The sequence below is a fragment of the Raphanus sativus genome, chromosome 2 (genome assembly GCF_000801105.2).
Source record: "Raphanus sativus cultivar WK10039 chromosome 2, ASM80110v3, whole genome shotgun sequence".
Taxonomy (NCBI): Eukaryota; Viridiplantae; Streptophyta; class Magnoliopsida; order Brassicales; family Brassicaceae; genus Raphanus; species Raphanus sativus.
In genome coordinates, this window is record NC_079512.1 from 21,349,341 (window position 1) to 21,406,698 (window position 57,358).

The 57,358-nt window shown below is 32.8% G+C and overlaps 8 protein-coding genes, 1 long non-coding RNA gene, 1 other non-coding gene and 1 pseudogene across 12 annotated transcripts; 8 read left to right on the top strand and 3 right to left on the bottom strand.

Moving 5' to 3' along the window:
• The first annotated feature begins 2,721 nt into the window (after positions 1-2,721).
• On the top strand, positions 2,722-4,155 carry LOC108839610 (ubiquitin-conjugating enzyme E2 7). The gene is made up of 6 exons (XM_018612364.2): positions 2,722-2,917; positions 3,002-3,104; positions 3,274-3,371; positions 3,467-3,567; positions 3,636-3,713; positions 3,814-4,155. Exons 1-6 carry the CDS (start codon positions 2,875-2,877, stop codon positions 3,889-3,891), a joined length of 501 nt encoding a protein of 166 aa, XP_018467866.1. The 5' UTR covers positions 2,722-2,874; the 3' UTR covers positions 3,892-4,155.
• A 1,416-nt stretch (positions 4,156-5,571) lies between these two features.
• On the top strand, positions 5,572-7,841 carry LOC108843723 (UDP-glucuronic acid decarboxylase 3). Its single transcript, XM_018616984.2, has 9 exons — positions 5,572-5,751; positions 6,038-6,212; positions 6,334-6,425; positions 6,503-6,567; positions 6,638-6,726; positions 6,815-6,892; positions 6,982-7,206; positions 7,287-7,327; positions 7,402-7,841. Exons 1-9 carry the CDS (start codon positions 5,668-5,670, stop codon positions 7,582-7,584), a joined length of 1,032 nt encoding a protein of 343 aa, XP_018472486.1. The 5' UTR covers positions 5,572-5,667; the 3' UTR covers positions 7,585-7,841.
• A 6,471-nt stretch (positions 7,842-14,312) lies between these two features.
• Positions 14,313-15,281, top strand: LOC108837297 (NAC domain-containing protein 6-like). The gene has a single exon (XM_018610359.2). The coding sequence runs from the start codon at positions 14,313-14,315 to the stop codon at positions 15,279-15,281; it is 969 nt and encodes a 322-aa protein (XP_018465861.2).
• A 9,587-nt stretch (positions 15,282-24,868) lies between these two features.
• On the top strand, positions 24,869-25,762 carry LOC108837315 (uncharacterized; annotated as a pseudogene).
• Positions 25,763-28,104: 2,342 nt separating this feature from the next.
• On the bottom strand, positions 28,105-29,075 carry LOC108826383 (copper transporter 1). The gene has a single exon (XM_018599770.2). It carries the CDS (start codon positions 28,860-28,862, stop codon positions 28,371-28,373), a length of 492 nt encoding a protein of 163 aa, XP_018455272.2. The 5' UTR covers positions 28,863-29,075; the 3' UTR covers positions 28,105-28,370.
• Positions 29,076-30,361: 1,286 nt separating this feature from the next.
• On the top strand, positions 30,362-30,811 carry LOC108837325 (uncharacterized). The gene has a single exon (XM_018610385.1). It carries the CDS (start codon positions 30,362-30,364, stop codon positions 30,809-30,811), a length of 450 nt encoding a protein of 149 aa, XP_018465887.1.
• A 9,435-nt stretch (positions 30,812-40,246) lies between these two features.
• Positions 40,247-43,293, top strand: LOC108823560 (uncharacterized). Its single transcript, XR_008942500.1, has 2 exons — positions 40,247-40,502; positions 42,970-43,293. It is a non-coding gene; the product is annotated as an uncharacterized LOC108823560 (long non-coding RNA).
• A 58-nt stretch (positions 43,294-43,351) lies between these two features.
• LOC108823551 (uncharacterized) lies at positions 43,352-47,078 on the bottom strand. 2 transcript variants are annotated; one of them, XM_018596786.2, is made up of 5 exons: positions 46,646-47,075; positions 46,376-46,573; positions 46,027-46,234; positions 44,301-44,408; positions 43,352-43,850 (listed from the first exon to the last, which is right to left on the bottom strand). In XM_018596786.2, exons 1-5 carry the CDS (start codon positions 46,865-46,867, stop codon positions 43,696-43,698), a joined length of 891 nt encoding a protein of 296 aa, XP_018452288.2. In that variant the 5' UTR covers positions 46,868-47,075; the 3' UTR covers positions 43,352-43,695. The 2 variants fall into 2 exon arrangements, with proteins under 2 accessions (XP_018452288.2, XP_056858561.1); XM_057002581.1 differs by lacking the exon at positions 44,301-44,408 and having other exon boundaries at positions 46,646-47,078.
• A 2,391-nt stretch (positions 47,079-49,469) lies between these two features.
• TRNAD-GUC (transfer RNA aspartic acid (anticodon GUC)) lies at positions 49,470-49,541 on the top strand. The gene has a single exon. It is a non-coding gene; the product is annotated as a tRNA-Asp (tRNA).
• A 226-nt stretch (positions 49,542-49,767) lies between these two features.
• Positions 49,768-52,085, top strand: LOC108826042 (uncharacterized). The gene is made up of 2 exons (XM_018599419.2): positions 49,768-50,446; positions 50,908-52,085. The coding sequence occupies exons 1-2, from the start codon at positions 49,952-49,954 to the stop codon at positions 51,943-51,945; spliced, it is 1,533 nt and encodes a 510-aa protein (XP_018454921.2). The 5' UTR covers positions 49,768-49,951; the 3' UTR covers positions 51,946-52,085.
• Positions 52,086-52,139: 54 nt separating this feature from the next.
• On the bottom strand, positions 52,140-53,393 carry LOC108826053 (suppressor protein SRP40). 2 transcript variants are annotated; one of them, XM_018599430.2, is made up of 4 exons: positions 52,945-53,393; positions 52,808-52,859; positions 52,567-52,691; positions 52,140-52,480 (listed from the first exon to the last, which is right to left on the bottom strand). In XM_018599430.2, exons 1-4 carry the CDS (start codon positions 53,074-53,076, stop codon positions 52,379-52,381), a joined length of 411 nt encoding a protein of 136 aa, XP_018454932.2. In that variant the 5' UTR covers positions 53,077-53,393; the 3' UTR covers positions 52,140-52,378. The 2 variants fall into 2 exon arrangements, with proteins under 2 accessions (XP_018454932.2, XP_018454939.2); XM_018599437.2 differs by having other exon boundaries at positions 52,250-52,480; positions 52,808-52,850; positions 52,945-53,369.
• Positions 53,394-57,358: the final 3,965 nt, after the last annotated feature.

Sequence of the window (57,358 nt, forward strand, 5' to 3'; positions counted from 1 at the left end):
ATTAAAAGTGAAAAACTCGAAATTGTAATAACGATTAATAATAAGGTAAAATAAATAAAATAAATCATTATATATTAATAACAATAAGAAACTTAAACAATAAAATTTAATAGTTATACAATGTATAAAACTAAAATATAAATTATATATATAAAAAATTATGATAATATCAAAGTTTATAAAATGAAAAAGATACCCGCACGAATGTGCAGATTAAACTCTAGTTAATAATATAACTGTAATATATATAGCTTTTTTAAACACTGATATTGTATAACAATAATGTCAATCAAATAATGTGAATTACAACAAATTAGTCGCAATACAGTAAGGGACTAAGTGTATCAGACTAGAGACAAAAAAAAAACATGATGAATGAATTAAAATATATTATAACTTTTATTCTATAGATATTAGAAAACTCTAGTTAATAATATAACTGTAATATATATAACTTTTTTAAACACTGATATTATATAACAATAATGTCAATCAAATAATGTGAATTACAACAAATTAGTCGCAATACAGTGAGGGACTAAGTGTATCAGACTAGAGACAAAAAATTACATGATGAATGAATTAAAATATATTATAATTTTTATTTTATAGATATTAGAAAGTTAAAAGTCATAGTCACAAATATTATATGATATAATGAAATATTGAATAAAATTGTGCGTGTTTTATAAGGTAAGCTTTATTTTTTAAAAAAATTGTGTGATTGGTGTAATCAAAGTATATTTTGTGGAAGTAAAATTATAAAAGTAAACAAAAACTTATATTAAATTGTTTATGAATTTAAGATAAATCGAAACATAGGCAATAAAATTTTTGCTTTCATAATATAAATCATGAATATAAGATAAAACGAAACATAAGAAATAGAATAATAAAATATGAAATGAACAAATTATAAAGAAAAAAAAACTGATAAACTACAACTGCTGTGAAAAGTGTCTTTAAAACTATTTGTTGCAATCCTTTAAATGGCAATAACAAAAGATAGTCTTATGACTTTTACCTTAATCTTTCACGTGTAGTTTTCTTTGGATTTAAGCCAGCGATGAAATTCATAGCACTCATTGTCTTTGCGTGTTTGAAGTTTGTAGTTTATGATATAATGGATGAAAATTTAGTATGTTATATATAGTAATAACTATTAGGATTTAGGCCACAATAATTGAGTCAATCAAATATATTACATCAAAAGATTAATGGCAAAAAAACCCTACAATTTTGTGTATTATTTTGTAACTGATAGTGAGAATTTAAATAAATTAGTAGTAATTTTCCTATATTAACTGAAACCAGAATGCGCTTTGATTAACATGCACATATCAGTTTCCTATTTTTGCTATTGTATAAATTACTAATATGATTGGCATCACAATAACTAATAAGGTTTAGGCCATAATAATTGAGCCAATCAAATATATTACATCGACTCAATTAAATTTTCATAAATTACGGCCAAGCGTAAAATTAGCAAAAAGAATCAAGTAAATATAGAAAAAAATATTATTGGATTTTATATTAATAGACGCCATCAAATCTCCATTAATTTAAATTCCCTTTAAAAACTTAAAGTGACTTCTCAATTAATATATATGGGATGAGATTCCAAAATATATTTTATAAATTAATTTATAAACATGTATAAGTGACTTATAACCTCTTATAATAATTTAAAACATATGATAAGCCATTTTTTTTTAAAAAATGTATTTATAAATTTTTGTAAATGATTTATAAAGCATGTATGAACTTTATTAGACGTAAATATTTATAACAATAATTTATTACAAATATAATGCTTTATATAAGAATATACAAGCATTATAACAGTTTATATAAACTCTCTTTAGTTCACTATTTTATGTATTTTATAAATATCAAAATTGATCAAAATTATTACTTTTTGAAAATTTCGACGATTAGTTACGATATCTTTTATTTTTGTTACGAATAATTGTATTAATTGGTTATAGACTTATTTTTTTCTTTTTCGATTAAAATAAATAAAAATTGAGAATCATCGACCAATCAAATTATTAATGATTTATAAAACATGTGAGATTTCATACGATTTAAATTTTTTGTTTATTATATTATATAGTTTATAAATATTATAAATAAAGAATCAAACATTTTTAGTCTTACCATAGTTTGAAAAATAGTTAGCATAAAGTTTTTATTTGTGATATTCTTTAGATTATTTCTGAAAGTGATCTTAAATGGTCTTAGATTTACCATAAATTTTTAGATCTAATTAAAGTAAGTAAAAATATAAAATCAACGACCAATCAAATTATAATAATTTTCTGAAACTTCACCAGTGATTGATACGTAAGTAAAAATCACTAAAATGACTTCTCAATTAATATATAGGAGGATGTATCATTGTATAAATATATCGTACTTTATATATACCATCATATAAGTAATCATATAATAATTAATAGTATTTTGTACATATCATTATATAAATAATCACATATATTATATTTTTAAAACTTAATAATCACATATATATATATATATATATTCACATATATATATATATATATATATATATATATATATATATATATGATAACCAAAACCGATCTGAGCAGGTCTATCTCGGATCTGTTCCGGGTGGGTGGTGCATTTTCGGTTTCGATTTCTTTAAACACCAGGGTTAGTTAGAATGGACTGTCCGTAGCTGATCCTAGCTTCTTTCAATATGTTCTCATAGTAGAAACATCGATTCCCCGACACAACCCAAGTTCCATCTTGAGAACCAGAACCTTCTTGTAATCGATATATAAAATCTCAATCTCAAAAAAAATCTTAATCTCGATCCTCTCTATCATCTATCATCCATCAGCCATGGCATCGCAAGCTAGCCTTCTCCTTCAGAAACAACTCAAAGGTACACCTAAATTCAATCAATATGGTAACAATCTTTTTCTTCTTGGATTGCTCGCACACCTTCTCACTCAGTCTATTGATTCAGATCTCTGTAAGCATCCTGTTGATGGATTCTCTGCTGGACTCGTCGACGAGAAGAATATATTCGAGTGGAGCGTTACCATTATCGGACCTCCAGATACTCTCTAGTACGCTCGCTCTCAGCTCTGTTTCCATTTGTTTCACACAGAGACTTTCTTTTAGCTGCTTTCATTGATAGTTACTTGGGATTGATTTTTAGTTTAGGGTTTGTTTGAAAATTGAAATGGTATTGCTTTCAATAGATTACATGCTTAAAAACTTTTTTTATTGTTGCAGTGAAGGAGGATTCTTTAACGCTATCATGACCTTCCCGCAGAACTATCCTAATAGCCCACCAAGCGTGAGGTTTACTTCGGATATGTGGCATCCTAATGGTTAGTCTTATCTATTTTTTTCCTTCTGGCTGGAACAGAGGATTCAAAAGGAATATGAATCAAATAACAAAGGTTTTTCCTTTATGCCAATGTAGTTTATTCTGATGGTCGTGTTTGCATATCTATTCTTCACCCTCCCGGTGATGATCCAAGCGGTTATGAGCTTGCTAGCGAGCGCTGGACCCCTGTTCATACTGTATGTTCAAAATTGGATTTGTGATTTTTGTTACTCTGGTTTAGATCTTTTTAAGGGATTTGTTTCAGGTTGAAAGTATTATGTTGAGTATTATATCTATGCTCTCTGGTCCCAACGATGAATCCCCAGCAAACGTTGAAGCTGCTGTGAGTATTTCAACCCCTCATCAGATTCATTTTTTGCCTATAGCTTTGTAATTGAAGAGGAGGAGGTCTCACTCATGAGTGTTCTGTGTGTGTTTTGTAGAAAGAGTGGCGAGAGAAGAGAGACGAGTTCAAGAAGAAAGTGAGCCGCTGTGTCAGAAAGTCTCAAGAAATGTTCTGATCAAATTTTAAATTCACAGCTCTAAAGAGAGTTTTCCATCGAACTGTCAAGACACAACCCGGTTTACATCTTCTTTTCGCTGCGTTCGAGAATCAGAGTGTTCTGAAAAGTGTTGTTCTTGAGAAACTGGCTATATCATAATGATAAAAAAAAATTAATCGTTTAAGAATGCTTTCTTTGCTCAGAACCTTTGATGTGAGGAATGATTTGTACTGTTTTGCACTTCACAGTTTGTTTTTGCTGAAGTACGTTCCGTTTTGTCTACCTTAGACGCTTGTCTGTTGTCTTCACACGCCTTGCCGGTTTATCAAATAAAACCGGCGTGCTGTTCCGAGCCGTGTGATAGCGTTTGCATGTAGGACTAAAAGCGACGAGACAATTGTTTTCTGATTGATAGGAGAAAATACTATTTAATCAAAAAGGTTCAGTCAATAGAGAGCCAATGTTGTTGATAATTACCCGATTTGTTGTGTTTATAAAACTGAAACCACGTGCTTTTGTGTTTGATAAAACGTAAGTCAGACTCTAAAGTTTGGTTGGTGTTACACCAAAAGTAATTCTTACTCAATTGGAAACGAGTTTGTTGAAGATGTATATCTGAATATTATTTGATGCGTTGCACTTTTTATTAGTTGTATTACAATTTTCATTTATTATATAGTATGATTTCCTCCATTGTTAAAAAAAATTCCATAAGATAATTGTGTTTTCTTTGTTCAAAGTGAAATAATTATATTAGTATTTCCGGCTAAACTATAGTTTAACTTAACATATAGACACATTCAGATATATGAAAGAGCAAACGCAAAAGCAAACGAAAAACAATCAAGGAGTATATACATAGAAACAATGTATACATGCAAATGTGTTTTTGTTTTGATTAACAATACATGCAAATGTGCAAAACTACATATTACATTTTTAAAAGTATTAGTTAGCTTTTTCAGAAAAAAATGTAGCAATCCGTCCTGTGGATTCCGGTTGATCCGGCAAAACAATGATTCTAACTCTTCATATGTGAGTTTCTCATGGTCATATATGTAGATTATTGATGTGATTCGCATTCTTCGGATCCAAGATCTCATCTTTTAACAATTCTTTCATAATGCAAGCGTACCAATAACCTATATGTATGACTATCAGGGATTCACATATGAAGGGTTGTGATCGATGTTTTGAAAGATCAGACGAGATCCACGACACAAGTTGTTACAAAAAAACTTACAAGTAAAGACGCAAACGTGCGACCATTATTAGACGCTGATGGGAATACATACGAAAGAAGAATTCTAGACGTAACATATACGTCAAGGTGAGTCGACGTCATGGTAATTATCTCTTGTAATCTTTTGAGAATGGTGACAAAAATAAAAATAGCTGTACACTTGAAATTGGGAAATAAAAGCTGCAAAAGACATTAGGAAAAAAAAAACCCAAAAGAAATGCAAAGTCAGATTCATGTTAGGTCAGACATAATCGTGATTAGTTGAGGTCATATTTTCTAATATCTTAATTCCGCATTTCGTGTTTTTGAAGCCTCTCTCTCTCTCTCTCTCTCTTTCAAAACCTTATTTTATTTTTAAAAAAACATTAATCACACCAAATAATCAAATTATATTTTGGAATTTAATTAAACTGAAAAAAAAATGTGGACTATATAAAGTAGCGGATCTCTCTTCTCATCATCTCATCACAATCACATCAGATCAGAGAGGAATCAAAGTTTAGGTATCTCATTTAAAACTCGTTTGCGATCTCTCTCAGGCAGGCAAGCGAATGGCGGCCGCGACAAGTGAGAAACAGAACGGATCAAAGGCTCCTCCTTTGCCTTCTCCTCTCCGCAACTCCAAGTTTCTCCAGGTGACAATTTCATACCCTTCTTTTTAAGATTTGTCACGTGACGATCCGATTCGATTCGAGATCGTCACGTGTGAATCCTCCTTATTATTGTATAATAATAATAATGCATTCATTGTTTAGTTCCGCTACAAATCCGAATCGGTTGTGTTGTTATCTCTTTTGGCATTGTAATGAAAGATCTTCGAAACAGAATCCTGTTTGAAAAACGCCACGTAGATCTGACCCAATCAGATCTAATTGGCTGTGTGATTGGAAAGGTTTCTATTGTTTGTTTGGTTGTGTGTAGTCGAATATGAGGATCTTGATATCGGGAGGAGCAGGGTTCATCGGTTCACACTTGGTTGATAAGCTAATGGAAAACGAGAAGAATGAGGTTGTGGTTGCTGATAATTATTTCACTGGCTCTAAAGATAACCTCAAGAAGTGGATCGGTCACCCCAGGTTTGAGCTTATTCGTCACGGTATATCCTCTCTCTCTCTTTTATACTCCTCATTTATAGTTTTGAGCTGTTATATATATCCATCATCATTTCATCATACGTCATCTCTGGTTTTGGGATTGAAATATATATATATATATAGATGTTACGGAGCCTCTATTGCTTGAAGTTGATAGGATTTACCATCTTGCTTGTCCTGCCTCTCCTATCTTCTACAAGTACAACCCCGTCAAGGTTGGTTTTGTTTGTGCCGAAACAATATCTACAGCCATCAGAAAGCATTGGTTTCTCCTAATAATCTTAATCTGCAGACAATCAAGACCAATGTGATGGGTACAATGAACATGCTCGGTCTTGCCAAGCGTGTTGGAGCTAGGTTCGTTCCTTCATCACATATATTTTACTTAAAAATCAAAACTTCTTCTAACTTTTTTTTGTTATCCTAGGATTCTGCTCACCTCAACCTCGGAAGTGTATGGAGACCCTCTCATCCACCCTCAACCAGAGAGCTACTGGGGAAATGTCAACCCCATTGGTAACTACTTTCTTCTTCATCTTTATTATTTAAAAATATCTCATCAGCTTTGTTTAACTTAAACCTGGTGGTTTGCTTATTACAAAAGGTGTTCGGAGTTGCTATGACGAAGGCAAGCGTGTAGCTGAGACTTTGATGTTTGACTACCACAGGCAACACGGCATTGGTCAGTTTTCTAATCTCCTCCCAAAACTAGTCCCCTCTCTGATTCGAGTAAGATTCTTATTTGGGGGCCATTTGGTAAATATTTTGTAGAAATCCGCATTGCTAGGATCTTCAACACTTATGGTCCTCGTATGAACATCGATGACGGCCGTGTGGTGAGCAACTTCATTGCTCAAGCACTCCGAGGCGAGGCATTGACAGTTCAGAAACCGGGGACACAGACCCGCAGTTTCTGCTATGTCTCTGACATGGTGGATGGACTTATCCGTCTCATGGAAGGCGATGATACTGGCCCTATCAACATCGGTAACCCAGGTCCGTCTTCTTCATTCCAACATTTATTACTTGAAGAGATTGTATCTGTCAGCTTCTGTCTGAATCTCTCTGTTTCTCAGGTGAATTCACCATGGTGGAACTGGCTGAAACGGTTAAGGAGGTTAGAATCTGTTTTTTCCATGAATCAAGAGTTTTAGTTCGTGGTGTTTTGTCTTAATGTTATGTTTTACGCAGCTTATCAATCCGAGCATAGAGATAAAGATGGTGGAGAACACACCGGACGATCCAAGACAGAGGAAGCCAGACATAAGCAAGGCTAAACAAGTGTTGGGTTGGGAGCCAAAGGTGAAGCTCAGAGAAGGACTTCCTCTCATGGAAGAAGATTTCCGTCTAAGGCTTAACGTTCCCAAAAACTGAAAACGCAAACGCAGGACGCGTTCTTTGATTTGAGGGGAGTTTGTCAGTTTTTTTTTTGAGTGATATGATGCTTACAATATTCTACAAAGTGGTGGTTGGTGGTACGGTTTGGTTTTGTTTCATGTCTGTTTTCATTGATCTTTGCTTCTGTTCGTAGAGAAATAAGTTGGGATATGTTTTCTGTTTTTGTTTCAATGAGGAACGACTCTTTTTGTTTTCAATATATTAAATATAATAAAAGAAATGTATTATATACTCTTTTGGTTTCATTTCATGTGTTGTTATTGACATTTTATTTCTCTAACTGTTCTATAGATGTCAGCTAACCAAAAAATCCCCTTCTTGTTATTTGAGGACACCATTTAAAAGTAAACCTTTGTCTCATGTGTGATTTACAAGTATGCAATTTCTTAGATATCACAACCACAATCCACCTCACAACTTTTTTAGAAAAACCCTCTTTAGCCCATCTATCTTATTAAAGTAGAAGTACTTTAAGCTTTTGTTTGGTAACAGGGATAAAAGTCTTTAAAAACATTAAATTTTGTTTGGTAACAAAGATAGTAGAAAATTTGTATTCTCCTTATTTAAATGATAGATTTAAGTATTTAATGTCTTTTCCTAATTTAAATAATAGATTTCCTTAATAGAATAAAAATTACACATCAAAAAAATGAAAAAAAAATACAACACATCAAAATCAATTTATATATCATATATAAATTGTTAGTATAACACTTTTATAATATAAGTCTAATTAGTTATAAATATTAGATTTTTATATGATACACTATGATATAATAGACGATTAAAATCAAATAATATAATTATTTAAAGTAATATATAAAATTTTTGTTTTAAAATGTTATACTAACAATTATGTAATACATATTAATTTACACATATATATATATATATATATATATATATATTATCATTAGAACAAAGAAAAAAATTGAAGTGAAAGCATATATTTATACGGCCATGTGTCAAACTATAGAAATAAACAACAATGGCGTAAGATTTTTTTTTAACAAATTTATTTTAATTTCAAATATGTTTATATATTTTATGTATTTATAAATTATTTTATTTGTTATTAAGAATGATAAAATTTTGGAATTGGAAAAAATTATGACCCATCTCTATATTATTTTAATTAGGAATTTAAAATTTATATCAAAATATTTTTTAAAAATTTTAGTTTTTATTATAACTACAAATTTTAATTTTCAATCTAAATTTATGTTTAAATATTACAAATATATCATTTATAAATAAAAAAACTAAAAACATAAAATAAATACCCGCCCGGTTGGGCGGGTCAAGATCTAGTACTAATTACATATCATGCCATTACATTTAATATATAGTATATGTTTCAATTTATGCATATTCACTAAATACAAACAATGGAATTTAATGAGTTGCTAGATAAGAAAAAGATCAATATGGTTATGTATATTTTTATGTTTTGTAATTTACATATATAGTAGAATACATTATTTTATAATATAGATATTTGATAACAATATTTTTATTTGCACAAAATATTACATTTAAAATCTATAACTTTATTCAATTTGATGTAAATGTACTATTCATATATTGACATGTTGTTCTTTTGTAAATTTATTTTAAAATGAAGCAATATACTAATTTTTTTGCATTAGTTTTCTATGAGTTATTATTAATTTTACGATATTTATTTCATTCAAAATTAAACTCTCAAATTTTTATATTCGACTAAACTAAATAAAGAAATACTATATTTAAAATACACATATATATAGAAAATCCCTTAATTTAAGCCTAAGATTTTTTAACTAAGCAATCAACATAAATGCTAATAGAAAAATAATTTTGACCATATAAGTTATTAGATTCTTTGATATGGTCAAATCTCATAGTTAATATTGTTTCATATTTGTTGATTTTTAGTTATAATACTTAAAAAAATAATTATATGCTAAAATCTGGTATTATTCGAATTAAAATTTTAGCGTAGAATATTCGTTTTCTTTCAAATCGAGGTGAAATCAAGATTTGCATTAGATAACAAGAAATAAGACATGTAATCATTCAATCTATATGTGGGTAAAAACCAAATCTATATGTAGTCAATATATGTATGATATTATGGAAACATAAATTTCGAAAGTGTCGATCGTTTTATACTTTATACTATAAAATGCCGTATGATATTATGGATACATAAATTTCGATATTATACTTTATACATAAATTTCGAAAGTGTCCAAAATATAATAGAAACTAGAATTTGATCTGCGCCTTCCCGTGGATGTTTGATTTAATTTGTATTCAACATAAACTCATAAACTTATGTTTTGTAAGTTACATATATAGTAGAATATATTATTTTATAATATAGATGTTGATAATAATATTTTTATTTGCACAAAATATTATATTAAAAATCTATAACTTAATCCAATTTGATGTAATTGTAATATTCATATATTGACATGTTGTTCTTTTGTAAATTTATTTTAAAATGAAACAATATACTATTTTTTTACATTAGTTTTCTTTGAGATTATTAATTTTGTGATATTTTATTTACTTCAAAATTAAACTCTCAGAATTTTTATATTCGAATAAGCTAAATAAGAGAATACTATATATATATATATATAGACAATCCCTTAATTTAAGCCCAAGATTTTTTAACTAAGCAATCAACATAAATGCTAATAAACAAATAATTTTGACCATATAAATTATTAGATTCTTTAATATGGTCAGATCTCATAGTTAATATTGTTTCATATTTGTTGATTTTTAGTTACAATAATTTTTAAACATTTAAATTATAAACTAAATGTTAAGTATTATTCGGATTATTTGGCGATATAATATTCGTTTTCTTTCAAATCGAGGTGAAATTAACCCTCTCAATTATTAATCTGTTCTTGAGTTTATATTTATTAAGGAAATAAAAAATAAATTTAGAACCAATTAATATCATTTTACAAATATTCTAAATTATATTGAAAATAACAATTTACTTGGTGGATAATTTTTAAATTTATTTATTTTAATTTAGATTTAAAATAAAAACAATTCTAGAAACCAACTAACACTTTTGTAATTTACAAAAGTATTAGTTACGATTTTTATCTAAAAAATATTAAAAATGCGAATATCAATATATATGTTATTATAAAAAGTTAGTAACATATACATTACATGTTCTATGTGTTTTTTACTTCATCTCAATCTTTTTCTGACTAAACTTGGTATGCAATTCTATTGACCGAAATAAATATACTTATCCCCTATGTATTATTTTAGGAGCACTAAAAGAAAACAACCTTAACTTGATATGTTATTTACACAATGTCATTTCCTATGTGGCATTCTCATATTCACTCTCACCCCTATCTTGAGATAACCCTTAATTTACTAGAAATATTACATATTGTGCCATTGATATATTCCAACTTACTTGTGTTATTGACCTCCTAATTACTCATACGAAATTGTAAGAATTGTATTATTCCTCTGAATTAATGGACGAATTAATGGCCTATGATCTCTCCATGTTTTCAAAATCGTTATAGGTTTCATTTAGTGCCAAATCCTATGTACATTCTATATTTAAATGTGCATTAAACATTCAATTTATACACACCTTATAACAATTATATTTAAACATGTATGCTTATTTTATACCAGATGAAGATAGTAAAAGTTTGAATTTCAAGTAACTTATATAGTAAATTTCCGCACGAAAATAGTTGATCATTGGAATGCAAGTACTACTTCCTTATGGTATCAAAAATATTATATAGTAAACTTTGCAGTTCATGTGTCCCACGAGCATCCATATAGTTTCATATAGTCTTATATAATTATATATATTTGATCACGTATGAAATGCACGTACTACTTCCTTATAGTATCGAAAAAGATTTCTGTTATATGGATTCAGATAAACATCTTTTATAAATTTGGATGAACGTATGCATCATATGTTTTTATATAGTTATAGTTATATAACTATTTTTATTATAAAAATTTCGTGCAACCGGACATTTTCACATGTGATAATTATTGATGCAATATATTCAATGTTTTTGTATAGTTATAATTATATAACTATTTTTATTATAAAAATAGACTAATGCAACCAGACATTTTCACATGTGTTTATAATGTTATGATAATTTTTTTTTTCACATGTGTTTATAATGTTATGATAAATTAATTTAATTTAATTTAATTTAGATAGTATTAGAGAATATATTTATGACATATTCATCAAAAGTAAAATATGTATTTTCTCTAAATTAATCGGGTATCTACGTCAAATAGAGTCCTTAGTCTATATATGGAGAAATCACTTTTTTCTTTGGTCATTACTCTATTTCCCACTCCATTTTGCAATAAAATATATAGTGGAATTGGAGATGTTCATAGAACTGGACAATCATGGTCCCACTCGTGATTCAGTAGAAATTTATTCAGGTTTCGGGATTTCAAGTTCATAAAATTTAGTCTTATTTAACCAAGCAGACCAGGGTTTGAATCCCGATGACCACTGGCGGTAAAATTTAAAATTTGGATTCCCTAGCATCTGGTGACCGAAACGTACTCCGACCGATAACTCAAGCTGATACAGACACTTGTCGCTAGTTTGGATCTACCTTGGTGGATGTCAGGATATACCAGGTTATTCAAAAAAAAATAGTCTCATTCGGATATTTATAAAATTTGGATTGGATTCGGTTTAGGTTTAAACCAGTTCAGTTCGAATTAGTTACATTCCATAATTCGGTTGAACCCGAAATAATTTCAATTTTGGATATTAATTGGATTATCGATTCCAAAAATATTAATTTGTACTTGACTGAATTCAACATATTTCCATTTATTTTCAATATGTGGTTTCCTAAAACTATATTCATGTCCTTCAAAATAATTTGGAATACTCGTCGATCAACAATACAAAACTTGTCTTTTGAACTAATATGTGACAACATCATGTGGTGCACATGGATGAAGAGCCACCAACTTGGTTTACATAGTCCATATGAGTCTGTAAAAGTCGACGACAAAAAAAAAAAGAACTAATATGTGACAACATCATGTCATAATTTATGACAAACCAAAATATTATACGAACTATTTGACAAATAAAAATATTTTAAAAAGATTTAAATGTTTTTTATCATATAATAACATATCATGTAATTCCTATAAATTTAAAACATTTGACAAATAAAAATATTTTAAAAAGATTTAAATGTTTTTATCATATTTTAAATGTAAATTATTTTATTTGTTAATAGGACTTTATGTAAAAGTTTTTATGTAAAATATTTATTATAAAAATTGTATATCATGTTTCTTTAAACCAATCAATTTAAATATATTATATTTAAAATAAATATTTTATTTTAAATATAGTTTATTAAATTTTCGACGAGTAGTATCCGTCAGAAATTTTGGACGAGTTAGAAATTTTCGACGGACAATATTCCGTTAGAATCGGAAATTCCTGATGGAATATTTTTCGTAAAAAAAATCTGATGGACATTATTTGTCGACATATCGTCTAAAATATATTCGTAAGAATTTGGTCAAAAATTCTTTAGACTATCCGATAAAATTCAGACAAAAGTTTTTGCTGACGAAATGAACCGATGATTTTTTTTTCAGAAATTGATCAGAAATAGTTTATTCCGATAAAATTCCGACCAAATCATCCATAAGAATTCACCTATTTTCTTTTATGTATATAAAAAACTCACATGCGGACTTTGAGGTTGAATCCAAATAGTTAAAAGTTTGAGAATTTTGAATCGAATTCGAACAAATATCTAAACCGAACTTGAATGAATACCGAACGTCTAGTCCACTTTAACGGAATCTATATATACGATAAAGAAATTAATATGATTTATCATAACATTGCCTTATTAAAAAAATTAATGTATGATATATTAACAAAATATGAATTATAACATTATTTTCATAAAACGAAATATTTGTATATGTTTTGTTTCGAAATCAAAACTGTCTATCTCTCTTCCTTCACATTTTCTTCGTTTAGTTCGTCGGTACCTTTTTTTTCTTCTCGTGATATCTCCACCGAATTGTCTAGTTCAGTCACACCAGAATCGAGAGTCTCTTCTTGTTAAGCTTCACTTATCATTGTCTGGAACCGCCTGACTCGCCATGAACGTGAGCTCCGACTTCTGCTGTCCACCGTCACGTCTAAATGTAGATCGTCGCGTCAGACTTATTCCTTTCATGGTCATGTTTCACCATTCACCTCTGTTTACAATTAACAAAGTATGATTTATCATAACATTATCCTCAAAAAATAAACATTATAAAAGATATATTAACAAAATGTGATTTATCATAGCATTATCTTCATAAAACGAAAACTATATACGATATATTAAAAAAATATGATTTATCATAACATTATCTTAATAAAAACAAATCTATCAGTATGATTTATTATAACATTATCTTCATAAATACAAATCTATCAATATGATTTATCATAACATTATTTTCTTATCTTAACAAACCGTCTTTGAAATAGGAAACTGCACCGATTGTAGATAGGATAATCACCTAATTTTGTTTTAAAAATAAAATAAAATAGCCTTAGCAGTATAAATATACAAGTCACTAGGCTATAACCTCACTTCTGTAGAATCAAACTTGAGAACTAATCCCTTAAAACGATGTCAGATAACTATGAAGATGGAGGAGTTTACTTTGATCCTGACGAAAACATGTTCAATAACGATGAAGATGGAGGAATTTACTTTAATCCTGAAGACCAAGAACTCATCAAACTGCATCTACTACCCAAGTTAGAAACGTACCGTAAACCAAAGTCAAAAGATAAAGCGTGTGAAGACTTCATCGAGATGAAGAACGTTTACGATAGGGAGCCATGGTTGCTGGACCATACCAATCATCCTTTGTTCAGGAAGAACGAGTGGTTTTATTTCGTGACAAGGAGTCAAGTGTCAGTGAAGAACATTGGTCGTGGTAGGAACTCGAAGAGGAGGGTCAATGGAGACAACGATGGTGGGAGTTGGAAGCCTAACGCTAAAAAATATATTGAGGACGAAGAAACAGGGGAGATCATAGGGAAAAAGCAAACCCTAAAGTTCACGAAAAGCGACAAGAAGAAGCAGAAGAGAGGAGACGGCACTTCTGTTGTTGTTCCCGGGAGCAATAGTAGCTGGATTATGCACGAGTATTCGCTACCTGACGAAAATACGTTTCAAGAACTGGTCCTGTGCAAGATTCGCAAGATAAGCAATTCTAAGGATGAAGACGATCATCATGAGTCTATTCCAGCTTCTTCCTCGGAGCCGCAGCGGACCAATACCGATCACGAGATTGCTCCAGCTCCTTCGTCCTTGGAGCATCAACAGCCGTTATTATGCCATCGTGGAGAAGCAAACATGGTTCATCAAAAAGAAGATACCTCCGCAGTGATCCAGATGGTTCCAAGAAGATCGTCACATCGGGATGAACATGTTGAGGCCATGGAGGTGGCACATAACGTAGAAGAAGACGGTTCGATTGGAGATCTCTCTGACAAATTGGCAAGCACTGGATTAGATGATCAACAACAAACACCAATGTACGCTGCTTCTCTACCGATAGAAGTGGATGATGATGATGTAGAAGTGTGATGAACCAAGAGCTTAATATACATCTTTTCTAGTCGACCAAAAGCTTTTAGTTTTCATGTACAAACACAAAAAGACTGAACACTTACTGATCTTGCTCAGAATTATTCTATTTTAAACTCTTGTTTTCAATTATGTAATTTTATTTTTCATAAAACAAAGATAATAAAATTGTACGTTTTGTGAAAGTTTGGGTAATAAGTTAGAGACAATACAACTGCATGCAGGTATTACTAATACTAACCGGATGTTAAAGTATTAACCTGAAAAAGGCTGAGGAGAAAGAGAACCATAAATGGTTGTCATTAGTGAAAATCACCTTTTGTTATGTAATTTGATATCCAAATTTGGATACATAATGCAGTGCTAGAAGAAGTATTTGCCCGTAAAATAAGAATTAATTTGGTGGTCTGGTCCTGAAAGAAAGTGGTCTAGCTAGACCTCATCGGCCCACAAACACAAATCACTAAACAGAGATATAAATCTATACTAATAAAAGTAGTCTTTTGAGGCTCCACGGAGCGTCCACATCAGTGAAAAAAATTATTCTAGAAGTTAACACATGGCGTTATTTTTTTTGTAAGTGTCCATAATATAATATTACCATTTTATATAAAAAGTTAAACAAATAAATTATAAGATTAGAATAAGAAAATATACAACACTACATTCTTTACATTTATTTTTAAAAAAATACAAAAAACAAAAATTCGAAAATTAGAATAAAAAATAAATAATATAAGAAAATATACAATATTACATTATTACATTTAGTTTTACAAAAAGGAGTTAAATAGATAAATTTAAAATTACAGTAAGAAAATATACAATATAAGAAAATATAAAATAGTACATTTTTACATTTAGTTTTACAAAAATAAAAAAAAAAGAATCAAAAATTAGAAAAAAATTCCAAAAGATGACACGTGGCATTATTTTTTATAACTGTTCATAATGTAATATTACAATTTTATATAAAATTTTAAACAAATAAATTCTAAAATTGGAATAAGAAAATATACAACATTACATTCTTTACATTTATTTTTACAAAAATATTAAAATAATAAATTCGAAAATTAGAATAAAACAGATAATATAATAAAATATACAATATTACATTTTTACATTTAGTTTTACAAAAAGGAGTTAAATAAATAAATTCTAAAATTAGAGTAAGAAAATATACAATATAACAAAATATAATATATTACATTTTTACATTTAGTTTTACAAAAATAAAATAAAAAATCGAAAATTAGAAAATATACAATATAAGAAAATATACAATATTACATTTTTACATTTCGTTTTACAAAAGGGTTAAATAAATAAAATTGAAAATTAAATGAGAAAATAAACAATATAAGAAATGATAATATTAAGTTAAATAAATAAACTTGAAAATTAGAATAAAAGAATAAACAATATAAAAGAAATATTATATTTAATTTTACAAAGAAGAGTGTCCATGTGAAAATAAAAATTTCATTTTCAAAAAAGAAAATCATGTGGCTCATTAAATCATATGACCAAAAATAATAATTTTGACAGGAAAAAGAAGCATCAAGGACCATAAGCGTAATCAGGGCCATATAAACTATATTACCGTAATCCGGATGTAATCTGTCGATAGAAAAAGTGTATATTAGCTAAAAACAAAAAAAAAATTAATCTAAAATCCTTCTTTCAAAAAAGGAATTATATAAAAGCAATAACATTAAATCCTTCTTCTAAAAAACCACATGGCATTATTACTAGAAAAAATAATAATAAGTAATAAAACGACTATCATAATATTGTATTGTTGTAAAAGCTAAAAAAATAGAATAAGTAGATATACAATATAAGAAAAATAAAAAATAAATAAATTAAAAATTAAAAAATAAAAAACTAAATTAAATTTGTAAAAGCTAAAATGAAAATAGAATAAGTAGATATACAATATAAGAAAATAAACAATAAATAAATTTACAATTAAAAATAAAAAATAACTAAATTAAATATCTATCTTAAAAATGTAATGTCAAATAAATAATAAGTAATTATGCAATATAAGAAATAAAATATTATATTAAACATTTATCGTAATATTAGAAAAAGTAAATATACAATATAAAAAATAATAAGTAAATATACAGTATAAGAAATAAAAGTATTACATTAAATATCTAATGTAATATTATCATATGATCCAACTCTTTGAATTTCTTTCCAATCAATTTGATATTTAATCAAAAAAATATATCATATGATATAAAAGTAAAAAGTAGAAAAGGTAAATATACAATAAGTAAATACACAATTAAGTAATAAAAAACAAAATTAAACATCTATCTGAAAAATTTATAGTAAAATAATTAATAAGTATATAATAAATAAATGGATTATTAAACATTTATCATAATATTAGAATAAGTAAAAATACAATATAAGAAAAATAAATAATAAGTAATATACAATATAAGAAATAGGAAAACAAAATTAAACTTTTACTTGAAAAATATAAAGTACAATAAATAATAATTAGATATAAAATATAACAAATAAAATACTACATTAATTATAATATTATATAACTAAATATAAAATATAAAAAAATAAATAATAAGTAAATATATAATAAAGAATTAGAAAAACTACATTAAAAATATATCTGAAAAATTTATAGTAAAAATAATAAGTAAATATACAATTTATGAAATAGAAATATTACATTAAAATCTATAGTAATATTACAATTTTATATAAAAGTAAAACAGTTAGAATAAGTAAATATATACAATATAAGAAAAATACCTAATAAGTAAATATACAATATAAGAAATGAAAAAGTACATTAAACATCTATATGGAAAATATATATTTTCTTATTTCTAAATATTATTTTTAGTAAATATAAATATACAATATAAGAAAAACAACCAAAACGATCTAATCCATAATTCTTAAAGTCCCCCTAAACAATTTATTCATTACATTGCAATCTTTTTTCAAGAATAATATATATATGTATACTTTGAGCAACACAATCTAAAAATGATATATCAAATCATTATTTGCATTTAAAGAATAAAATATTTAATAAACATACATAAAAGAAAAAATAAAATTAACCAAATACAAAAAGAAACAAAAATAACTATCAATATAGCTCAACTACAAAGGTAAACACATTGTCCATAACATAGTTTTCCGTCTCCAAGACTTCCATATTCGTAAGCCAAGCACTTTTGACAAAAAGAACAATAGCTTATCTATAATAAGAAACTATACAATTGATTAACAATATAAACATTAAAGTTATAAATAATGTTGACAATTTTTTCATAAAAAAACTAATACTCCATGCATAGACACTAATACAAGTAAAAAAATTCACAACTTCTACTAACATTTCAAATTTTCAACCAAAAAAACAAATGATAAAAACATAAAACAAGATGTAGATATACCAAGTAGCAATTCAACCAAAATAACAGAATTATCCAAAAATAAATAATATATTCAAATAGGTAATTGTAAGTTAAGTATTTTAGTTACATATTTAATTGGAATTTTGTATTACAATTGTAATTTGAAGTTATTTGAACTTATCAAGTTGGTCTGTATTTTACTTGCACACTGGAAAATAAATTATCGATGTATTCAAGAAAAGAAAGTATAAGAATGAAATGTAATCCATGTTTTATACTAAAATCTACATTCTACTTATTATTATAACTACTATAACTAAAATAGAGTAAACACTAAAAACATATGAAACTATAATATATTGGTGAGCATTTTCAATAGTAAGATAAATATAACCTATAAGAAGAATAACAGAACATGTACGGTGAATTAATATTATTTTTATTTAAAATAAAAAAATAAACTTAAAATTTAAAAATACTCATTAAAACGATGATATATTTAGATATCTAACTATTTTTCACCAATACATATATGAATATTTTATAATTAATTACCCGTCCGTAGGGCGGACCAAATCCTAGTTAGTCATAACAATATTGGTCAAAGACACTGTGTAGAAAATCTTGACCAAGCTATACCCAAGGGTTCATAAACTGACTTTGAGTTGCTTGGAACGTAAGCTAGGTCCAGTCTATGCAGAAAATCTGATTTGTTTAAAACTACTACATCATAAGATTGGGTCCTATAAGATTCTGTGAAGTATTAAAACTAACACAACATGCATGTTTAGGTGTGGAGGGCCGGCCCTTGTAGTTGTAATAAACCACATAAGCGGTTACTTAGGGCATCCATGCAGAATCCACGTTTTAAATCACCAACATTCTTTGTGTCCCATTCTCCACCTCGTTCCATTATAGTGAGAGCAAGTTAAGCTAGAGTGATATCTCAGAGATTTGAAACTCTATTTCAGTGCATTTCTCAAAGAAAATTTTGGAAGTATTACTAGCTTGTCAACAAACTATTTTTCAGAAACTATTTTTTATACTCTCAAATTATCATTGGAAGTTGAGAGTTTCAACGGCTCTTTCTCTCTCTAAAATAGGCGATAAAAAAGGGGATTAGGTCTCTTCCTTGTCTCCTCTTTGTCGTCGCCGTCGGTGGGCACCACGCTCTCTGGCGAGAACTTTAATTCTCCTCCTTTCTGCTTCTAATCAATCGCCTTCATGTCTCGATGCTCTCCAAGAAGAAAAAGAAACCTCGTCCGCCTTTTGCTCTGTTCTTCAAGCTCCGCCATCTAAATCGCTCTTCCCGGAACCGGGATCTTGCAATGAAGAAGGGGTCGTCTATCTCTCTCGCCGATCTCGGCGTGGCTGCAATTGGGTCTTCGAGCCCTCTGACGACTTCTCCTCCTTCTGCTTCTCCGGCTCAAACTTCTCTGTTCTTTGGCTTCGGTGGTGCCGCTTCTTCTCTTTCGTGGAACGAGGGCTCTCCGTCAGCTTTGTTTGCGGCTCCTCCGCTTTCTTCAAAAGTTAACCCTGGTTCTGGGGATTTTGGCCCCCTAACTTTCTACATGACAAGCGCTTTGGTTCCTACTTCGCCGTCAAAGGAGGTCCCCTCCTCCACCGTACCTCTTGCTCCTCCATCCTTTCCAGAGGGCTCAAATCTACTCGAGAGGGTTAACATTGCTCCCCCTGGGTCTGTTAGCACGATGAAGCCGGCTACTTCAGTGCGGAATTATGCTAATGTTACTAAGAACTCTGCTCAATTGCAGGAGTTGGGAACACCATCTGAACATGTCTCGGGTGTTCCTTTTGTTCTTATACCTGACGAGAATTTTGAAGCCGCAAAGCTGGAGTTTAAAGACTTCATCTATGCTAGGTTCCATGGTGATTACCCATCGATGGGTAAGGTTATCGGCGTCGTTAACGCTATCTGGGCTAAAGCTGGACCACGGATCTTTGTTCATAATATTGGCAAAGGAATGTATCTCCTCCGAGTCACAAATCCTAGGGCTCGTGAACATCTTCTGTCTCGGACATGCTGGAATATTGGGGGACTTCCAATGTTTGTGGCTCCATGGGCTCCCGACTTCTCTCCGGATGAACCTCTCCTAACTAGCGCAATAGTTCCTGTTGAGATGCGTAACGTTCCATATCTCCTGTTTAATAATGAGAGTTTGAGTCGTATTGCGACGGCTATAGGGATACCGGATTCTGTTGCTCCTGAAACTGAGCGCAAGGAGAATTTTGAGGTTGCTAAATTGTTTGTCAGGGTTGATCTTACTACTCAGCTACCTCACAAGATAGTCTCAGGGTTCTCCAATGGAAAGGAAGTCGTCATCGATGTCACCTACCCCTGGCTACCTGTTAAATGCGATGCTTGTAAGAAATATGGTCACAAGATGGATAGCTGCTCGGCTGTGGCTGCTGTTCCTCCTCACGGTGAAAATAATGTTACAAATTCTAGACCTGAGACCTCTAGGAAGAGATCAAAATCCAGACCTGGCCGTTCGAGGTTCAATCCGTCTAAGAATGCAGCTCCTCGTTACTCGCCAGTAAAGCGTGCCACTGATGCTGACGGTTCTCAAGCTGTTTCTGATGCAGCTCTTCCTGTTGCCGCTGGTGACAACGAAAGAAGTTCAGAAACCGCTACTGATGCAGCTGTCACCTCTAACTCTTCTCAAGAAGGTGATGTTAAGACCTTGGTGGAGAACACTCAAGTGTCAGTTGATAAAGCTAAGGAAGTGTTACTGGAGGAGGGTGAAATCCCACAGGCTAACGAGGATTCTCCTGATATCGAACTGGATACAGAACATGTAATGGTTCAGTTGGCAGGGGATCCAGCGAAAAAGACTGCAGCTGGGGATGTTTCAGAGGCTGAGTCGGCTCAGGTTGTTTCAGAGGCAGTTTCTGGGGTTGTTTCAGAGGCTACTTCAGGGGTGTTTTCAGAGTCTGCTACAGGGGTGGTTTCAGAGCCTGCTCGGGTCGATTCAGAGTCTGCTCGGGTTGTTTCAGAGGCTGCTACTAGGGTCGTTTCAGAGGCTGCTACGGGGATAGGTTCAGAGGCTACTACAAGGGTTGTTTCAGAGTCTGCTCGGGTTGTTTTAGAGTCTGCTCGGGTTGTTGCAGAGGCTGCTGCTGGGGTCGCTTCTGAGGCTGCTATAGGGGTTGTTTCAGAGGCTGAGTTTGTTGCATCTGATGTTGTTACAAATGACGTCGCTGCTGACTCTAAGGTTACTACAGCCGTTTCAGAGGATACAACTTTTGCTTCAGTGGATACCAATTCCTCGCTGCTGACAGGCCGGTTGCTGATCATCAAGAGTCTACCCGTTCTGATGATGAGCAGGATCGGGATAACCCTTTCTACCTGGTTAAAAACAGGAAGGCTGGCCGTAGGGCCAATCAACACTAATATTAATTATGAGTTTTTTTGCATGGAATGTTCGCGGCCTAAATAGTGAAAGACGCAACACCATGACCAAGGATTGGATTAATATCCATTGGCCACTATTCAGAGCTTTTTTGGAGACACACATTTTGGAGAATAGTAAAGAGAGAGAGTTAGGGGCTATACCAAGAGGTTGGAACTATTTTGGGAATTTTGAGGAAACGGAAGCAGGTCGTATTATTGTTGTTTGGGATCCGACCGTCACTATGATCGTCTACAAGGCTACTGCTCAAGCGGTCACTTGTGGTTTCACTATTCTTTCTGAAAACATTACTCTTACGGTGACTTTTGTCTACGGCTATAACTTGGTGGAGGACCGCAGAAGTCTTTGGGATTGTCTTATTGATTTGCAGGCCTCTACCCCGGTCTCTGATCATCTTTGGTGTGTATTAGGAGATTTTAACCAGATGCTGCAGTCTTCACATCACTCAAAACACCTATCTCTGCGCACTAATGATTCGGGAATGGATGAGGCAAATCTAGCTTTGCAGGATGCTCAGTTATTTGAAGCTCAGGCCAAGGGCCTACCTTTTACTTGGAGGAACTGTCAGGATGATAACCTTATCTCCACAAAGATTGATCACGCTTTTATCAACCAGGCTTGGGCCACTTCTTTCCCTGATTCCTTTGCAGATTTTCTGGATCCATCTCAGTCGGATCACACTCCTTGTCTCTTCCGGATGCCAGCTATGAGGCGCCAGGTTGTAAAACCTTTTAAATTCTTCCATCATGTGATCGATCACCCGGAGTATGCTGAGACAGTAAATGAGTCCTGGAATTGTGGGCAGATCACGGGTACTCATCAGTATAAGCTGGTTCGTTCTTTGAAATTGCTGAAGAGACCGTTGCGTAGATTAAACAAGAGGCACTTCAGCGGGATCTCCCAGCGGGTTAAGGCTCAGAAAGACAGAGTTGATGAGCTTCAGCGGTTTCTCCTTACCTCCCCAAATGTGGCTACTGCCCGAGCTGAGCATGCAGAGAGGGACAAACTGAATATTCTTCTTAAAGCAGAGGAGAAATTTTATAGGCAAAGGTCTCGAGTACGATGGGCTGACGTGGGAGACCGTAATACACATTTCTATCATCGAGTGGTTTCTCATCACGCCTCCAGGAACCACATACACTTTCTTAAAGATGGAGATGATAATATGATGTACGCTGTCGAAGACATAAAATTGCATGCGGCAAATTACTTCCAGGGAATTCTTGGTTTGACTGACCTCCCTGTTTCATCAGCCTCGACTGATGAACTTCGGAGCCTGCTACCCTTTCGATGCTCTGAGCTACAACAAAACTACTTGAAAAGGGAGGTAACTGCAGCTGAAATCAAAGCAACTCTCTTCTCTATGCCGCTGAATAAGAGCCCCGGTCCTGACGGTTACTCGGTCGAGCTTTTACGGGCTTCCTGGGATACAGTGGGAGAGGACATCACTAATGCTGTTCGTGAGTTTTTTAGAAATGGCAGATTGCTTAAGGACATGAACACAACGACTATAGACCCATTAGCTGTTGCAACATCGTCTATAAACTCATCTCCAAAATCATTACCAACCGGTTAAAACCTATTCTATCTGACTGTGTAAGTCCCAACCAAGCAGCTTTTCTTAAAGGTCGCAGTCTAGGGGAAAATGTGCTTCTGGCTATTGAGCTCATCAAGGACTACAACAAATAGAATATCCGTAAGGACTACAAATCCACTTGTCTCATGAGTGCAATGCTTAAAATAGATATCCGTAAGGCCTTTGATACTGTGTGCTGGGATTTTGTGATCAAGGTTTTGGAAGCACAGCAGTTTCCTCTTATGTTTATCACTTGAATCACTGAGTGTATCTCTTCTCCAAGATTCTCGGTCGCCATTAATGGAGAACTTGCGGGTTTCTTTGAGGGTAAAAAAGGTTTACGGCAGGGAGATTCCATTTCTCCTTATCTATTCATAATGCTGATGGAAGTCTTATCTCGGTTACTGGATAAAAGCTGAATCAGATGGCGCTTTTCGGTTGCACCCGCTATGCTCTACCCCTAGACTCACTCACTTGCTGTTTGCTGACGATCTCCTGGTTTTCTCTGATGGTTCGGGTGACTCAACTGAAGGCATTAAGGCGGTAATGCAGAGGTTTAAGGATTGGTCTGGCTTGGATACAAATGAGTCAAAATCAGAGATATTTTATGGAGGATATACGGATATCCAAGCGTTTCTGCTTACTGATCTGTCTGGTTTCAGACGGGGTGAATTTCCAACTAGGTACCTTGGCCTGCCATTGAGTCCTAAAAGGATATCAGCTGCAACAATGCAACCGTTTGTGGACCGTATCACTGCAAAGCTTCACTCGTGGACAGTAAAGTATCTCTCCTTCGCTGGTAAGGTCCAGATGATTTATACAGTTATTTATGGCATGGTGAACTTCTGGAGTTCAGTCTTCGTGCTCCCCAAATGGTTCTATGCTAAAGTTGATTCTCTGTGCTCGGGTTTCCTTTGGAAGAATAGTACCACATCGGCGTCTGGTGTTAGAGTAGCCTGGTCTGATATCTGTAAACCAAAAAAAGAGGGCGGTCTGGGTATTAGGAAGCTGGAGGATTTCGAGATGGTTTTCCGGTTAAAACGGGTCTGGCTGTTCTTCTCTACTTCGGGGTCTCTCTGGGTTCCTTGGGTACAAAGAAATAGATTTGGCGACATGAGCATTTGGTTGATTAATGATTCGCCGAGATTTTCAAAGACTGTTAGAAGTATGCTAGACTTGAGACAGCATCTTCAAAATTACCTCCGATGTAATGTGGGAGACGGGAAAACAGCTTTGTTTTGGTTTGATTACTGGATGGACTTGGGGCCGTTGCACTTGATTTTTGGAACCTCTGGCCCTGCTGCCTTAAGGATTCCTCTTAATGCTACTGTCTCTCAAGCGGTTCGTGACGGTCACTGGAACTTACCGCCTGCTCGGTCAGATGATGCAGAAACGCTACAAGTGGTGCTGTCCACGATTCCTGTCCCATGCGACGCTAATGGCAGTGACGTGTATCTTTGGCGCCTTAGCTCTGGTGGGTTTGGAGCTTCTTTTTCCTCCAAAGTCACTTGGGAGAGGCTGAGAAATCCTAATCCGGAGGTTCCGTGGCACTCGGTGGTTTGGTTTAAAGAAGAAGTTCTGCGGTGCTCCTTCATTACATGGACTGTATTTCTTAAAAGACTCCCCACAAGGGACATATTGATATCCTGAGGATTAACTCTTCCATCAGGTTGTGTTCTATGCTCTGATGGTCTTGAATCTCACTCCCATCTTTTCTTTGAATGCTCCTTTGCTGCTGCTACTTGGAATTGTTTTTGTGGCAGGTTCTTGGTGGCTCCCCCACCTTCGGTAGCCTCACTGGTGGACCTGTGCCAGCAACTTCAGGGACCTCATGCTTCCCGGGCGGTAGCTGTGCTCAAGCTTCTGAATCAAGTCATCATCTACAACCTATGGCATGAAAGGAATGCCCGCATCTTCAGAGACACTTCTATGACCAGAGAGGCGTTCTTCAGGCTGGTGGATCGTAGTATGCGGAATAGGTTGCTGTCTCTCCCTGCACGGACTGCTTCCTCTCCTTCCCTTCTTGAGTTGTACTTTTGGTTTATCTCTTCCTATAGCTAATCTGTTCACTCTCTCTCTGTTATTCTCTCTTGTTCTCTTTCTCTTTGGCTCCTCTTTCTTTTAGTTCTTTTCCTGTCTTTTCTTTTTTCAAATAAGTTGTGTCTCTTCACAACATTGTAAAAACTCTGAAAATAGTTATAAAATTTAACATTTTGATCAAAAAAAAAAAAAAGAAAAAAGAAAAAACAAACTATTTTTTTCTCAACGATGGATTTTATTGTTAGAAAGGAAACAAGCCCCCACCAGAGACCAATTCCAAAGACAGAGTATCAAAACACAACATACTGAACAACATTTGGTCCAATGTTATTAAGGTTTTTACATGTGGGCTTTTTGCTAAATATATTTATGAAGGCCAAAATTTTAATATTTTGCTTAGGGACATGAAATTGGTAGCCGGTCTAACCGAGGTTACGAAACTGTTGGTGAGAAAAGGATAGTTTTTTTTTTTTGACGCTGATTCATTATGATATTACAATTATGATATGAGAAAGATTACATAGACGATTCGACAACCGACAATACTACCTGCCTTATGAGATCTATGTCTAATTGCATCCCCTGAGCCGTCCTATGAAGATCCACGCCTGACCAGATTAACTTGCACCATGTTGTAGATTTCTTGTAAGCCTTTCTTCCGTAATCTGCATAATTGTTCAATAAACCGCTTTCTCTGGGACTTGAAACCTGGATTTATATGCAAGAAACTGCATAGTCTGGGGTTCGAACCCCAGACCTGGGTGTAAAAGCCTTTAAAGGATAGTTACAAATACCTTTTAGTCTTTCAGATCATCATTAATTTGAGTGTATTGAAATAGAGATACATATGTCCACAGGGAGATGTATACTTTGGCCTCTCATTTACACGAACACATCAAAAACTTTTAGATAATATATCTTTTTTTCTTCTTAAAAAGCTCCTCCGTTTGTTCCAAGTCTTGATCTGATGGGCGACATGGCGCATGTGGTATTCTTCTCGACTTGGAGTAAAGCACTTAAATACATTCCTAACCAAGTCTCTTAGAACACAACCGTAGATATATTGACCATTTGGTCCGTCATCAACTTAGATCATAATTTTGTTGATAGTGTTGGCCGGAAATAACCGATTGATGTGTACTTGTGTGCTATATAAGATGAAGGCATGCTATGGAAGTATGTAAAGTTATCTTACTTCGAATACGGCATAAAAAGCTAACACCCACCCTTAATATATGACCAACCTAAATTTTGGCGGTGGAATGGAATCATGTCATTGTTTTCTTCCCAACTAACAACCACCCTAAAATTAATTTCGCTAGGTTACAGTGCAACAACCACCAATAAATACACAACTGTGGGAACAGAAAGGAAAACATAATAGCTACCAATACCATATTATCAACATTGGTTATCAGATTTTAGATACACACAAGAGAGATCATTAGTAAAAAGGATTAAAAGAGTTTAATATGAGACTATATGCTAACGAATTAATATTGTAAGAGCGCAGACTGGCAACAAATGAAATAAACACAAGTACGTAAACTTAATATTAATTAAACACATGTACCTCTAAACTATTTTTGAAATGAATTAAGAGGTGTTAGTGGAAGTAGTATTTTTATAGAGTTGGTTTATTATAAAAATCAAGAAATTTGTTAAATTTGTAAAGAATTCTAAAGAGTTTTTCATATTTTTAAAATAATTATGATATGAAAATAATCTGGTTTAAGAATTTTAAGAATCTAAAGGAAATATGCAAGATTCTTGAAATTTTGTTTTACAAGTAAAATGGTGTAGAATTCAATTTCCAATAACACCAGATTTGATGGAAACTTAGAATCATTAAAAACCAAACTTTATGAATAACAAAATATTTTGTAAGTCATTAACAATCGTTAAACCAAAAACACTAGATTTTATTAGGATTATTAGAATCCACCAACCAATAACAATAGAATTTGAGAATTTTAACAATCAGTACAAATTCATATCCCATTCCCACTAATTCTCTGAAGCAATCTACTACATTGTCCACAATAGTATGATTTTTTTTTTTGAAGAGGCACAATAGTATATTTTAATAGATAAGAAAGCTGTATAATGAACTCTGAGAGAAAAAAAATTGGTGTTCTAAATTAGTAAATTGACATCTTCAGCTTTCACCTTCATCACATTAACCAGAAAAATACATAAATCATAAACCAAAACAAATTAGAAAATATAAAATATTCTTCCTCTTAACACTAACACCCGTGAACCTCAAGAAGAATCCAGAAAATCAAGAAAAGTACAATCCTAGATATTTTGTTCACAATAGTATATTTTAATAAGATAAGAAAGCTGATTACAAAAAAAAAAAAAAAAGAAAGCTTTATATGAACTCTGGTAGAAAACAAATCGGTGTGCTACATTTGTAAATTGATATCTTCAGCTTTCACCATTTAATCATATTAACCAGAAGAATACAAAAATTATAAAGCAAAACAAATAGAAATTATTCCTCCTCCTCTCACTAACACCCGTGAACCTCAAGAACAATCCAAAAACAACCAAGAAAAGTACAAACCCTAGATATTTATTTAGAAAGACAAGTGTTGATAAAATAATAATACATATATAATAATCAACAAGCACAACCTGAGGCAGGAAGAAGATCTTTCGTTTCCCGGTCACCGGAGGGATTCCGGAAAGTTCGGCTTCCAAACAACATGAAACCGATGGCATGACCGGCGAGGGCGGCAATAAACACGCCGGCGTTGAATGACATAACGGCGAGCATGACTAGATAAGAGAGGCCGGTACGGAGGGTGTACACGGCGGTTTGGACGAGTCCGGAGGCAGCATTAGCAGAATCTCCGCTGGTGCCACGGAGGAGAGAGGAGTGAGCAAGCCATTCGGTGAGGACGGCGAGGAAGAAGACAAAGATGATACAGAGAGCATACATGCCGGAGCTTGTTCCTGGCCAACCGGAGAAGAGAACCTCCGTGTTCTTGCCCCAAAAGAAAGTCATGTGCATCAACATCATCTTGTGGCTTCCTCCTCCTCCGTTCATGGATCCATTGTTCATCATGGATGATGACGGTGGAGGCATGGCGTGCATGTGATCATGATCCATTCTTTCGTTGTTCTTGGGTCTCTTGTGTGTTAATTGGGAGGAGGAGAATAAAAACGACAGGAAGAAAGTTGTTTGACGTTTAATGATATTGGCACTTATTGTAATTCCTCTTTTTCAATTTTCTTTTTGGATTTGTGTGGACATAAGACCATCTCCGATGTATTTCCTTATTTTTTCCTCTATAATAGAGATGTGTTCTTCTCCAATGTATTTCTCTATTTCTTCCTCTAAAAATGAATATTCTTAAAAGATTCTTTTATTATCTTACAACTAAGTCTTTTTATTTATAAATGTTGAAAATTCATTCAATCATGTAATCTTCTTAATTTTCATAAAATTACAATATTATTTAAACTAAATTTTTATTACAAAAAGCTATCATATATAATAAGATAAAATAAAGTAGACATTACATAACCATAAAACTATATTTTCACATAAATAATTTGTTAATGCATTTCAAAGTGAGAAACAAATATTGATTAATATTTATGTTGAACTTAAAGATTTTTATTAATATGTTAAAAATATGTAAAACTTTTAATACTTAAATTTTAATTTTAGTTTCAGTTAAATAAAACGTTAAATTTCATTTGTTATTTTTTTTCAATTTTGAATAAATTAATAGTATTTTTATTTATGATTATTTATAATTGTGGAAGTTTAAAAATTATTATGTAAACTAAAACTGTGTTATTATATGTAAAAAGAATTATATTTATCTATAAATATGTATTTTAGTTATAATCATAAAAAGTTAAAGGACCATTTTGCAAATAAAAAGTATGCCTCTATTATAGAGGAATGCTATTTTCCCCTAAATATAGAGGTGAAAATAGCAAATCTCTATTTTAGGAGAAGAAATAGAGATGGGTTGGAGTAAATTTTACTCTATTATAGAGTATAGAGGCAAATATAGCATAGGGTTGGAGATGCTCTAAGAGTAACGATATTATGGAAGATATTATTCTAGTAAGAAGCACTTTGTCAATAAAAAAGAAGAAGATATTATTGTAGTATAGTACAACTTGTTTTCTGACTTTTCAAAGTTTGTGTCGTACAAAACAGTAATATTTAGAAAATGCAAGTAGAGATTTTATGTACTTTTATTATTTTATTTACTTCTAAATTTATAATTTAAATCAATTTCCAAATTTAGTTCTCGAATTATAAATACAGTATCATAATTGTTTCCCCTGTATCATAATTTTTTTAGAAATGTTTCTCTATTTGGAGTTCTAAACATGTTTATTAGGGATTCTTATGATGGGATTTTTATCAAAATATAAGAACCTGTTTCTTAATTTTTAATTAGAAAAGTTAAAAATACTGAAACGACTTTAGGTTCCTGGATTTGGAAAAAAATACTGAAGTATAAAGACAGAGCTAAACAGTTTTATAAGGTGGAGGTTAAAAATGGTAAGAAGGCATCGTTTTGGAATGAAGCGTGGTCTCCTATGGGCTGTCTAAAGGAGCTTGTGGGCCGAGGATATTATGATATGGGGATTTTGATTGATGCAAAGGTGTATGATTGCAGAAATCATAGGAGAAAGAATCATAGGATACCAATCCTTAACAGAGTTGAGATAGAGATTGAGAAGTATAAAAAGAAGAGACAGGCTGATGAGGAAGATGTTTCTTTATGGAAGAGTGGAGATGAAAAATACAAGAGGAAGTTCTCGACGAGGGATACATGGCAAATATTGAGAGAGAAGCATCAGAAGTTTGATGAGTGCAAGGCAATCTGGTTCAAAAACTCTACTCCAAAGTTCTCCTTTTTGACATGGGTTGCAGTGAATGATAGATTATCTACAGGGGAACGAATGCTGAGCTGGAATGCAAATGTGGATGCATCATGTATCTTCTGTAAAACCCCAGTAGAAACAGTTGCTCACCTCTTCTTTGAGTGTCCATTCTCGCAGCAGATATGGAGAAGTTTGGTAAAATGAGTAATGGGAGAACATTACACAGAATGTTGGAGGGAAATTTTGAGGTTTATTACTGATCAACATCAAGATAAGCTTCAGATTTTCACTGTAAGATATGTGTTCCAAACGGCTTTGCATAGTATTTGGAGGGAAAGGAATCGAAGAAGACATGGGGAGAAAGATAACCCAGTTTCTTTAGTAACAAGATTGATAGATAAAACTGTGAGAAACAGATTTGCCATTATTCAGAGGAAGATGGATAAGAAGTTTGAAGGAGGTTTGAGTTATTGGTTTGGGACAAGACAAGATTGAAGCATTTAGAGAAGTTTCTATTTTTTGAAAAAGTTGTATATAAACGATAGAGGAGGAAGCACACAGTTGTAACAAGGGTTTTTTGAATTTAATTTTAACATTCGAAAAAAAAAGTTAAAAACCGACTCTTAAATATCTTATTAAAGAACCGATTCTTAGTTTTTCTAGTTAAATGTTAAAAGATGGGTTCTTATATTCGTTAAGAACCCGATCCTAAGAACTTTCCAATAAACATGGTCTTAGAAGCTCCTAAATCAAATTTATGTTCGTATAGTGTATAAACGTACATTGCAAACGATTCCAAAAGAAGAAGATGGTAGTCTGATGCGATATCTCATAAAAGAGACCTTTTCAGTTGTAAACATTATGTTGCCGGAATCGAGGCTTATAATGACATCTAAATGCCGTTTCGAGGTTATTTAAAAATTCATATGTTTCAAGTGTCATTTTAATTTTTTAACTGTTACAAAAAGTGTAATTTTAGAGTTTTAATGCAATTTTGAACTTAATATTAACTAGATTTTATATGTGCTTTCAAAACGCCGAATATTTTATGACGAAAATTTTTCTTTTGTTGATTTGTAATAATTTTATCTATTTAAAACATTTTTGTATTTAAGTCGGCACTCTAGCTTGAACCGTTAACCCGATATAAATCCGGTTTAAATATTAAGAGATATCCACTATTTAAAAATCTGATAAAACTTGCAAAGAAACCACTAAAACCCGATATAAATCCGGTTTAAATATTAAGAGATATCCACTATTTAAAAATCTGATAAAACTTGCAAAGAAACCATTAAAACCTGAATTTACCGGTCAAACTGCTAGATGATGATATGCAATCCAATTAGATTTAAAATGTTATATTTTATTTTTAAATTTTAAACCCGTTGTCAAATTGGTAAATCCGCTGACCCGTTATAAAATATGTTTAAACTTTAAGAATTATCCATTATTTAAAAATCTGATAAAACGCGCAAAAAACTGATAAAATCCAAGGCTACCGGTTGAACAGCTACATTCAACATATAATCCAATTTAATCTATACTGATATATTTTTTTAATTTGAAAATTCTGTTGTGGTGTTTGCATTAGATATTTAAATAATTGATTATTTTAATTTTTATATGTGCTTTCAAATCGAAAAATAAATTTAATAAAAACTTTTGTTTAGTGATATTTTCACATATTACGGCTACTTAGATATGTAACATTAAATATTTTGGTTGTGGTTTCATATCAGAAAAGTTACTGATTTTGGTTATAGGACCCATAGTTTTGGTAAAACACGTTAAGATGTATTGTTTTGGATGATATATCGCAATGGTATTGTCTGTATATAATAATTTAGGGCTTATGTTTAGTTTGTTCTGGGTGTGACAAATTGTAAAATCAATATTTTCAGAATATCTCATATATATTAATAGAGAAACATTTGAAAAGATGTAATCTCAAATTTGTAAAAAATAAAAAAATGTTTATCTTATGTGTCAGTTAATTAGCATACTAATCTGGTGACGTGTCAGATCCATATTTCAATTGAAAAAATTATTGGTCAAAAGGTAATTAAGGCAAATTCACTAGGATTAATTAAATATTATATATATATCTAGCCAATTTTATAGTTTTCATACCCACCGAGATTTAATAGGACCATTTAATGACCCTTCTTTGATATTAATTTCAAGATGGATTATTAAAAAAAAACCAACATTATGTTAAGTTAATCAAAAAGATTAAATGAACAAAAGAATATTCTTGTACTTCCTTTAGTTAAAAGTTACAGAATTTCCTAAGATGGTTAACGACAATTAATGGTTATGAATAATAAATATTTGATAATATTTTTTTGTATCTTAGCTCTTTTTGTTTGATTTTACATTATTAAAAGATACTAGATTTTGATCCGCGCTTTTGAAGCGCGGGATATTTTACGATGAAAATTTTTACTAATAATTTAACAAATATTTTGGTTATTTTTAAAGAGTGTGTATTTAAAATATTTTTGCATTTAAATCAGTATTTTTAAATTCAACCCGATTGTGATTATACCGGTTAATCCGGAGATCTGACAATTCAATTTATGTTTTTAATATATTCATATTAAAAAATCACTAAAACCCGAGACTAACCGATTGAACTGATCGATGACCGATATGTAATCTAATTGGATTTAAATTGTAATAGTTTCATAATTTGTAATCTTATAATCGAAATTTTAAAGTTCACTATTTTGCAATTTATGAAATTATGACGTTTCTACAAAATTTTATAGAGAAAATGATAGATATAAAATAACTAAAATTAATTATTGTATTATTTGGAAACATTGATAGTAGTATAAAGAAATAAGTATATTGTTTGGAAACATGGATAGTAGTATAAAGAAAGGAACATTAGTGACTTGATGTATGTTTAACTATAAAATATAAAGGTGTATTTAATTTAAAAACTTACAAAATAAATGTTAAGTCCAACAGAATGTTTCTGTTTTAATAAGATAGATTAAACAATCACATTTAACCATAATAATAAAAATTTTGATTTTTCTTATATGTTATATTTTGATTTTTTTTAAACGAGTATATATTATTATAAATTTTAAAATACCACTTTAAAATCTTTTTGATCAATGGTTTAATTTATTTTGTTATAAGAAGATACAAATGATCATAAAATTGTATTGATATGGATTTTTATTTAATAAATATTCAAATTAAATAATATATATATATATATATATATATATATATATATATTTCTTTATATATTAATTGAAAAACATTACAACATTATTTTGTACCCACATGTCACCATAAGGATGAAATTCAGAATTCTTAGAAAATTAGGTTGGTACATCTTAATTTATATTATACTTTTTATTAAATTAACTATCAAATTGATTAATAGTATACAAAAGAATATCAACCGAAATTATGTTAAGTTAATCAAAACAAAATAATATTATCGTACTTTTCTTAAATAAAAGTTAAAAAATTTCCTAAGATGATTAACGACAATTAATGGTTATGAATAATAAATATTTGATAACATTTTTTGTATCTTAGCTCTTTTTGTTTGATTTTATATTATTAAAAGATATTAAACAATCATATTAACCATAATAATAAAAATTTTGATTTTTCTTATATGTTATATTTTGATTTTTTAAACCAGTATATATTATTATAAATTTTAAAATACCACTTTAAATTTTTTTTGATCAATGGTTTAATTTGTTTTGTTATAAGAAGATACAAATGATCATAAAATTGTATCGGTATAGATTTTTATTTAATAAATATTCAAATTAAATAATATATTTATATTTCCTTATATATTAATTAAAAAAACACTACATATTATTTTGTACCCACATGTTACCATGAGAATGAAATTCAAAATTCTTAAAAAATTAGGTTGGTATATCTTAATTTATATTATATTTTTTATTAAATTAACTATCAAATTGATAAATAGTGTACAAAAGAATATTCTCACACTTTACTTAAATAATGCTACATAATTATCTACTAATGTATATATCTACATAATTATTTATGCACATCACGTTGTGGTCAATTGGTAAGAATACTACACCTCTGTCGTTTCCTCAATTGTTCCATACGTATTAGGTTGAGTTGCTATCAGACTTTACAGTATTAAACAAGTTTTAAGTTTCAACTTTACAAAACACGTGTGTCGGGTGGTGTGGAAATTGATAGCTAAGGATTCCAGGGTTTACATTATTGAGATCCCATATTGGAAGTTTCTTTTAAAAACTACTAAATAAAAAATCGGACCAGCCGATTTTATGTAAATTGATTTTGAATTAAAAGTACACAAAAGTGAACATAATATCCAGACCCTCGTGATTCAAGTAAGGTGTTTCAGGATTTAATCCAGGTTAATTGACATGATGGCAGTAAAGCTGGCAAATACACATGCTCACTGATTGAATTAGTCGGTACCAAACTTTGATCACAATTGTAAGAAGAAGAAAATAACACAACAGCTAGTTGTAATGACCTGCAGGGCTGTCTAATAGCATTAGCAACTAGAGCTGTGTCTAATGGCATCAGCAATTGGAACGACCGAGCAGGATCTCAATAAAAAAATAGGAAAGTTTTTAAAATTAAATATATAAATCATAGTTTAAAATTTTAGATACATTATTTAATTTAGAGTTTATAGTTTTAAAGATACGTCAAACATATATAACTATAGCTATTAACTTATTAAAACTATTATATCATACTGTTAAAATACTATTAATATTTTTAAACTGTATATCCATAAATAATTTGAGATATGTTAGACCCGAAAGGAGGAACAAGTTTGGTACTCTGTGCGCAAAGCACAGATGAACAGGAACTGGCGACCTTTGTAACTCAACCAACCTCCAATTTTGCCTACTTAGGTTACAAATATAAATCAAGCCAGATTATAAATAAAATATTAATTTTTTAAAAGTTGAAAAACAAATTTATACGAATTTGACAGTTGACCTAAACACACAATATGATAATCCCTTATATACTAAAGCGCAAGTCGCTTAACCAATCAAAATTTGACATTTGGAAAATACAAACTGTTATAAAAACAAAAAAAAACAATTGATTTAAAAAAGCTTATTCGGTTCCTAAATTTCAACACATATATCCTAAATTTTCTAAGGATATTGCATTCACGTTCAAAATCATTTGTAACTGTTTTCTTTTTCTATATTATTTCGATCAAATAAGTGATGATCATTAACGTTATTCTTTTCATCTTTGACACCACCATCAGAGTTCCCCATCCGCAGAGTAGAATCAAATTGATTTCTTTCCTCAGAGGTTAGCACATCCTCAAAACCATCATTCTCCGCACCATTACCCATTTTATCTCCATCAACAGCAAACAGTTCCTCATCACTCACTGAAACTAATTTGACAAAAAATTAAGTTTTCATTATTTTTTTCTTTCAATCTTCTCTATCAAAGCAACATCTTTTATCTCTTAAATTTCAGTTTTGATATCGGCAGGTATCTTCCGGTTTTCTTTCTTTTTCTCTGTACCAAATCAAAACTTTAATTCATTGTCTGAATTAATATCAGTGAATTAATATCAGTCGACAAGATTTTAGATCAGTAATAAGATCGATTATGAGATCTGGAACTGAAGATCGGAGCTCAACAATGGTGGAGAGATGAGAGAAGAAGACGAAGTTTGTTAAATGTGAAAGTTTGTTATTCAGCTCAATCTTTACACTGTACAAATGTTTCTATATATATAGATTGGTTTAAGCAAAAGGAAACCTAAACCAATGATAAATCTAATAACCGAAATAAACCAATGACTAAACCATCCTAATATACCCCCTCAAGTCGATAACTTCACAACGGGAAGATAGAGACTTGACAAAGATAGTCGCTGCAGCATGGAGAGAAAAGGACCCGGATGAAGAGGTTTAGTCAAGATATCGGCAAGCTGGTTTCCAGAAGAAACATGAAGAGTGTTGAGACGTCCAGCTTTGATTTGATCCCGGACCGTATGGCAATCAATCTCGATGTGTTTCGTTCTCTCATGAAACACCGGATTGTTGGCAAGATGCAGAGCTGATTTGTTGTCACAGAAGAGCTTCGGTACACATGTCATAGTAACATGAAGATCTCGAAGTAACTGTTGTAACCAAATCAACTCACACGTCACAAGAGCTAAGCTTCTATATTCTGCCTCTGTACTGCTACGACTCACAACAGCCTGCTTCTTTGACTTCCAAGAGATCAGAGAAGAGCCAAGATAAACAAAGAAACCAGTAACAGAGCGACGAGTATCCTTGCAAGTAGCCCAGTCAGCATCGGCAAACACATTAAGGCAGAGCTCAGCATCAGAAGCATACATCAATCCCTGGCCTGGATTGTTCTTGAGATACCGAAGAACCTTGAGGGCAGCCTGATAATGAACATCAGTAGGAGCCGAGAGAAATTGACTTAGCTGATGAACAGCATAAGCAATGTCTGGTCTAGTGATGCAGAGATACAGTAGACAACCAATCAATTCCCTATACTGAGTAGGCGTAGGCAAAAGCTTCCCAAGGTCTTTCGTAAGATGCAGTGTAGGATCCATCGGTATAGAACTTGGTTTACAACCAAGTAGACCATAGTCTTCAAGAAGATTCAGTGCGTACTTCCGTTGACAAACAGAAATACCAGCAGCCGAACGAGCAATCTCTAAGCCAAGAAAGAATCTTGCTTGTCCAAGGTCTTTTATTTTAAACTCTGAACGAAGCAAGTCTTTCAACTGAAGAAGAGCATCATCATCGTTACTGGCTATCATTATATCATCGACATAGACAAGCGCAGCAACAAATGAAGAGCCAGAAACCTTCACAAAGAGAGTATTATCGGCTGGAGATTGAACGTAATTAGCTCCCAACAAGACAGAAGAAAGCCGCTTGTACCACTGTCTGCTAGCTTGTTTCAAACCATATAGAGACTTGCGAAGTCTGCAGACAGGATTAGGAGGTAAAATAACTCCAGGAGCAGGCGTATAGCCTTGAGGTAGACTCATGTAAATCTCCTCATCAAGTTCACCGTGTAGAAAAGCATTGGAGACATCCATCTGACTAAGTTTCCAACCCTTAATAGATGCAAGTCCCAGCATAAGTTTCACACTCGCCAGCTTTGCAACAGGAGAGAAAGTCTCCATAAAATCAACACCTTCCTGTTGAGTAAATCCTTGTGCAACAAGCCTCGATTTGTAACGCTCCACAGTACCATCAGGATTATATTTGATGGTAAAGATCCACTTACAACCCCCCACATTCTTACCTGAAGGCAAAGTCACAACATCCCATGTTCTGTTTTGCTCAAGAGCATCCAATTCCACATTCGCTGACTGTTTCCACACATCAGAAGTCATCGCTTCCTTGAAGTTTTTGGGTTCTCGTTCAAGAGAGTAAGCAAGAGTATAGACTTGAAAGGAAGGAGATAAGCTATCATATGAAAGAACAAAGGAAATGGGATATGGAGTTGGAAAAACAGGAACAGGATTTGGTGGAACAGAGGAAATGTGTTTAGAAGTGGAAATGAAAGGGACGAGATTACAAAGATACTCAGAGAGATAGTTAGGAGCTCTAGTAGTTCGTTTTGGTCTAGCTAAGGACTCAGTATTGACAACAGGATCAGAGTGCTCAGTAACTACAACTGGAGGAGAATGAATGTGAGAACTACTAGAAGAATTATGCACAGAACAATCAGAATGCTCAGTAGGCAAAGGCATAGACTCATCGAAATGCAATGGAGTAGGCATAGGCAAGATGGTATTAGGAAACATATCAACAGTTTCACGAAGAAGATCAGACATTTTAAATGGAAAATCATTTTCATGAAAAACAACATTCCTTGAGATAAAAACAGAACGAGACTCTAAGTCTAAAAGTTTATATCCTTTAAACCCCAATGGATATCCCAAGAAAACACAAGGAATGGCACGAGGTGAAAACTTGTTTCTGTCTTTTAACAAAGTCGAAGCATAGCATAAACACCCAAAAGTCCGAAGTTGAGTATAAGTGGGAACCTTACCAGTCAAACACTCATAAGGAGAGAGGTTTTTAAGCAAAGGAGAAGGCATGCGATTGATCAAAAAGGCAGCAGTCGTAACACAATCACTCCAATATGCAAGAGGAACATTAGACTGAAACAATAAAGATCTAGCTACATTCAGTAAATGCTGATGTTTTCTCTCAACAACATAGTTTTGCTGAGGAATATAAGGGCAAGAAAAGTAATGAATCATTCCTGTTTTTGTAACAATATCAGTGAAAGCTAACTCCGGAGCATTATCAGAACGGATTGCTTTAATAGTAGCATTAAACTGAGTTGATACAAGAGCAATGAAAGCAGGAAAAACAGTAGAAACATCATTTTTGTTCCTCAACATATAGATCCAAACTGTGCGAGTACAATCATCAACAAGAGTAAGAAAATACTTGAAACCCTCAACAGAATCAACACTAAAAGGACCCCAAACATCTAAGTGAACAAGATCAAACGGTTTTGAAGACAAATTATTTTGAGAAGTAAAAGATAAACGTTTTTGTTTTGATAAAGGACAAACGGTACAATGACTCTCTGCAGGATCTTCAATCTTGAAAGATGGTAAAGACGAAGTGAGTTTTTGTAATATCAAAGATGATGGGTGGCCTAACCGACGATGCCAAATGCGAGCATCAACCGAAACAGAGCCACAAAAAGAAGCAGGTAAAGATGATGAAGATGGAAGCGAAGCAATGGAAGATGAATCAATGTCTAAGATGTACAAGTTGTGATGCAAGCTACCCTTCCCAATCATCAAGCCTTGAGAAAGTTCCTGAATGAAGCAACCATGAGGAAAGAAATGAGCAGCACAAGTTAATGTTCTTACCAAACAACTCACACTGATCAAATTGAAATGAAAATCAGGAACAAGAAGCACATTATACAAGATTAACGACTCACTAAGATGTATAGTACCAGTATGAGTAATGGGAATTTTACTACCATTAGGCAGAGTTACTGATATACTAGACACTGGTGTCAATACTGAGAACATGGCTATATCATAACAAACGTGACTAGAAGCTCCACTATCAACAATCCAAGCATTTTGTGGAAGAAAAGATGGTAAAGTGGAAAGAGAATGATGTTGGAATTTGAGTTGATTATCAGAATAGGTAAGGCTTTTAGATGAAAATGAAAGATTACCCGAAGAAGAAGTGGAAGCCATTATGCCATGATCAGTAATTGATGCTTGGTAAACCTGGCTCTGATACCATAATAAGATTGATTATGAGATCTGGAACTGAAGATCGGAGCTTAACAATGGTGGAGAGATGAGAGAAGAAGACGAAGTTTGTTAAATGTGAAAGTTTGTTATTCAGCTCAATCTTTACACTGTACAAATGTTTCTATATATATAGATTGGTTTAAGCAAAAGGAAACTTAAACCAATGATAAATCTAATAACCGAAATAAACCAATGACTAAACCATCCTAACAATCAGTGCATGGAATTGTGGGAAGAGATATGCTGGTATGTTATTCTTGAATAGATTCTATGTTAGATCACTGCAGTATATAACGTATAAACTTCCTATATCAATTGAGTTACAGGCACCTTAGGTCACGGTCTGGAGAGATGGGATATATCACAATCATATTCTCATGAAAAAGGGACTAAAGAGAACATCCAGTTTTGGTCTGACAAAGAAGGTTTTGTCTGTTTTTCACTCTTTACTTCTTTTTTTTCTTCTTATTTGTTAATAAATATTTTTTTTGTTAAATCAATTATTTTTCAGTATTCACAGCAATTGAGTTCGACCCTAAAACTACTGCTGGATGTATCACGGAGTTTGCATCTCTGAATTTAAAGGTCAGTTTACTTTACTTAATTATTGCTAGATAATTCATTATAGTTTTAATAAAAAGCAAACCAAAGTCGTAAAATGTATTCTTATAAATTTAACAAATTATCAAAATAAGTAATGTGGGTTAACTTTAAATGTGTGCTTTTGCGAAAATATGTTTAGTAAATTAACATAAAATATAAATGCAACAGTTAGTTTCAACTGTAAAATATATAATATCAAATTTATTAGATTCTTCGTACTTAATTTACATAAATAAAATTAAGTATCTATTATTATAAAATCATCACAAAATTAATGGAACAAATAAATTATTTTTAACTATATTTTATATTTTGGTGTTTTAAAATTTTTTGAAAACATGTATCCATTTTATAATGTTTTATTCCTTCTTTGTTTCAGTGCAGGAACCTCTACTATTTTTGTGCCATTATTCATATAATATTTTAAATGCTAATTTATTCTGATTGCAAATTATGACAATGATCAAATAATTAAAAGAAAAACAGTAAACAATCCTGTGCGCAGCACAGGGGTAATACTAGTATCATACTATAATACCAACACAGCTGATAACTACTTCTGAAAACCAACAAACTAACAAAACTATATAACAAGATATGAAGATAATAAACATTAACAACAATAACTAAGTGATAAAAGAAGAATGTGGGGTAAGACGTAAAATCGTGAGTTATGAACTTATGGGCTTCCTAAGTTCTGCTAAAACTAAAGTTGATATTTGTTTGTTTTCTTTTACATCAAACGGCTATTCTATTACTGAGATTTGAGTTGGTCTGGGTAACCAAATCGGAATAGAACAACAACAAAAAATAAATAAAAATTATGAAAAGTACGAGCATTCCTAGCTAGAGAATCAACAACTCCATTTTGTGTCCTTGGGATAGTAATAGATTCTGAACTCCGGTAAACACGTTTTGAGAGTCTGTATAGTCTCCAATCCAGTAGAGAAATTTGGCCAATCTTGGGATTCTATTACCATTGCAGTCAGATCCTTACAATCTGTACCAAATCTCTGGCAGGTAGAATGTTATAACATGCATTCTATTGCCTATTTTAGTGCTTCCAGTTTTGAGTGTAATGCAGACATGCATTTCCTCATATTCCGTGTCCTTATAAGTTGGATCTTTCCCACACTGTCCTTCCACACATATCCAATCCTACTGAATTGAATTGTAGCGGTCCATGAACCATCTATCATACAAATCTCTCTCAAGCTTAAAGCTTGTGGTTCTTCGACAATTTGAACATGAGGTATAACATGTATAGTTTCTTAAATTGATATTTGATTGGTTAAAGGAAGATTAACCCATGTTTTACATTTTTTGAAGAAAATCCATACCAGTCCAATGGTAGATATTTTTTCTTACAAAAAATAATTGAGATTTTGCCCATACTCTTTAGATTTTTTTAAGCATTAATTAACAACAGTTACAAGTAGAAAACTAGTAGATATAAGAACCCATTCAGGGCTCTCTCTCTCTAATATATCGCTCCGCCTTCTCTCTACCAAAGAGCTCTTCTCCGACGTGATTTCAGTCTCCGGCCGATGGGTGGGCTCCCTCAGCCACCGCGTCGATCCGGTTCGTGTGTATAGTTTTATTTTCTTTTCTTTTTCTGCATGTGTCGTACGGTGAGAGAGATCGGTGTCTCTCTCTTTTTTGATTCCGGGGTGGGAAGCTTCGTCAGTTCCTTTACCGCCGGCTTTTGACTCCGGGAAGTAGAGGCGTCTACGGCCTTGCGTCTCCGGCTTAGGGTTCCAATCGGTGGTCAGGATGGGGTTTATTGGTGACGCGTTTCAGTCTTCTCGACGCGGCGGTTTGGGATGAGATCTCGAACAGATCGATTGATGCTCTCCAAACTTGGAGCCGCGGCGAGGAAGTTCGAGACATCTCCAATCTGGTGTTTGTGGCTCTGGAGGAGACCGCGACGAGGTTGCTTTGAAATTCTCCGCAATTAAGAGCACAGCCGTGGATGATGCAGAGGATTCCGGTGGGATTCCGGTGAAGCGCAGACTGGTTTCGCCGGCGGTGGGAAGATTAGGGGGAAGGTGACACGTGTTTCCTCATTGTCGAGGTTCAAACACGTATTTTTCGACGTGGATGGTTTCGATCCATAGGTCGTGGGCTTTTGTTTTTAGTTTATGTTGGTAGTTTGGGCCTGGAGTTTGGGTCTTGGTTGTAGTTCTCTCAGGCCGGTCCTGTTAGACTTGGGCTTTTTAATAAAACTCTTAGACAGAAAAAAAAAAAAACACTAGTAGATATTGCTAGGCTGCTAGCTAGCGTGGTTCGGTCAAATTTTAATATTCATAGTTTAATCACAGCCGGTTCTATTAACTGATGCAATATCATTTTAGTTTTTTTTTCAATATCTTTTTTAGTTTTACGAAGGTTTGCTGTGGCAGGAAAATATGCGTTAACCAAAACCCATTTTTTAACTTGTCGGTGTTAGTAAACAAAATAAAGAAGAATCTCAATAAAGAAAGAGAAGTATCATGAAGAGTGGAGCAAGCGCACAACTTATTTGAGGAATGACAGGAAGTGAGTGCATATGAACCTTATAAAGTGAAGTAACAAAAAACAACATTTTGCACAGTACAAATTAAAAACTCGGCGGATTTAAGACCGCCCACGAGGGCGAGGCCACGAGCATGTCATATCTTTCTCTTTTTTGTAACTTAAGCATGTCATATCTTTTCAAATGTAAACGCGTTTTGTACATACTATTGAGAATACTAAACTAATAATCATTCCATGCAGTACTGTAATTCTATAAGCGTAATTTGTAAACAAGATATTAAGCAAATGAAGTAGACGTAAGAACTGAAGCGTAATAATCAAATAAAGTCTTTATTTTTATTACACTATCCTTTTATTACATGGAATCCTACATTAAAACAACCCATACGTTTCACTACCATATATATGAACATATATATGCATTTTTATTGTTCTTCTATCACAAGAATTATTGATTTTACCTGAACAAGCTTATGGAACTATCAGTCATAAAAGAACAAATTCACCCCTTTTAAAATCTGTTTATTTTCAACTCAAAATAATGATTTTAAAAGCTTTTATTTATTTTATATTTTGACCCCACTATTCAATCCGATGAGATATACTACCCTCTGAAACCCTACAACTTCAGCAATCAAGAGCATGTGCTGATATTTAATCAGTATGTCCATTCATGTGGCAAATCCGCCGGTGGTTCTTGATGGCTCTCGACCGACGTTTCCGATGTGTACAGTGGTCCACTTTGTGCCCGAGTTGATGAACTGCTTTTGTTACTTTTGATGTTTTTGTTCTTCATGGACACCAACATAGCATCTATATGGTAAAGAATTTCAATAATTATCGAAGAAAGAGCTTTGTGCGGCCGGTTCAGAAAAAAAAATGTCAAGACCAATATCAGAATATACACTAAAAGCCAACACTACAAAAAATATACTTCAAGCTACATACATGTGTCATGTAATGTAATTAATACTAACTAATTTATTTTGCGATGAGAAGATCCTTCGCTAATAGGTTTTCTTCGACACTTTATTCATCACATGGCCGATTTAAGTCTATTGTAGAAGTTTCAATATAAGAAGAAACGTAACAATAAAACTTCAAATTATAGATACAAGTGAAAAATATATGTGGATATAAGTTATAGCTAATTCGTGCAAATCATAACTTAACTAACACAAAATAATAAGAGAACATAAAACTGAATAAGGAGAAAGATAGGTATGTTACAAAAAAAAGGAGAAAGAGAGGCGGGGTTGGTACCATGAAAAGGAGGGATATCAGAAGAGAATGTAGAAGGAACACCCAATTTGTCAAAGTGAACTTTTAAGGCTTCAACTACTCTTGCTGGTATAATTATTGTTGAACATCCTGCAACAACAACAACAAAAAGTTCAGACAAAAAGTCAGAACCGAACCAAATCTACATCTAAACTAAACTGATCCTGTCTGGTACTCGATTAAGTGTAACAACTTCAGGAAACTGTCTGGTTGAGACATCAGTTTCATAGAACGACAATAAATCTTAATGCCAATAATACACTATATCGTAAATTGTCACCACATCCCACCGATATCTAAGCCACGTCAAATCAAAATGATGCACAAAAAAGAATAAATTTTATCAGAAAGGTTAATCATATTGGTTTACAAACCCATGATCTAAGATTGGGTAATGTTTAGGAGTTGAAAATAAAATAACCAAAGAATCTTAATGTTGACATGTTATCTAATTTATAAATAATATGTGAAAGCCTTGGTTAGTGTTACATATGTGGGTTTAATACTATATTTAGAAAGAAAGAAAAGTCTACACTATGTGGTTAGGATATAGCCTTGGGTATCGTCAATAATCGAACATGACGTGAGGAAGAATCACAGAATGAATGAAAATATCTAGGTTATCTTAGATTATAAACCACTTATTGAATGATAAAAAAGTAAGGTCTTACGGAAAGATAATGATAATGATTTTTGAACCTAAATGGTTTATTCTGTTGAAAGGGAAAGGGAGTGACAATGTGGACCAACAAGTTGAGGCAAATTCTAATCAAGTAGGGCAAATCTGTCCCACCAACAGCCAGTCAGCCACATAAAATCTTAAAAGAAAAAAAAGAGAGATTATTAGGTGTGAAGGAATCTTTGGAATCTACTCAAGTCAAAGAATGTAATAATGTAAGTGAAGATTCTTATTTTATAAATTGTCCTAAATAATTGAGTTTGAGCTTGGAATGATTGATACTCTACTAGCTAAACTAACCCGACCTAATCTTAACCCAACTATTAATCAATCAAATTAAAATTATATACTAATTTACAGGACTGACTATTTATGTCACAATTTATAAATCCTTCTAGCACTTCCAGTTTAGCTAACCAAAAATTCAAACAGTTGTGAGTAAAGTAGAAGAATGGAATTTGTTGAACACCTCTGAAAGTCGATTCTGGAAGTGTGATCTTATCCATCTCGTCGACCACAGAAAATGAATTACACTCTAACATAGCATTTAATTTTATCTCTAATGTTAATAGTGTATATGTTATATTATGGGAATAATTATAAAAGTACTAAAATCTAATATATACACACAAGATTCTCACTTTGTCAACCCCAAAAAACAAAGTAGGAATCTCGAAGTATCTAGACGACGACGTCACTCCAGCTTTATTTTTTTGTCGTTTGTTGTACGTAACCTTCTTTAAAACCACTAACTCTCTCTTTTTTAATCCCCAAACATAGGACTGGTAATTTCTGAAGTTAAATAGAAAATTATAAGAAGTGAAAATAAAAAAAAAACAGAGAAAAAAAAATAGTGTTATTTTCATCAAACCTAGATAATAAATATATGTTTTCTATTAAAAGTAACTAAAAGAATATAATTTGATTGACAATTTTACAGAAGAAGTAATAATGGTAAATTTTTTTTTCAAAAAGAAAGAAGTAATAATGGTAAATTAATATGAAATTACTACTATTAGTGGCTCTAACCTGATTTCTTGCGCGACTCTACAACAGTACCATGACAACGTGGTAAGAACACTCCAGTTCCACCCGACCCGGTTTTCGAACCAGACCCGTCAACGAACACCGCCTTCACGCCCGACCTTGGTCTCTGTTGGTACTGGTAGTTCCTTGCTTTGTGTCCTACTACGTCATTGTTTCGTTGCTTATCTTTCTCCTTTTTGATCTTATGAAACTATATATAGAAAGTGAACACGAAACTTTTTATTTCAAAACATAAATGCATCCGTCGGTGGTAACAAAACCTATTTATAATCGAAGGATTAAAAAAAAAGATTCTGAATTATTAATAAATATTAGTAAAACATGAGCTCACGTTAGCTTGAATAGATCGGATCTGGTCATCGATTAAAGCTTGTTTTGATTGGGAATGAACCATAACAGGTTTCGTCTCCACGGTCACCGGACTTTGCGGCGGCGTTGGTTCTCGTGAAGGGCCGATTGGGCTGCTGTTACCGGAGTGGAACGGTGACCAGAGAGTCGATTGCGGCGAGCCAGAGCCACCACTACAAGACTAAATCAAGAATAAGAAAGATTAGTAAAGAAAGAAGAGTCGAATCTGTTGTGTGTCTTAAAAGGTGTGTACCTTTTGATGCTTTTCATCGTCTTGAAGCATGTAGTTAGTCATCTGACGAGTTAACTCTGCAACGTACGCATCTTGGTCTTCGTTTTGTGGCTTTGGTGAAACCGGGTCTTCTGATACGGAGTCGGATAGGAGCGAGCTTGTGGTTGGAGTGAAGAAAGTCGAGTTTGTGTGATCGTAAAAAGAGCTATAGAAATCTATGTCTTGTAGTTCAGTAGATTCCATTTGATGGTTCTTGTCTAGCTCTAGGGAAACAGAGGATTTTAGCAAAAGACGGAAAAGAAAAGAGTAAGAGAGAAAGCAAGAACGGAGAGAAGAGACAGAGAAGTTATGAGTTATTTAAGAGATATATAAAAAGAAGGAAGAAGAAGACCGTACAGATGACAGCTTTATCAGAAGGCGTTACGACAATTTCACCTGTCAACTGTTGCGAGTTTGCGACCCACCAGAGATTAAGGATTAAGGAAAGCTATTTAAAAAGAAGAGCAAATAAATATATACATATATGTATATTTGTATATTTGTATATTTATATATATACACATATGTATTTTATTTTATTTTCCTTTTTTTGTTAAAATATGAACTTTTTTTTTGAACGAACCTTTTTAGGTGCATGTTCATTAAATTTTCTATTAAAACAATGTATTCAACCAAAATTGATTTCCCTACCATTTAAAGCTTAAATAACTATTATGCGACAATTTGGATGGAGTGTTTTGAAAACCAGATCGGACCGGTCGGTCGAACCGGTCTGACCGTGACTCGCTGAAGAAGTCGAGTCCGGTTCGGTTTAAAACCCGGATTTAAAAAAACGGTAAAACCGGTAAAACCGGTGATCCGGGTTAATTTTAAAACCCGGTTCTTAAAAATTAACATATAATTAAGTATTTTCTATTATTACTAGCTAAAATTTAATATTTGATAATTAATGTTCAACTATTAATATTTAATTGATTTTTTATTTTCTTAAGAAACAATGTAAAAAATAGATTTTTGACTTTCATATACTATATACTATATTTATTTTGCCATATTCATAAAATTTGAGATGTTAGTTGTAAAAATAAATAAATATGATAATTGTAACTGTAAATCATTTGCTTTTTTCAATTCAGTTTCACATAGTATTCACATATATATATATATATATAGTTAGATTTATGTTTGTTGTTTATTTTTAGTTAATAAAAAATAGAAGTGTATTATACATAGATATATAATTATATATATATATATATATATATTTATATTTTCATAAATAGAAAATCCGGTTCGACCGATTGAACCGATCCAACCAATCAACCAGTAACTACACCGAGTCGGTGTCCGTTCCGGTTTTCAAAACATTGTTTGGATTGTAATAATGGTATTTAGTCATCATTACATGTCAATTAACTTCTTATAAGTTGTCTAAAAATGTTGTGAAATCACGTTATCTTAGTTTATGTGCCGTGTTTAATTAGTATTCTAATAGTATATTTTATGGCAATTCCCAAATTAATTTTGTAAAAACCTTGAGAAGTTTTGGATCTCTGATTTTTTTGAAACTGCAGTAGAAAAGAAAAAGCTATAATAGATGTCTGGTTGTGCTGTATTAAACTTTTACTGCTGAATTTAGTTTGTAATTTTTTATTTAATTGTATATAATGAATCTGTAAAAATTAAATAAAAAGATATTTTACATCAATTCTTTTGCTTTGAAAAACAAGGGTTTGCCAGAATTTTTTTTTTATTTTCGCTTAATTTAAAAATCTAAACATAATTGACAATTTTTATAGCTACAGATTAAAAAATAAAGCTAAACAATTTTTCTATAGCCTAACCAGTCACCCTCATAATCTTTCAGCTACCATGGTAAGTAAGTCAGAGATTCTGAGGAGACGAAGTGATGATCCTTATTGACATTCTGAAGACGCATTGCAAGAAAAAAAACTTATTATCATGATCAGATTGACTGGAAATATACTAAAATCATTTTTTTGTTCAAAATACTAAAATCATTGTTTCCATAGATATTAAACAAATTTAACTTCAAATATAAGTTATGTGTCGTGTATGCCTCAAATTTTGGTAGCTAGGACATACAATATGATTCTTCTTCCAACTTCTATTTGATGAAGATCTGCTAACCATTACAAGATCAAGACCAATTAAACTAATTAAGATTCCATTATCAACCATTATAAATACATCATTTATTGGTTTAAGAATTTATGTGGTTTAAGTCAACAAATGCAGATTGAAATGATTGATTTAGAGACAAAAGTATAGTATATGTTTCTTCTTTCTAATGCGATGTTAAGTAATGTTTGATCAAAAATAAAGAAGTAAGTAATGTTAAGGAAGGTTAGTTCACCTTTTATGATCTGACCAAACGTAAGTATGCACACTTTTTCTTGGTATAACTACACTAAAAGAATTCCTACTACCACCAGCTGATGATTGCTTATAGAATTCACATTCTATATGAGGGAAATATTAATTTATTTTTCTGAATCTGCAACGTTTTACTCGATATTAATTGTTTTTTTTTTGTTACAAGAAAGTTGGTCTAATATCACTTTATGGCAAAGCCTTTATCTAACAACCATTAACCATATATGATATATCTATTAGACTTTTGATTGTGGGATAATCAAACTTCTAATGTTGACATATTTTAATGGAATAATAATTGTTTTGTTTATTAGAATTTTTCTCAGGCACATCCGTGGAAACCATAGATTGGTAAATTGTACACATGTAGATAGGCAAGACTTGGTCTATGAAATTCACCTTATTTATCATTTTATTTATGGCAACAATGGCAGAAGTAAACAACAATGTCGTTGTAGTATAGTGGTAAGTATTCCCGCCTGTCACGCGGGTGACCCGGGTTCGATCCCCGGCAACGGCGTCTTCTTTTTTCCTTCCTTTCTTTTCTACACAACGTCGTCGTTTAAGGCACAACATTACAATGTCAACGACTCGACGTTTTTCGTCGCTTGAGACAGGACGCAATTTAGCAACCAATTGCTCTCACCACTTTCCCAACTTCGTCCACCGCCGCATTACAGAGGCGCGTGAGCCACATGTGCGTGACGTTACTGCGATGATTCATTGAACATTAGAGAGAGAGAGAGAGAGAGAGAGAGAGAGCATGTGCATATGACTTAAAGAACACGACTTTAGTTTAATCTAATCAAATCTAAACGAAGTCACATAAGTCAAACTTCGTTCCCGATTCAATCTACTGACAAATTAATCACTTCTTCTTTTGTCCGAAACGATACAACTCGAGTTTCCAGATTCGATCCATCACTTTCCATGGCTAGAGAAAACCCACTGATGAGTTTCTCCTTCAGTCTCAGATACCTCTGTCACTTCACTCTCCTCATCTCTGTCCTCTCTTTCGTCTCTTTCCTCTTCAGACACAACACCACTCTCTGTTCTTTTCCTTACGATCACAACCCCAACTCTGATCACACATTCGACCACCACCAACACGACAACGAAACCATCGATCTCCTTACCTTCTCTCCCGCTTGGAACCATTTCACTTTCTCCCCGTCTAAACCGAAGAAGATTCTCAAGATCGCTGTGGTCGTTAAGAAATGGCCGCAGAAATCGCAAGCTGGTGGGCTCGAGAGGCACGCGCTTACGCTTCACCTCGCTCTAGCCAATCGCGGCCACGAGGTTCATGTTTTCACCACCAAGTCTCCTTCCTTCCCTGAGTATGGCATGAAAAATCTCCGATTCCATCTCTCTGAGCCAACCTCCGGTGGTTATCTCGATCAAGCTTCCCTCTCGCAAGAGCTTCAGGTATAAATTTTCTTCAGCGTTAGTGCCGCGTCGCTGGTTTGGACGCCACTACTTTGCGTTTCCCCCATTTTGCGTTTTCATGCAATATTTAATTATTTTAAAATTTAGAACCCGAACACCTTTTACTCTCTTTTTTTTGAAACTACACCTTTTTACTCTTTTAGAGAAAAAGCAAACTCCAATACCTTATTTTTTGTAGTTAATTAACTAATTTCAGTAAAATTTCCGTATTAGTTACATTTTCTTTTACATTTTAATACATTTACAAAAAAAAAATATTTTACTTATAGTTGTTATAAAAACATCTTTTTTTTCTTTTTTGTTACATAAAAGCTTTATATAATATAAGCTTTTTTGAGCAAATACTGTATAATTAGAAATATGTAATTAAGAACCTGTGATTGCCGACTTGTAGTAAATAAAAAGCTCATAATTGGCGATTTTTTTTCCAAAAATCACAGATGCAGAACGCTAGTGGAAGACCATTTGATGTGGTTCACACAGAGAGCGTCGGGCTTCTCCACACAAGAGCCAAGAACCTCCCAAACGTGGTCGCCTCGTGGCATGGTATCGCTTACGAGACTTTTCATTCCGACATAATCCAAGAACTCCTCCGTCAAGCAGACATCGCCGCCGCTGTCGCTTCCGGAGGAGAAGAAGCAGAGCAGCCACCGCCTTCCTCTCCAGCTCTGACGGAGCGAGCGAAGCGTGTCGTCGACGAAGTCAAGTTCTTCCAACGTTACGCTCACCACGTGGCAACTAGCGATCACTGCGGCGACGTGCTCAAGAGGATCTACATGATTCCCGAGGAACGCGTCCACGTTATCCTAAACGGCGTCGACGAGGGCGTTTTCAAACCTGACGTTTCGAAACGCGAGAGATTCAGAGAGAGATTCGGCGTTAGAAGCGTCGTCAAGAACAGAGAGCCTCCTCTGGTTCTTGGAATCGCAGGGAGGTTGGTTAAAGATAAAGGCCATCCTTTGATGTTCTCAGCTCTGAAACGTGTCTTTGAAGAAAACAAGAAAGCGCGAGAAAACGTCGTCGTTTTAGTGGCGGGAGATGGTCCATGGGGAAATAGATATAAAGAACTGGGGTCTAATAACGTGATCGTTCTTGGACCGTTGGATCAAGAAAAGCTAGCGGAGTTCTACAATGCCATCGATGTGTTTGTGAACCCGACGCTACGAGCTCAAGGCCTTGATCACACTCTTTTGGAAGCAATGGTTTCAGGCAAACCAGTCTTAGCCACGAGGCTAGCGAGTATCACTGGGTCTGTGGTTGTTGGTCCGCATTTGGGATACACTTTCTCGCCGAACGTTGAGTCTCTCGCGGAGGCGATTTCACGAGTTGTTAGTGATGGAACAGAGGAGCTGGAGAGGAAAGGCAAGGAGGCACGTAAACGATCGTTGAGGCTTTTCACCGCGGCTAAAATGGCTGATGCGTATGAACGGTTGTTTCTTTGCATTTCGGATAAGAGTTACTGTACAATACAAGCTTGATACATCTGAGCTATAGTTGTACTGATAGAGTTAAAACTAATCATTTGGTTTTGCGGTTAAACGCAAAAGATCTGATGTTTTGTAAGAAGAAATTTATTTAACATGCGTTGGTTCCTACATATAGTTGTCTGGTTTGGTCACTTGTTTGCATTGGTAAAACTCTAAAGTTCTCATATTTTTGTTGAACGTGAGACTTGGAAAAGCAGAGAAAATACTGATCAGAACAAGTACTAGACAATCTATTCAAGACCCTTTTACTAGGAGATCTCTGTAATATTACTTTTTAATCTTAGAAATCGCCTGATAAATTAATGATCGGTTTTTTTGCATAAACTTATTTATACAACGTCTTGGTTCGGTAGATAATTAGTACTTGGCTTGAGCTTCATTGGTTTGTGGAGAGATTTACAAAGCAAATAAAGGAACCGGTTTTTCAGTAATAAAGAGAACCTTGCCACCAGTCTCCTCTTGAAACGTCTTGCGAGTTCTGTCCATTAGCATCGTTTTCTACGCTTCTAAGACGGTCGTTTTTTTCCTGAAAAATGGTTACTATGATCAGTCAAGTCGTAAGATTTTTTTTGAAAGTGATTAGCAAAATATACATAAATTAAATAGACTCACTGTAGGGTAACTTTGGTTGGTGGTGGATCGAGAGTATACGTCTTGACCACCATAGTAAAGAGAAGAACTTAGATGACATGGCTCAACTCTGTCTTCTTGGGTAGTTGAAGATTCTCTACGTTGAGCTGTGTAAGGTAACATATTCATTAGAAAAACAGCGCTATTCTTGATTAAAGAAAAGCAGAGTACTTAGAGTATAAGTGAACAAAGAACAAGAAGAAGAAAGTTTTTTCTCACTGACCTTGTGAGCCATGTTTGGAGCTTGAACCATCTCTTGTAAAGCCCTGAGAACTCTAATCAAGAAACCAAAGATTAAGCCTCAAGAATCATTCTGATCACTCAAGAAACAATTTTTTTAAAAAAGGAAGGTCATATAACCTTGGAGGGATGAGGGAAAATAGAAGAGAAGATTCCAGAGGAAGAAGATGACTGCGAAGGATCTTTGAAGCCGAAGAGTTCGGTGGTGAAAGAAGAAGAAGTTGATGATCCGACTCGTCCTTTACCTTCCATTAATAATTGTCAAAGCCTATACTCTAATCACTTTGAAACAGATTCTCTTTGTGATTCTTTTTATGTAAGTAAAATAGACTGAGAGGAGGACAGTTCTCTGAAGTTTGTATGATTACAAGAAGATCGCAATGGGGGTATATATACATAATGCTACAAGGGTTTAATTTATGGTGATAGTGGAGCCATTGTGATCATGATTCTCATCATCATCATCCATCAAGAAAAAGAAGATTATTATGTGTATCTCTCTTCTTGATGTTGAAAAGACTATTGCTTCTTTCTCATTTCTATTTATCTTGTTTCAATTTTAATTTTCATGTTTGAGAAATTTAGAAGCTTCGCTATCTTTCTTCTTCGCCATTCTTTATAGTTAGTGCTTAACTTTTGTTTTAAATTGTAACGATTTATTTCAAAATTTTCTCGTTGTTGAAAACCTATTGAAAATTTTGGATTCTTTATTTCTTCTGGATAGAGACACAAACAGTGAGATTCTTCTCAGACTTCGTCAATGTTCAGTGTTTCTCTTGTAACAACCTAAAGAGATATCTTAAAGAGGATAAGTCCGGCGTCGGATTCTCATGTCGGACCAATGATCTGTCGCCACGTGTTATTCCGAGGATAAGTTGCCGACCCTTGTTTATCACATAGGGCCAAAGCGGAAAAGAAAACAGAAGAACTTGAGCTGCTTTTAATCGCACGCAACGCATGATCCGATTTTAGATATGAAATAGTTGCCCTTTAATTTTTAAATAATATGAAAAGCATTATGCCCAAAACAATACTATTATATTGGTTTTAACTTTATATCTATAAAATTATTTTTAGTATTAATAAAAGAACATATGATCAAAGACAAGAAGATTAGGTCCACAGAAATTCTCCACTTGATGAAAGTCTATTCGTTTTCTTCATCTCTATCCTGAATGCTCACAAATCAATCATTAGGAAAATATCAAAATACTTCAAAAACAGAAAGAGTCTTTGGAAAATTTATAAATTTAGTCAAAAATCAAGATGCAAAAATTCTTCATAAAATTGTAATGAAAAGATATATCGAAACAAATTTAAATACAGTAGTATATGAGATGTCGAACCAATCCTATGTGATTTCGATGCACTGAGAATACAAATCCAAGCTTAATCTAAGTGCAAACAGGTTTTGAATGATGATGTGAACTAGAATTATGCTAAAATGCAATAAATGAACAAGCTTTCAATCAATCTAGGACAATAGGACTCATGAGACTAGGCATTTGACTTTAAGTGATTAAGATCCAATCTAAGGGTGGCAAACTTTCTTTACAAATAACTTCCTTAAGTCTACAACACTGAAATAAGCAAACTCTATGGTCAAGAAGAATACTCATTTGCTTTAATCAACTAGACATCAAAGGTCTTTGAGCCTAAAAGATCTAAGCAATCATTAGGGATGAGTCTATTAACTATCTAAACTCCCTTTAACACAATGGTCTTTGTGTAAGGTAAGTTTAGAGCAAGCTCTACTTGGTTCAGACATTTCATCAAACACCTTGTGGGTGAGAAATGTATAGAGCTCTATAATAAAGAATGTAAATTTGTTTTAGTTTGATGATATAAACTTTAGTGCTTGACAAACAAAAAAAACTTTAGTGCCATCCTTGGTAGGTCAACCTAAAAAGCCTACAAGGCTACAAAACAGAACAAAGCATTATATACCCATCCGAACTATCTACAGGTTCTCAGTTACAAAGCTCTATAAGTAGTATAATACTAGTATATGTAAACAAATTTTACTATATAATTAGTTTTAATTTACTTTATAATCGTTGATCAATCATAAATGCACGTGTTTAAGAATATTTTAAAAGATTCTAAAACACTCTAAAACCAAATATAGTTGTAAGTGCAAGTGCAAGTGCAAGTGCAGATGGAAACCGGTGGTGGTGGTGTAGTGGCGCTTGAGGGAATTGAAAAACCCAATACGGCGAACCCGGGTTTAAACCCCGCCGGCCACACGGATATGAGTTATTGCTTTCGACTCATTTGAATGCCTATGAAAGGGTCTATCCGTGGGCTGTACCTCCACCTAAGGGTTAGGCTTGTCTCATCATTTACCCGGATTTAACCTTTTTTTTAGCAAAAAAAAAAGTGCAGATGAAGCGATAAAATAAAATACAAAAAATAAAGATATATCAAATTTGTTAACGGATTTATTTTCTACTATCTTCCAGACTTTATCCGGATTTCATTCGCTTAAAAACAACAACTTACAATTACTATATTATACTACAACATACAAACTTGTGTCTGTTACTTCTTTCTAAATAAACAATCTATAAAGATAACTATCAAACATGCATGCATGCATAAATCACCATCTCATCTGGCTGTTTCAAAATAACATTATTTTCGAACAGCTGCAATCTTTATAGACTACTAATGAAATTTCATGTACTAAATTCTCTCAGAAATTTAGGCTTCAATCTTTCACGTCCCTGAAAATATTTCATCAAATACGTGATACAAAATGCACACTAATGACACAAAATGCTTGATCACCCAAACATACAATAACTCACCACGAGTTCCAAGTAATGGTCAATTCCACCACACAAAACGTCAACAATAACGCTACCAAACTAAGTCAACATCCGACTCAATCGGAAACTACTTCAACCACTACTTCGACACCAAACAGTAATAAACACTAATTTCTTTTTATTTTATGAGGTTTAATTTTTTCATAAGGCACATCTCTTTTTATACCGAAAATATGACTTATTCTCCGCATCTTTAATTTTCTTTCCAAATCTACATAAAACAACTTTTCATTTTCTTTAACAAAAAATTTCATATTTAAACAAATTTTATTTTGCTTATGAAAACGTCCACTAATTCAAACATTCATATTTTTTTCTTTTCTAAGCTTAGCAAGTCCACGACTATTATAAAAAAACGAACTCTAACATAGCATATCTTCATAATAAATGCATGTCCTAGATATTTTAGTATTTCACAATATATAAAATTTTAGCAAACTATATCTTTAATCTCCTTTTTAACTATGTACGTGAATTCATCGTATTTAATTTAAAACTACATCTTCAACAGTATTTACCTTTTGTTGTTATTATTTTAGTTATTTTAATATTCAAGAAACTTGCGTTGAAATCACCGACCAATGGGGTCTTAGATTTAGAAATTCAGATAATCTAATTTTTATCCAAACTGTTTTAAGATAATTTTAATCAAAAATGTGGTGATGTAGTAAGAAAACTGAAACTGATTTCTAGCTATGGAAATTAAGATTTAGGTCCAAATTTCATTAGAATAACATAAATGAACAAGTACTGATTATTTTCGAAAATATATAAACCGATGTCTTACTCCAAAGTATCACGTGATATGATATTCGTCGCTGACGCGTAGTTGGGAAGAGAGATTCGGTTCCGGGGAATCGTACTCGAAGCGATAGTTGAGACCAAAAAATACATTAAATATCTCTCAAATTGGAGACCAAAAATTCTAACTGCCTTGAAAAATTGTTAAATTAATGGTCCTCTCGCGTTTATTTAAAAAAATAAACATCAGAAAACACCAATATTCATGGATATACATACATATTTACTTAAAGATTAGTGTATGTTTTTTTTACACAAACAAGTATTGTCATTTGTTATATACACGGAGCGATAGCTAAAAGCATCTGAACACTGAGAATGGTTGTCCATTTTGGATAAGAGATAGATTCTCGTGTAAGAGATTCTTCTCACTGGTCCCTATCTTACTTACTTCCGGACGGAAGTTAATCATACACAGACACAGTATATAGTATAAAATTGCGTTTGTCTATGCTTTGTTGAGGTATATGTATATGTAAAGCGATGTGTCTTTTGTTTTTTTTTTCTGCTAAAATTTTTTTTAACCAGGTTGAATTAAAGGAAGTCGTACACCTACAGACAGACTCATTCTTCAGTACATTTAAATGAGTCTCAAAGCATGGACACGTATCCGCGTTAGGTGAATAAAACAATATAACTTACTTTCGCATAACATGAATTTTGCTACCTTAGGACCATTATAGTTACGGCCGCCGTTCACCGGGGCTTCAGTCGCCGACTCTCTTTTCATCAGATCACCAACTTTCTTAACGTCCTTCCGGCACTGGACATGCGTCTCATACATAGAAGATAGAGCTTAAAATATGTTAACATTTCAGACCCGTCTACTGACACTTGACTACAAGACCCGTTCAATGTTTTTTGTTTTTGATTTTTTGATTGTAACTAATTTACCCGCTTAC

Excerpts from the sequence above, each read along its gene's own strand:
- LOC108826042 (XM_018599419.2), top strand. The coding sequence starts at position 49,952 with ATGGCTAGAGAAAACCCACTGATGAGTTTCTCCTTCAGTCTCAGATAC. Across the intron at positions 50,447-50,907 it reads CCCTCTCGCAAGAGCTTCAG|ATGCAGAACGCTAGTGGAAG; the intron begins GTATAAATTTTC and ends CAAAAATCACAG.
- LOC108839610 (XM_018612364.2), top strand. The coding sequence starts at position 2,875 with ATGGCATCGCAAGCTAGCCTTCTCCTTCAGAAACAACTCAAAG. Across the intron at positions 3,105-3,273 it reads GGACCTCCAGATACTCTCTA|TGAAGGAGGATTCTTTAACG; the intron begins GTACGCTCGCTC and ends TTATTGTTGCAG. Across the intron at positions 3,714-3,813 it reads CAGCAAACGTTGAAGCTGCT|AAAGAGTGGCGAGAGAAGAG; the intron begins GTGAGTATTTCA and ends TGTGTTTTGTAG.
- LOC108843723 (XM_018616984.2), top strand. The coding sequence starts at position 5,668 with ATGGCGGCCGCGACAAGTGAGAAACAGAACGGATCAAAGGCTCCTCCT. Across the intron at positions 6,727-6,814 it reads GGGAAATGTCAACCCCATTG|GTGTTCGGAGTTGCTATGAC; the intron begins GTAACTACTTTC and ends TTATTACAAAAG. Across the intron at positions 7,207-7,286 it reads TATCAACATCGGTAACCCAG|GTGAATTCACCATGGTGGAA; the intron begins GTCCGTCTTCTT and ends TCTGTTTCTCAG.
- LOC108823551 (XM_018596786.2), bottom strand. The coding sequence starts at position 46,867 with ATGGAATCTACTGAACTACAAGACATAGATTTCTATAGCTCTTTTTAC. Across the intron at positions 44,409-46,026 it reads AGAGTCGCGCAAGAAATCAG|GATGTTCAACAATAATTATA; the intron begins GTTAGAGCCACT and ends TTGTTGTTGCAG. Across the intron at positions 43,851-44,300 it reads TGATATCCCTCCTTTTCATG|ATGCTATGTTGGTGTCCATG; the intron begins GTACCAACCCCG and ends TTTACCATATAG.
- LOC108837297 (XM_018610359.2), top strand. The coding sequence starts at position 14,313 with ATGTCAGATAACTATGAAGATGGAGGAGTTTACTTTGATCCTGACGAA.
- LOC108837325 (XM_018610385.1), top strand. The coding sequence starts at position 30,362 with ATGGGGATTTTGATTGATGCAAAGGTGTATGATTGCAGAAATCATAGG.
- LOC108826383 (XM_018599770.2), bottom strand. The coding sequence starts at position 28,862 with ATGGATCATGATCACATGCACGCCATGCCTCCACCGTCATCATCCATG.
- LOC108826053 (XM_018599430.2), bottom strand. The coding sequence starts at position 53,076 with ATGGAAGGTAAAGGACGAGTCGGATCATCAACTTCTTCTTCTTTCACC. Across the intron at positions 52,692-52,807 it reads CTCCAAACATGGCTCACAAG|CTCAACGTAGAGAATCTTCA; the intron begins GTCAGTGAGAAA and ends TACCTTACACAG. Across the intron at positions 52,481-52,566 it reads CCAACCAAAGTTACCCTACA|GAAAAAAACGACCGTCTTAG; the intron begins GTGAGTCTATTT and ends ACCATTTTTCAG.